Source organism: Myxocyprinus asiaticus, chromosome 26 (assembly GCF_019703515.2).
Source record: "Myxocyprinus asiaticus isolate MX2 ecotype Aquarium Trade chromosome 26, UBuf_Myxa_2, whole genome shotgun sequence".
Taxonomy (NCBI): domain Eukaryota; kingdom Metazoa; phylum Chordata; class Actinopteri; order Cypriniformes; family Catostomidae; genus Myxocyprinus; species Myxocyprinus asiaticus.
Genome location: NC_059369.1, coordinates 28,834,215 through 28,895,162, shown reverse-complemented (window position 1 = coordinate 28,895,162; position 60,948 = coordinate 28,834,215). Strand labels below are relative to the sequence as shown.

At 38.4% G+C, this 60,948-nt stretch overlaps 1 protein-coding gene across 3 annotated transcripts; it reads right to left on the bottom strand.

Moving 5' to 3' along the window:
* Positions 1 to 997: 997 nt before the first annotated feature.
* On the bottom strand, positions 998 to 54,679 carry LOC127416831 (tetraspanin-18-like). 3 transcript variants are annotated; one of them, XM_051656394.1, is made up of 10 exons: positions 54,263 to 54,679; positions 29,512 to 29,591; positions 28,166 to 28,242; positions 10,683 to 10,778; positions 7,051 to 7,245; positions 6,867 to 6,941; positions 6,190 to 6,288; positions 3,688 to 3,864; positions 2,269 to 2,352; positions 998 to 1,716 (listed from the first exon to the last, which is right to left on the bottom strand). In XM_051656394.1, the coding sequence occupies exons 3-10, from the start codon at positions 28,166 to 28,168 to the stop codon at positions 1,669 to 1,671; spliced, it is 777 nt and encodes a 258-aa protein (XP_051512354.1). In that variant the 5' UTR covers positions 28,169 to 28,242; positions 29,512 to 29,591; positions 54,263 to 54,679; the 3' UTR covers positions 998 to 1,668. The 3 variants fall into 3 exon arrangements, with proteins under 3 accessions (XP_051512354.1, XP_051512355.1, XP_051512353.1); XM_051656395.1 differs by having other exon boundaries at positions 29,516 to 29,591; XM_051656393.1 differs by lacking the exon at positions 29,512 to 29,591.
* Positions 54,680 to 60,948: the final 6,269 nt, after the last annotated feature.

Below are 60,948 nucleotides of genomic sequence, written 5' to 3'. Positions count from 1 at the left end.
ATGGCTAAAAGTACATTTCCAAGGCACTTCAATGTGCCTGACACCATGGATTCTTTCAGGTATCAGGCCATTTTGGCATGAAAAATGTGATGCCTTCAGTGTGTAAATTGAAGCTCGGTGATCACTGGACTTTCCAGCAAGACAATAACACCAAGGATACATCCAAGTTGTCCAAAATCTGGTTCAGGGATAGGTCGTGGAATGTCCTTAAATGGCCCTTTCAGTCCATCATTATAATCCCATTGCAAACCTTTGTTGGGATTTCAAGGAAGCAGTGGCAGCACAGAATCCAAAGAATGTCAATGAGCTGGAAGCTTTTGCTCATGAGAAATGTGTAAAAATTCTAAATGAGGGGTGTCCGAAGCCTGAGAACACTTACCTGAAACATTTATTTGCTGTTATTAAGGATAAAGGATGCTCCACAAATGACTGACTTTGGGGGTTGAATATTTTTGACATGACATTCGTGGAGAGAATTAGTTATTTTTTATTTTAAAATTTGGGTTAACTGAACTCTTTGTTCACAAAATCACTCAAATGTGTATTAAAAACTTACTTTGACTGAGGTTTTAGTTGATGTGTTTTAATTCACATCACCAGAATGTATTGCTGGTCAAGGGGGTTGAATAATTTCAATTGCAACTGTATATACTAATATGTTAATACTGTTAAATAATTTCAGCAGCAGGCGCAAACATTCTGGCAGTCTGCTCTGCAAAATCATAAAAACATTTTCTTAAAGGTTCTAAAGGTACATGGGTCACACCACCCAACACTCCTTTGTGTAACTAGTGCAATATTGTCATCAAGTGGTAATACTATACATTCAATGTGGATAAGACTTCAGTCGTCAACGTTTATATTTTTTTTCTATATATATTTTAATTAAAACTAAATAAAAAAAAAAATCTTCTTTGCTGTCCAGCTTATGATGTGTTTTGTGTAATTTATGTTTTGGTTAATAGAGACACTGAAAGAATCTGAGCAAAAGGTTCACCAGAGATTTATTTAATGTTAGTCTTCAATACAAATGCATACACATCAATTTCAGCTAAAATCACATATAATTACTATTGCAATAAACATCACACACACACAAAAAAAAAAAAAAAAAGAAAGATGCTGGTCTTCAAGCAGGGAAGAGGGACACCCATCGTCTAGCACACATACACTCACACATAGACACACAAATCCCACCACACCCACACAGGATTAGATAAAAATGGAAATTCACATGACTATACAACACTAATATAATGTGCTTGTGAAGGCTTGCATTCAATGAGTTTGTTGTGAGAGGAAAGTGGTTTGGTCTATTTATTTACTAAAAGCACAAATGCATATACAAACAAGCCAGCATACTCAGTATAAATATTCTTCATCCAAAATCAGTGCAGCACCATCTTCTTCATCCTTTATTCAGGCTTTATCTGGTTTTTAATACCTGGTCAAAATTACATAAGGACTTTCTGGCAAAAAGCCCGTATTTGCAGTATTCAAAGAACGTTCTTTTTTTTTTTGTTACCTAGTACCTCAAAGGTCCAGCTGTGAAGTACAGATAATTTTTTTTCTTAATAATTTTAGAGATATAAAACTGAGTAAAACATTCTTTGAAAAGTGGTTCAGTTTTCTTATTTTGTGGCGTTTTTGAAAAAGTCTTTCGATGTACTATTGGATTCCCCTGAAGAGACACATGGCGAATACCATTGCAAAGAGCTGTTGAGGAAAGCAACACAAACAAATTTCATTCATGTGAATGAAATAAACAGTGATGAACCATTCAAACCGTTTTGGCTGTTTGACTTACAGAACAATAGTAGAGAGACATTAATTCTTAGTCACGCTAGATTTTAAGCTTGCAAAATTACTTTGGACACAGCAACATTGCCAGCCATAAAGTCAATCACTGATGCTTCCATCCTCTATTGGTCAAATAACTTTATTAATTAAATCCATTTAAGCTCTCACAGCTTGAGATTTAATTCTATTTCTAAGCTGACTTTGGAGCACTTGAGAAAAATTGCTCCAAACTCTTTTAACCATCTTGTCTTCTAGCTGTGGTCACACAAATAAGCTGTCTACTTTCAGTGCATTACCACACGAGGGCAGCATCTATTCAATTAAAGGCCATGGGTAAGTCTGTCTCCCTTAGGTGCTCTGACGTGACATCCTAAAACTTTCTTTTACGTTCTCTAAACATATGTCCCATTTTGAGTAAACGGGTAACAGAGATTATCTAATCAGCTATTCAGATATATCATACTGTACCTCAATTGTGAGTACAACAATAGCCAGGGCACCAGCCACATAAATGTACATCTCAAAGTAGTCCACAACTGCTGAATAGCAGCCCTGCCAATACAAACATAAGCATAAGAAAATTCTTAGTTTGTACCAAGCATAAAGAGAACACAAGGTATTAAGAGATATACCAATAATCAGTTTGATATCGGTTTTATTATTTAATATAATTACGGGTCTACCAATAAATAAATACCATGGCAGGTGAGGTCTCGAAAGAATAGCACACAACAATGGCATTACATCACTGTACCCTCGACAGGAAACGATAAGAACATTTACATGCACTTACACTATGCTTAAGCCGTCAACGTATGTGGTCATGTAAATAGCTTAAACAGCATTCCTTTGTCAGGTAAGGGAATAAATAATTAAGCACAAACCAAGCAACAGATTTTTGCCCATTACCCTGATTTTGCGTTGCATGTAAGCACCTTTACAGCTTATCCAAAGTGTGCCAGTGCAGTGTACATGCCCGTTTACATTTTGACGTCAACAGTAGAGAATAATCCAATGATTTGTCTCAATAAACTCGGTTTTGTTACATTGTCAAATGTTTTAATACACTGATTTTAGCGTATTGGTTTAGGGTGCATGGAAACACACTCACTGGTGTTCACAGGTAAATTATCCTTATATTTTAATGTCATTGCATTTTAACTAAATTATTATAATAATATTGTCATTATTATTATTTTTATAATAAATAATGAAATATTCACAATTCATATTATGGATTTATTGTTATAGTCTGATCATTATTTAGCAGTAATAAAACAATTAAAATTCAATTCAGTGACTCAGTTATCGGACATTTAAATATAGTCTGTTATTAATCTACGTTGATCTTTAATAAGAATATGAAAATATCCACAGCCTTGCAACTTTTTAGAAAAGGTCCTAGACACTGAGAACATGGAAAAGCACTAATCAGCATTAGGAGAGCTGAAGCTGAAAAGTGGTAACACTACAGACCTTATTCACAGCAGCACCATCTTTGATTTTTGATGGGAATGACAACAAGGATGTGAGGGACATACTTACATTCTCTTCAAAGGGTTGTACAGTTGTTCAAAATGTTTTGGGGTCGTTCCACTGAAGAAACATTGAAAAAATATATTTTCAAGAAATTTCAGTAGACAAATCTCTAGACAACGTGAACTGTGGAAAATTAGATGTAATCTAGGAGCTTTTTGACAGCTTTATTTGTGCATCTCATTGAAGAGACAGTTAGCTTCTCCCTCACAGCCTCGTTTTCATTCCCATCAAAAATCAAGATGCTAATGTGAATAAGGTCTCACCTCTTCCTGTTTTTCTGCTCTAGTTGAATCTGAGCTGAGCTTCTGACTAGGCAGAGGGGATCTGATGTTCAGTATGAGAGCCCACCTTGTTGTTCCGGTACAGCATGCTGCCCAACAGGCATTCGTCCTTGTTACTGAAGCCTACTTCACCAAGGTGACTGTCCCTACGGCAGCAGGACTCGGGCACCACTTCTCTGGGGTTTATGAGCCTGAAGAGGCTTTCCTCAAAGTCTTCTGGACTGTTCACTCCACAGCAGTCAAACTGAACCAGGAGAAAAATCAAAGAGAAGGAAGGTGAGCTCATAGAAGCAATGGAACCTTCACTGATATTAGAATGTGGACACTTCTGACAATGCAACATAATCAGTGTGATTTCTTGGTCATGAAATGTAGCAATTGAAGACTTTTCATAAACCCACTGCCCTCTGACCAAACCAAGTATTACTTTATCATTAACTTCATCAGCTTTGAAGTCTAGATCTGTGGTTCTCAACTAGTTTTGCTTCAGGACCCAGATTTTACATTCGACAGAATCTTAAAAGGATAGTTCTCCCAAAAATGAAAATTCTCATGATTTACTCACCCTCATGCCATCCCAGATGCTGTATGACTTTCTTTTTTCTGCAGAACACAAATTAAGATATTTAGAAGAATATTTCAGCTCTGTAGGCCCTCACAATGCAAGTGAATGGGTGCCAAAAAGTTTAAACTCCAAATCCACATAAAGGGAGCATAAAAGTAATCCATATGACTCCAGTGGTTAAATAATTTTTTGTAATAAATTCTCCTCCCTGCCTATTAGGGGGTGATATGCAAGAAAGATGTGAATCACCACCAAAAACAGATGAAGGAGAAAGTGAAAGTAAAGTGGAGATTGACTGAGCAGGGAAGAGAATTTATAGTAAAAAAAGGACTTAAATATTGAACTGTTTCTCACCTACACCTATCAAATCACTTCAGAATATATGGGTTTAACCACCAGAGTCGTCTGAAGTACTTTTATGTTGCCCTTATGAGGATTTTGGAGCTTCAAAATTTTGGCACCCATTCACTTGCATTGTGAGGACCTACAGAGCTGAGAAATTCTTCTAAAGATATTTGTTTGTGTTAAGCGGAAGAAAGAAAGTCATAAACATCTGGGATGGCATGAGAGTGAGTAAATGATGAGAGAATTGTAATTTTTGGGTGAACTAACCCTTTGTGACTCATCACAGTACCAACATTTTTTATTGTAGAAAAGACTACAAAAACTTTTCTTAAAATCAAACATTGAAGTCTATTAATTTTACCATGAACTGCATGGGTCCAGCAATATGCAAAATTATTAACATAAAATAAGCTGAATAAGAAAACTGACAATTTTGTAAGTGCATTCATAGCAGAAGTGTTATTTACAGTCATGGTTTCTAAGATGGTTTTCAAACTGGGCATGTTTGCTGTGGTCCGAATCTGTGTGTGATTGTTCCCAGCACCCCTTGGAGCGTTGGTCTGGTTTCAGACACTTTCAGATTCTGTCGAACCCTGGTGCTTTTCCGTCATCAACTTGCATCATCACAAACATGCACATGATGGAGAACACAACGCGAGTCGTTGTATTTGTGTGTTTTTTTACTAATTTGATGACATCATTATGCACACCAGAGTGAAAGATATGCATGTCCAGGAGAAGGTGACTATATCTTATTCTCACAAACAGTGTTTTTTGAGACATCTGGTTGCAAGCAATGTATTTGCAGTGCTGCTTATGTTCCCCTGCCACTCATGGTGCACGTGTGTGTGTTTTTGTGCAACTGATGTTGTTGTCATGCTTACATCGGCAAAAATACATGCACAAGTTATATTACTTCCTGAGCAAGTGCGGACCCAAGTACAGGTTGCTTTCTCACTTATGCAAACTGTGCCACAGTTCCATTGCAAACGAGCTCAGACCACCTCTTACAGGTAGACTCAGGTTTGGTACCATGGTCAGTTCCCCATTCCGCAAAACAGCTTTCATATTACCAATTTTTCTTGCGAACTGTGCTCCTTTTCAGACTAAACAGCCATTGTGTAAGCCCCCTAAATGTCAAGTAAATTTTGATGGTTTTATGCTCTCGGCAGCCTATAATTCATCACACGTTGATGCATTGTACCTTGCACAGACCATGTTTATTCTCATTAAAAGTGAATCTGCATTTAATGTAGTCTGGATTGTATTTTCTTTGACCTTGCATAGTTTTGTTGATGGTTTTTGAAGATGAGGGCATGCCACACAACATGTCCATGTTAGTATCTGCCTAATTTGGCTCACTTGAATTTCCACTTACATATTGTATAGTTCGACTGGACATACAGCCTTTGATGACAACAACAAAAGATTATGGGAATAGTTTTTTCCTCCCCAACAAAAGTTGATATGCCTATTTATTTTGTCCTCCTAACTATGCGTGATTATATGGTTTGTTGCATTTTATTTATTGCATTTAACATTTTATCCCGGCTGTCAATGACTCTATCAGAACAGATCTGCGACACATTTCTGAGTCACCACCCACCAGTTAAGAACCATTGGTCTAGTTAATGTCTGACGGAGATGCTCATTACGTACTGTGTTCATAATGGCATTCCATGTTGATGTGAAAACATCAGTGTTGTTGTAACCTTGGTAGTGACTCTTCAGTTCCTTAGTAAAATATTCTCTGGTCAGCTGTACACACACAAAGAAACACATTAGAGATTCAGCACACAACACCAGAAGCATACACATCATAAACACCTGTTTAAAAGGAATGTTCTAGGTACAATACAAGTTCAGCTAAATCAACAGCATTTCAGGCATAATGTTGATTACCACAAAAATAATTTTCACTCAACCCTCGTTTATTTTTAAAATAGGAAAATTTGTCGTTACAGTAAGGTACTTACAATGGAAGTGAATGGGGCCAGTCCATAAATTTTAAAATACACAGTGTTTCAAAAGTCAAAAACATGATTTGACTGTGATAAAATTGCTTACTAACTTTATCTGTGTAAAGTTATATCCAAAATCACATCTTTGTAGTCATGGTGACACAACGCTGGTAAACCCTGTAACTGTAAATGCCGTAACACTAGCAAATCCCTGAATTATTCAATTAAAATCATATTAGCATGTTTAATGTTTACATTTAGTAGCTATATACTTTTGAAACAGTGTGTATTTTAACGTTTATGGATTGGCCCCATTCACTTCCACTTGTATTGAATCTGGAACACTCCTTTAACATTTTAGAGATGTCCACTCACATGTTCCCGGAAGATGAATGCAAGAATGGCTGCTGCTAGTTCTGCCAAGAATATTATGAGGATCAGCATGAAGAACTGCACAGAGGGAGATTGAGAAGGCAAGATTTTCAAAATTGTAATAAATTCTAAATGACACCAACTTTTAGTGTAATAGAAACATAAGGACCTCTACAGTGTAACTCACAAAGAGCAGCAGACACTTGTTTTCTCGTATGGCTCCGCAGCAGCCCAGGAACCCCAGCAGGAACAGCATGCTCCCCATTGCCAGGATGATATAAACTCCTGTGAAAAGAAGGGGGCTGGCTGCCACTATCTCCCTAAAACCAGTAGGGTCCACCACCACCCACACCCCAACACCAAGCAGGAAGGAGCCACCCAACTGAGGAGCAGGTGAGAGATGGAGAGAGAAAGAAAACAAAGCTATTAAAAATTATAAACTCAAACATAGTCTTTGCAATGCAAATTTTCTTTCTTTTAGTTCCACACTGCAAAACAATCATATTCTTAATCATCTTTATTCTTTTGTCAAGTAAAACATATTCACCTGAGAAGCAAATTGCATATGATATTAAGACTTGTTTTCAAAGAATGTATTCTGAGTATAATATTGAATTTATCTTCAATAAAACTAACCAGGTTTACCCTTTACAAAAAGTACAGTGGCGCCATGGTAATGGTATCAGATAGTAATGACATGCTGCTGAATGATTATCATATTCATGTACCATGGCATATAGTACATGGTACCCCAATGTATTTCAAAAGAATACCATAGTATTTCCATGGTACATGTCCAAACAACATGGCCTTACAATGGTTTGTTTTTAAAAAGGAACATGGTATTTGTGTTTTAAAAGGCTTTTTTGATGCATGAAACAAGTGAAGAATTCTTCCAATGGACAAAATACACCTTTATATTTAAGATACATTCTCTAACACCAAGTCCTACTGTCTTATGCAAATTGTTTTCTTCTTGGGTAAATTTATCTTGTTTTGAGGATATTTCTATTAATTAATATTAATGTTGTTCATTGTTTGTTTGTGTTAACTAATAAAGTTAACTAAACATGGCCTTATTATAAAGTGATATCAGTTATTTTGAACTGTGACACCGAGTTCACACATCCTCCGTGAGTGGGGCGTGAGCAGAGCGTTTTCGTTTCAGCGCCCATATTAACAAATTACACCGTTCCCACAATGCAAGTGTGAGTCGCGAGGTGATGCGTCCCAGACGCAGCAGTGAGCGGATAGTTTCGTGTTGAGCCTATTTTTGCCGCGCGGCTCACGCTGAACTCAGCGGCTCTGGGTGCAGTACAACACTAAAATAATCAGGAGATTATAGAAAAGACACAAAAGCTAATCAAAATGATTCAAACCGAACCTATAGTACACTTCAGTTTATATGTCTGCATGCAAGTGAACTCAATAAAATAAATTATTAAAGGAAATTATTAATAAACTGCCGGACCTTTTGCCATTCTGTGTATATAGGTGTACAGTATAGACACAACATTAACCAATCAATGATAAAGATGAAGTGTACGTGAAGCAGCAATAACCTCAGCTTATTATGACCTTATTAAAGAAAAAATCTGGCATAGGACCCCATAGATAACTTTATTTTCTGAGCAGAGGCGCTGCTGTTTCTCACGAAAGAGACGCGGCCAATGTGAACGTCCAACGCCACCGCCCTGCTCACGCGCCACTCACGGAGGATGTGTGAACCCGGCATAACAGTCGGCAAAGATACTGATTAAGAATAGGATTTTTGCAGTGCTGGATTAATAGTTGTAATAAATATGATCCACAAAATGCTGAGTTGCTCACATTTTACTTGGTAAAGTGAACGCAAAGGTCACCAAGCAGGGACTATACTAATGGGCTCTTCTCTGGAAATAAATCACTTCTGATTTACCGGCTATGGAAAGTAAAAGCACAAGCTTTAAGAGCGGAGAGAGAGGAGGGGGAAGGTAAATGGAACAAGGCAGCAAAAGGAGTTTTAGCAGCCGAGTCTTCAGACAACAGAGTGGGGGCTTTTGCAGCTTCCCACAATCCTCTACCTGTCAAAGTGATACCCTCCACCACTGCTCCCCCAAAACCTCACAGATACACACAGATGAAGGCTCGAGCAGACACCATGCATGTGATTAAGCAGCTCAAGAAGTGTGTATGTGTATATGGTGGGTTTTGAGATAAGAGCCTCACACAAAAACATGTTCTTCAGTCCTGTGAGCCAAACCTGGAATTCTTTTCATGGATGGCATTAGGAATGAGTCCTCTGTCACACAGCTAATTGTGGCATAAACAGATTTGATAAACAGCCTGACTGTATCGCCAAATTGCTGCTTTATACGCGTTAGTGTTGAATAAATATGAGCAGCTGTTTCAGTTTGTGAAATGATTTTGAGAGAATTGCATTAGCATTTTTAAACAAAAACAAAAGTTATTTTATTGATAGCGTTGCACTTGCGCATGTACATCCCATTATTCTTGTAATTAATTCAGTCAAGCAAGATGAGTCTTTAGTCCAAATATTACTGTCTGCGCCAATCCCACACCGACATTATGTTGTCAACCTAGATAAATGATCAAACAAGCATTTTCTGTCTCTTCCCTTTTCTCTCTCTGTTTCTTCTCTTCATCTGCTTTCAAATGATTAAACTGCCAAGTAGTTAAATTTGTGCTATAAATTTGTGAATCGGTCTACATGCTGCATTTCAGGGGATGTATTAATGAAGTCCAGCTGCACCCCTCATAAAATAAAGTCATGTATCTGTAGTACTGAAGTTTCTTGCAAGTCAGTCCACTCTGTGGTCACTATGGAAACATTTTCACGCAGCTATGATTTTCTGCAATGTAGGCAGATTTCAATATGTCAAATCAACTGTCTAATCGTATACATTTTGCTTCTTTAGTTCAAATCACAGAATTTCTGAGGCTTTGCCAACTGATGTTAAAAAATAAAACTCTTTCAAAAAGGTGATTGGTTGTTTTAAAAGAAAGGTGGGACATCCATTCCTGTATTGTGCTTGTGGTTTCTCTGACTAATTTTCCTACAAGTGCTCTGTCTCCTCCTTATAAGCCTTATTCAGTGTAGACGCCATATTGAATTTTTCACAATGTAAATCAATGTTGTGAGAGATACAGTAAAGGTATAGTCTATTTAATAGGTTGCACTACCTAAATGTTCTAGATCTTGTCTAATAATCACAACTGGTGTTTTCTGGAGGGTTATGTTAAACGTATTTAATTTTTGGCATGACATATTTCATCAGCTGAACCACTGACAAAAAGATATTGAACAACCTGTATAGTATGACTCCTTGAACAGACTGTACCTCTATCCCTCATAAGCCCGAAACATACTCTACACAAGTACATACAGTTAGCGCAGACGATTCTAGCTCTGCAAGCTCGGTTTTTCTACAGTGAGTTTCCTTTTCAAGTCAACTACTGTAATGGCGGCGCAACAGCTTGAAGAGAATGTTGCCGAGCAAGTAAGTTAAAGTCAATATATTTATTGCAACATCCCTGAATAATAACACATATGGATTTAGACTTTGGAAGGTAACTTTAATGCCCTCTTGAGGTGTATTACCACTACTGTAACTTAAAAAACACGTTAATATATTCAATCAGACCCACATTGGCAAAGCACTGGCCAAGCATTCATGTTTGGGTTCACATACTTGGTGTAGTATATTTCTGGCCATGTTCTCGTTTTCAGTTGCGAAAAAGTAAATATGGCATGTACCCTGAACAAGGTACTGTAGGTGAAATGTACAGTATGTAGAGGGCAGATGGATAAATACTTACAAAGATTAGGAAGTTGAAGACAAACATGAGGTACTTGATGCAGGAGAGGCAGTCTCCTTCCAAGCTCGTCCCCCTCGCTGAAGCCTCCCCGATCCCCTTGGAAGGAAAACAAACATAATATCATACCTCTGAACTTAAACAGAAACACACACAAGAACTTTCATCTTGCCTTTCATCTACACATTGACAATCAGCGTAAAAACATCCTTAATAAAGTAAAGATAATTGTCATACGTTTATTTTCTTGAGCGCTCTCACTGAAAACTTAAAAGGTTCACAGAGCTTGTATGACACTGCACAAAGAATTAGCTGAGAGTGGGGGCAACTGTAATGCAAAAACAAGCTAGTGTGATACTTTCTCGACACATGCTCAAATTCTCTCTCCGCCTAAAAAAAACACAAAGTGTGTTCATATCACTGTCATAAATGTAATACAAATTTTATATTTAAAATGTTATAAAAAATTGCATAATTGAATTGAAAGATTAAATCTTTAAAATATGTAATCTAGTCAAAGTTCTTGACTTATCAGCTGGTCAGTATATTTTTAGTAAAATGGATTTAACCCATTTCAATTAATTACAAAAGAGGTACCATTTTTAAATTAGCTTTAAACCTATCATTATTCCATTATTCCAACAATAAGAAATGGAAGACTTTTCACTAGTGGTCTCGAAGATTTGAACCCTGCTCTATACCAAAAATGCTAGATTTGTTGGGCCCTATTTTAAGAGCGCTAGTGCTAAGCTGCAGCGCTATGCCCTACAAGTCATAAACGCAAAGTCAATGGGCATGGCCATGAAGTTTTGGTATTTTAAGTCTAGGCGCAAGTGGATTTGGTGAAATTGGCCACAATGCGCTGATGGGCTTGGTCAAGTGCAATATAATTCAGAGGTTATTACACCATCTGAATCCTACTATATAGTCTATTCCCTCAAGCACCAGCGATATAAACAAAAACAGCACATTAATAAGAAGTTGGTAGTGTAAATGGACTGTATACAATGAATTACAATAATAGAAGTATGGACAAGATCCTTTTATATGCTTAGAAAATGTTATTCTCGTCAGGATTTGGATGCAGGCTCTGTTAAAATATAGGGAATGTAAGTATTATTAATAATTTTCATCTACTGACACACAAATCATGGCTAGTATTAATAGTGATTGTATTGGCACTTAATTGCAAACTAAAATATAATTAAAATAATGAAATGGTCAAAAAAATCATTTAACAAATCTATACATTTTATCCTCTCCAACTTCTTACCTTTTGCTTAAAAATCCCTCTATGACAATATGGAAAAATACCAATAGAAATTAGATCATAAATACAATTGTAAATATAAACATAGTAATAATCATTTAAAAATAAACCATGACCTCCGTTACAAAGTTAAACAGAAATCGCATACATTTTTGTTTCACAAGACGTCTACAACTCTGATCGTCAGGGACATAATTTGATGTTCCACTATATTTTCAGAGTTTGGACATAAACTTTATTACCACCTGCTGGTGGAATCTCTAAACTGCAAATGCAGAAGCTGAGTTTGGACAGACCTGGTTTTGAAACGTCTTAGCGCAATGACCTATTTCTCAGGAAAATAAAATTGCGCTTTGCGCCAATCCATTTACATACAATACACCCACAGATAACGCAAACACTCCCACACACACCTGCTTGTGCTGGCACATAAATTGCACTAATAATTAGCGCTCTCACGAAAATTGGATAAGACATAGTGCACGGCCACTGTGAGTACCGCTGCGCTTTGCGCAAAGAGAAAATAGAGCCCGTAGTCTTTTCATTATCTTATAGCGTCTCCAACACTATCAGAAAGAATTTTTCAGCAAAAGCCAGTATTCTTAGTAGATTAAAACAATGTAAATTCAGGGTTCCCATGTGCATGCTAACATAGCTATACTTTTTTAAAAGGTACAGCCTCCCTTTTAGTGTAATTAATGATGAGAGGCTTGTGTTTCAGCAGACCATCCCTCTACCTGAAAAAACACTCTGCTGGATGAATGTCTATTACCGTGCCACTTTCCTTAAATGAAATGGGGCCTTTTCATTAGTACTAGGAGAGTGCTAACATCCAGCCCAAGCAAACCCTGCCATTACTCAGACAGCATAAAGGGGACATTACATGTGGGTGTCATCCTTAAATACATATCTGGGTGCAACCTTATCTGTCTCTGTGCAGTGCTAATTCCACAAGTCTGGTTGTACAGAGGTAAACGGCAACTAATAATACAAGATGGATTGCAAGTTTTATTAACAGATCTAGCAGTGAGAACTCTGTGGAAGAAAGAGGCAGGGGAATCACTTTAGTGTTGACTTGGAGCCAGAAATAGAACTTGGCTTGACCACAAGCACTCCAACCATGACCTTTCTTTTTTCTTCTTTTTTTTCCTTTCTTTATTTTCATGTCTTGTCCAATGCAATCCCATTATTCTCTGGCAGAGCTTTCTCAAAACACTTTTTGGCTCACCCAGTGTAATGAGTGGTTTCAGGTCTATAGATCTTCATTGAGGAGATGGCTCTATGTCTGCCAAAAGAGATGGTATAAACTTGTCACACTTAAATGCAATTATTTTTTTAATTTATTTATTTTTTGTCTTAAAGTCCTCCAATACCCCAAAGGAATAGGTTAAGATCCAGTCTGTGTTTAATAGACCCTTTCAATCAACCTTAGGGGCCTAGTATCAAAAGTGTCGGCAAAGTGCTTATAGCACCCTGAGGGCATTTATTGTTTTAATTACCCTCATTCCTAATAAAGGCCAAACCAGGAGGTTTTAATTTGGGTTTGCATAGATTACAGCTTTCATTACCAGTATGTGATGGACCCTATCATAATTTGACGTATTCAGCAAAAAAAAGTTAATCAAAGCCATTGGCAGCTGGATGTGGGAACTAGAGACATGATGTGGCTGAGAACGGTGTGAAAGCTTTGAAGGAATAGTTCTCCTAAAAATTTGAAATTATGTAATTATATACTCACCCCCATGTTGTTTCAAACCAGTATGCTGTTATTTTTTAAGTGAAACACAAAAGGAGACATTTTTAAAGACTCTTTACACAGCTCTTGCCATACAACATCAGTTTATAGCGACTATGACTGTCAAGCTCCAAAAAGGACCAAAAACACCACAAAAGTCATCAATATGACTCATGCATCCATATTTAAAAAATGCAGCTTCACGTTTAGTTACTACATATGCAAGAAATAGTGCTATAATGAAAATGATGTTGACACTGCATTTTTTTATCTGGATGTGGGCTAAACACGAGCTTGGGTGGAGGTGAAGATTATCAGTGAATAATTACTTACATTTCAGTCTGTTCACCACACAAGCTTTTGTACAGCTTCAGAAGACTTGGAATATAGTGCAAAAGGTCAATGGACAACTTTTATGATGTTACTTGAGTTGTTTTAAGCTTGACAGCCCCCGGTCATTATGAACTGTAGTTAAATGGCTAGAGCTGCATAACGATTCTTCATAAAATTATACTTTTGAATTCCACTAAAAAAATAACAGCTTACAGGTTTAGAACGACATTAGAGCAAGTAAATTATGGCAGAATTGTTGCTTTTGAGTGAATTATTACTTAAAGTAGGTAGAAATTTGGATCCACATCTGAGAAGGTGGTTCGTTAAAACTTGAGCAAGATACTTGGCTTGCTAAGAGCAAGAGACCAATACAAGCTCCCAGTTGGAGCGCACTGGTGTAAAGCATCTTGGGTCCCAGTATAAATCAAACTGCTGGCGGATCAGGGCTGGCTCTGGAGAAAGTGCAGAATAAACAGGGTATTTCTCCCATGACTCCCACAGCACTGCAGCTCTCATCAATCAAACACACATAGCTACATATAACAGAAAGATCTGCAGTAAAACTACAGGCTCACTGAAGCACATTCATGCGACAAAGTAAAATCAAAAGAGCTTTGATAGTGATACACTGCACTTTCCACGAATACAGTACACTTTGTTTTTAAGCATTAGAGGCACAATCCTGTTTTTTTTTTTTAGTGGGACATTACAAAGACAAATACATCATACATTTTGGGTTTTAAACTTAGACATATCCTACATTTTGATAACAGGGTTGCAGAAATGGCAAGCCTCACAAAAAATCAAACAGCTTACAGAATATTTAGTTTGACCTCCTGAGGTTTCCAAGGACCATTTGCTGAAAAAGAAAGAAATGTACGAGTTTCAGACTGTGTTCTGTATTTTCCACTCCCTCTATTCATAGAAAGTGCTATGAGCAAAACCAACGTAACATTATCAAGACTGTTCAGCTCATTATTCCAAGTTCTGATCATGAAAGCAAAAGCACAGTGTGGTTGTTTATGAGAGAGTAGATAGTTCCAAGAGTCTTCTTTGTAGTCTGTAATGCTTACGCACAACACAAACAGAATCACATTCATCAGATGTGCAGAAATATAAAGCAAAAGTGAGGCCACAGAGAGATCAGCTCTTTAAAAAAAAGAGATGTTCTTTTCCCTGTCTTTGTTCAGTCAGCCCCTACTGAAAACATAAAGCTAACACCCCTGCCCCCATTTTAGTATTAAGTAAATCACAATAAACCCATAAAACACTCTTCATTTGATACACTCCAATAGCAAACGTCCCACAATCCTCTATTTTTGTTTGACTGACTGGCAATCTACAGTATGGCATTATGATACAGAAATATTTTATCATGCAAAAAAAATTCCCCTTTACATAATGACTTTTTTCAGACTGAGAAATAAAGAAAACATAACAGTAAAACTGAATAAGAAACGTGCATTCATATAGGAATTGTTTGCATAGATGTCTTTCAGATTCACAACCTGAATAATGATCCCCTCACTGCAGGGATGTCAAATGTGAAAGGTACTTTAATGATTCACAATTAGAGGCCCATTGTAAGGCAACTGTGTGCTCATTTGTGTAATTGTTTTTCCATGTAAACATAGAACTTCAGCAGTACAGAGATTGAATATTTATGCAAATCAGTTTTTTTTTTTTTTTTTTTTTTTTTAACTGTGCTAAGAATATTTTCTAATAAATGTTATAATTTGAGTTTCAGAATTTAAAAATACATTCAATATACGATTTATTTATTTTTTATCCTGAAGAAAGAGAAAACAGATTGTCACGTTCCTCTCATTAAAAGCTTTGATTTCAAAACTGAATTTTTTTCTGCCTTTGAAATTACACCTACTGTCATACACTTTAATAGAGGTGTTTGCTAATAAGTAGAGGTAGACCGATGGTAGCCTTTTGGAACATTTGTGCCGATAGTTTTTTATAATTTCATTATTTTAAAATAAGAGTCCCCGGTTTGTTTCGGGCTTGTTTATACTTAAAAGTCAGGCATCATGCACATTTTGGTTGCACAATACTACATAACTACATCTGGGATTTTATTCATTTTGAACTCTTTGTCTGTGCCCGTCGTAATAAAGAAAGAATAGGAATTTTTTTTTTTTTTTTTTTTTTTATATAAATTGATTTTTAAAAACTATAGGCTGAATAATTGGTTATCAGCCTTTGCCACCACTTTAGTTATCATATTGGCAAAATCCACTATCAGTCGACCTCTACTAACAAGTATCACTATACTATATACTCAACCCTAGGGTTTTGTTAAACCCCATTACCCTAGCAACCTCCTAGCAATGCTCTAGCAACCACCCAGATCATTGTGGTGGCAGGTAAAGTGATTCTCACAAAGCCTTTCAAGAAAATGTCCTGTTCCTATTTTACTCCAAAAAACAGAAGAATTAAATAGGAAATTATATTTTGCGTAAATAAAATTAAGCCTAATTTAGGGCGATTATTATTTTAATGAAAGTTATGCACATTTTACCCCCAATTCTCAATGCCGCTATTTAAAAAAATGTTCATTAAGATGTTCTCATTACCGCAACATAAAACGAAAAATCTATTTTTAAGTATTTATACATCGTAGTAATTCTCCCATGATACTGTCTTTTATTTTTGCTGATTTTAATTTGGAAAAATCATTGTACAACTGCATCTTTTTTACTGTAATACTGTGTGTGTTACGGTAATGAGAATCATCATTGAAAACAATAGGAACAGTACAAGTAAAATTTCTGGATGCTTTACAGTAATGAGAATTGAGGGCTAAAATATGTGCAGGTGTCCTAAAATAAATGTCACACTGCAAAAAATCTTAATGGTTCTAAATGTAGGATTAATTTTCTTCTTGCAAAATACAACTTTTACATTTTTTTTTTTTTTTTTTTAATGATGTGGGGTTAAATCTGACCAGGACATTTCCGTGACTGAGAATTACACTTTAATACACAGGAAAACACCAAATATTCATCAACATTTTTTAACTTGAAGCTTACTTTTCCACCACTACGACTCTCAACCTCTCATTATACGTTTCCTTTTGAAAACATCTCTTCATTCAGCACATAGGTTGAAGAGACTCTCCTTGAGGTTGACACTTTTAACATGATTAATCCACTGTCTGCTATAGTTGTTCTTATCCTGCTAACTGGGACAAGATCATTTGCTCAAGGACACTGGGTGTGCTGGTCAGTCATGAGCTTGCATACATAAAGAGCAATATAGCATAGAACACAGGATTCATAAGAACCTCTGCACGCTCACTGACTAAGTGATGAGGACCTGAATTTGGCCATTGCAGAGCGCACTTAATTGTTCTCTTCAATGCACAGCTTGGATAGCTAGTCACAAATATGTCTATGCGTGTGTGTAATTCCAGAAACTGTTTAGCCCAAGATGGACCACTTAAGCGGAAAAATTGGAACACCCAAGATGGCAGGTGTAGAAAGGCAAGTCCCACCTTACAGGTAAAAGACACAAGCATTACTGAGGTCAGGCACTGATTATGGGCAATGGGAAAATGGGGTCTGGCTATTGATTGGCATTTCCTCAAACTGTTGCCACAAAGCTGAAATCACGCAATTCTCAAGAATGTCATTTTATGCTATATGTAGCATTAAAATTTGTCTTGGAATTAAGAGCCTAGCCAAATGGAATACTTAAAAGGGAATGTCCACATGGTTTTAACCATGCAGTGTATATGTGAAATTAATTCACAAAACAGCGCAAGGGAAGACAAGGTATGACAGCATGGTCTACCCAGCAGGCCTGGGTACTGTCCCTTAATGAACCTCCAATTAGGGCAGAATAAGTCACATGCTGCTCTGCTTTGCAATCTAATGGGGCTTTTCCACTGCACGGTACAGCTCGACTCGACTCTGCTCGCTTTTTGGGGGTTTTCCACTGTGGATAATACCTGGTACCTGGTACTTTTTTTTAGTACCACCTCGGTCGAGGTTCCAAGCGAGCCGAGCCGATACTAAATGTGACATCAAAACCCTGCAGATCACTGATTGGTCAGAGAGAATCGTCACTACCAGCGTCACTGGATTTGCGACACGGGACATCAACCCGCTAGTCTTAAAGTTAGCAACAGCGATAGCAATATCATTTGTTCACGTGACTTTCGAATTGTAAAAAGAAATGGTTGTGCGCAAAACCATGCAGTGGTCAATAAATGAGGTGCAGACGTTCCTCTCATTAGCGACGAGCGAAACGACGCAAAACTAAAAAGTCTTTCAGGAAGTGTCTCAGCTGTTGGCCTCACACGGCTACCAACAGTGTAGGGAAAAGTTAAAAAAACGTAAAAGTGACTACAGAACCATCAAGGACCACAACAGCCAAACGGACAGAAGAAAGTGGAAGTGGTTCGACCAAATGGACGCTATCTATGCCAATAGACCGGCGAACAATGGGAGGGAGAGTGCCCTGGACTCCACAATGGAGGATGGTACATTTTGTTATGTTAACTCTATATTCTGCTTGAAAGCTTCACTTTAGTTAGTTGACCAGCTACTGGAAAGCTTGCTTCTAAAACAACCAGGCCAATTTAACTGTTACATTTGTGTAAAATCACCATGCAACAACTGTTTTATGCAGCACAATGAGCTAGTAGCTAACAGCTAGCGGTCGTGTTATTGTTTATGGTCAGTAATGTTTGTGTCGCATTTAAGATGATGTCACGGCAGTAGAGGTGGCGCAACTATGACGATCAGCCTATAATCCCACCCACGTTGAGGCGGCACTAAACAGCAGTGGAAAAGCAAGCTCAGAAAAGTAAAGCGAGCAGAGTTGAGTCGAGTCGAAGAGTAACGTGCAGTGGAAAGTAAGTAGCTACAGCATGTTCATGGAGAGGGCACATGCATCAAGGACCTTTGTAATGACTGTCATATTCGCTACATAATTCAAGAAAACTGTAGCTTATTAATGAGTCTTAAGCTTTTAGTGGTTCATCAATGATCATTTGGTTAAGATAGACTGATGAAAGTGATAAGAACCAATGGATTTCTTCTCCTTTGAAGGAGAATTTAAATGTTGGATGGGACACAAAAGGCCTGCAGTGCCAGAGCTCATTCAAAAGGCCAGCTGATACACACAACAATGATCAGATTTAGAGAGAGCCTCCAGTGTATCCAGAAATATGACTTGCTGTTTAGTCGCTGCATGTTTAGACTGTCCAGTTGGAAATTTGAATAATTAGTATTCAAGTGAATTACAGTTTTCAAAGATTGTGAGTAATAAACTTTCTGAAATGTTCTGTAGTGAGAGATGCAGCGATGCAGGTGCTGGTTTCAAATAAATGAAGGCACTTCATCTTTGTCAGTGGGTCAATGAATGAACCGCATTCACTGATGAGAGCGAACCAATGGACTTGGATGTGTGAAATGGTCAGAGATGGTGAATTAAATTGCCAACCTTTTATAAGTCATAACTAGCAGGCTACTCAATTGAATGAATGTACTCAAAGTCTCAATGACTATGTTTACATGGACACCAGAAAGCGGTGTTCCTGTTAACATTTACCGAATAAGCAGCATACTCTTTATTCTGGTATACATGAGCCTGGTCAGTAAGCAGCTTTCTCCACAGCAACATAATTTCCCTGTGACGCTTGTGTAAATAACAAACATGGCATCCAAGGAAGACTTCGCTATTTGATTCTCCATTGCTTTGCTTTATTTACAGATAATCAAGAGTTGTTGCTGTGTTTGTTTTCTTCACTTTCCATCATGACCTGCAGTGGAATTGCGCTGCAATAGTGGGGTTTCCTTCTTACGTAAAACTCTGTGTTTCCGCCAACGTGAACATGCGAGACAGTCGATATTTTACATTGGTGTGTATAAATGGGTGTTTAATTATTTGTATGTAAACATGGTCAATGAGGTTCACAGGCATACTGAAGGTATAACGGTATTAAGGAATTTTTCCCTCTGTGCAGCATTAAACAGACTGTATTGCACCTTTTCATGGTATACTGTAAAAGCCGCTACAGATGAAGCTTCTATGCGTCCTTTGCAGTGTAAAGATGTCATAAGTGGGAAGAATTCTTTGTTAGACAAAAACATTTAGATTTAGATACTTCTGCAAGCTCATTAGCTTTCCAAAATCGATAAGACATTGATCGGTTGAAGCCCCTCTACTTTGTCTTCAGAGTGTCTTTCTGCCTCTCAACACAATGTGACAATTTATCCCACAGTGGGTGTGATCAAAACAACAACACTAGTTCATTAGTACTATAGGGATTTCCCTTGGCACCGGACTTTTCCTTTTTATTGAATTGAACCTAACTAAATCCACTTGTACCATGTAATTATTAGTTATTTAACACTTAATGAAGTGATGGTCAAATTTATAGAATCTGGCAAGTGACGTTAAAATTATTTCTTCTCTATTCACTGATATTGTTCCTCTTTAAGAATAATGCCATTTATTTTTGGTCTTGAAAGAGACGTTGCACAATCATTTGCTTGATAAATCAAAAACATCTCACACTGCATAAGAATCTGATATTTTATGGGCAATAATTGTCCAACAATAGATGCATTCTAATTCAGGGAATGTTCCCAGGAACTTTGAACCTCAAAACCCCAGATGAATTGTAACACAATGTTCCACAGCCTATCAATGAAATAACAATGGATCTCTGTCCTCGTCTGTAGACAGCATGTTTACCAGCACAAGAAAAAAAGAAAAAAAATCTTCTGGGGGAATTCACTAAAAATAAACTATACCCGCTGGTAGCGTTGTTTATTCGCATGTGTATGTTGTTTTAACAATTTACATGCCTCAATTCCCCATCATGCAGGCTGATTCTAATTGCTAAGTTGTGGAGGATGCAGCAGAGTAGCCTACCCCACTTTAGGGACTATTTGCAGTCTAAGAACCTGAAGTGGCTATTGAAAATGCAGAAAGTGTACTCAACTACAATGAGCTTCTGAATATACTGTCTGCCCTGTTATAACTCTTCTCCATCATTTGATGATTAACTGCTGCCATAGTTACCAGAAAAATGTAGATAAACATTTCTTTTAAATATCCGCTGGCAGTAATAGCGAATGTAAATTGCAACAGGCAAATAGTGCTGACTTTTTCAAAAAAGCGCAATCTATAATAAGCCTAATTTACATAGAAAGGTGGGTCATTTGCGCTGAAAACACTGACAACTAATTACGTGCATCATTTATTTGTTTTTTGTTTTTAAATAGCCTTTAAAAAAATAAATAAATAATGAATTTGAGCTACAGATCAGTACAGGCCAACTTTCCTACAAACACTGATGGTCAAGATGACATGACCCACAGAGTGAGGTTTAGCGCTGAACTGTCAAGGGAAAGAGAGTGTCCACATGTATGTGTTCCGAATATCAACAACAAGAGTCCACAAGTTACACTTGTTTTCCTACAGGGCCCATATCTTCTCCCCTCCCTTCTTACCTCATGTCAAACGTCACACAAACTCAAGAACCTCAAACTCAAACAGTCCACTCCCCACACTTAAACTTCTTACATCTTGGACTCAGATGATCTTGGAAAGCAGAGGGTAAAAGAGAGGGTAATACATCTAAGGAACTCAAAAATATGGGACCAAAAAGCAAGTTTTTGAATTTGTGGCAATTTTGGGCAGTACAAAGTAGCCCGTTAGGGATTTCAGGATACATGGTGAGACGATTTCCAGTGCTGAGAACAAGCATATTTCTATACTGGCTTCTATAATCCTAGAATGGTGGAGGCCGAGTCCAAAAAAAACAAAACAGTTTAGACACACCTGCCAATGACAAGGAAATTGTGAACATTTACTTCTCACCAAATGTATTTCTAATTAGCCATGAAACTGTATGAAACTGAAATATGTGGGTGTTTCTTCATCTTGTGGACTTCTAGCAATACAGTCTAGTTAAAAAAAAAAAAAAAAAATTCACTCACTTTTTAAAAATTTGTCAAACAGTGCATGAAGCACACATGCATCACAGGAGATTTCTCTTTTTTTTTTCTTTTCTGAAAAACATGGAAATTCCCACCACAGTGTAATTTCCATCACATTTCAAAATTTTTATTGTGTAGATAGATGCATTCTACAGCCTTTAGTGAAAGTATGGGTCCAAGTCAAGGCAAAAACAGTCAGATCTGTACATAAAAGGCATTTGAAAAGTACAACAAATAAATTATCTAGGCCTGGTAAAAAGTGCCCAAGTCAGTTTTAATGTGACCTTTATACAACAAAATGAAGAAAGATTGTTAATTTTATTAAAAATCAACCCCTGGAACATGAAATTGCCCAAAGTTGAAGAAACACACATGCCCATATATTGTAATAATGTTTTTTTCCACATTTTTTAACACATTTTATGCATCCTTGATAAACTGATGCGCAAGTCACAACAGATTTTTCTTGTGGACAGTTTGCACGTTTTTTATTTAAATCACTCACATCACATACATCATCAAGTGTCAGATATTTGTACAGTTCGACTTTAATATTCAATTCCTAATAAAGTAACTGGCCAACTGGCAAGCAACTTTTTTTTTTATTAACTTGCCAAAGCTAGTTTTTACTTAGATTTGGAGCTAGGCAAGTGTTAATTTTGTAGGTTAGGGTCAGGAGAGGGGGACCCATAGGTGGACAGCCATTTGTTTCTAGACAAGTGTCTGGCATACCCACTTAACACCAGTTCCTGTCAGAGCAAACAATGGCTATGTTTACATGCACTCATTTTCATCAATCCAAATAAATAAATTCGATTGCAGTTTCCGAATGAACTGTTTATATGTCCCCTAAACTTTGCAGTCCGATACAAATATTCGTTTACATGTGCATTACATGAATTCCGAACAAAACTTCTGCACATGCGAAGAGCGTCAGTCGTAGTGATATGAAGCGGAGAAAGGCTTTGTTTAGATATCTAAAAAAGAAAAGCTTTCTTCTGATGTTACTCACTCTACTTGGCATACAAAGTATTAGAAGTAGCATCTAATACCCTGTCTGACTTTCCCATTCCTCCTCCAATCTAACCGAAAGCATCTCTGGATGCGAGTACGAAGTAAAGATAGTGGGTGAGAGTTGTACTTAAAGGAGTTTACAGATGTGGAATGGAAACAAAATATTAGGGACTTTAAGCAAGATCTGCGGACGGGACACTATGCAAAAATCACTAAGCAATAATGATGGCAGAATGGAGGATTTAATCATTCAAGAAAAAAAGGTAGGCTGTTTAAAACAGCGAGAGAAGGAATGCTTGCAGTGTTAAATAACTGTCAGAAGAAGAGTTTTACTCTTGTAAGATATAAATAGCCTACATCTTAAACATAGATATTATTATTAATAGTCTACCGATATTTTTTAGGTTTTTTTATTCAAAGCCTATAACAGTGTGTAATTTAACATACATTCTGAGAAGGATGTTCAGACTATTTACTGTTCACTTTGCATCATATCTTGAAAAACATATTCTAACATTTACTTTCCTAATCTGTCACGTACAATCGACTATCACTATGGCAAAGTAGTAATGCTTTAGAAATTATAGTTTCGACGTCAGGAAGTGAGTGATGTCGCGTACATGCAATGGAACACAGAACGCCGTAACCGCACCTGCTGCTTAAAGTGACAGTCCCTATTAAGAATGACTTCTTTTTGCTTCATGTGATGTCATGAAAGAACATATGTGCCCTGCAGAATATTCAGTGCGAGCCCGCATACCCTTAATAATGCTTTTTGTCATTGCTTTGTAAGTTCACGCGAAGAGTATCATGTATAAACATACATACGCACCACATCTCTGCATATGAGCAGAAGGTATTTTGAATACGATTGAGAAAGTAGTCGGATTCAAACGTCGGATTTATTATTTTATATTATTTTTAATTATTATTTCAGGTCTACACCACCCCCTTCAATCAACAGAAATTTAATTCGGATCTAGAAAATGATTTACATGTAAAAAATAAATAAATAAAATAAACAGTAGAACAAGGGGTATACATTCTGTTTTTGAGGTATGTATGGGTTAAGATTCAGACATTAATTATTGTTTACATTACATTACTCAATCCATTTCTCCCAACACTTTAGAAATAGATCCTTTTTGTCTCAAAACAAAAGCCAATTCTTCCATATCATAAATTTCCTTAACCAATCGGATCATTTTTGTGTTTACATGAAGGCTTTTCAATCCAATTGAGCTATCAGTCAGATTCTAAACTGATTATCTGGTTGCATGTAAACGTGGCCACTTAGAGCAGAAGTCTTCTACAGATGGAGCACAGCTTGGACTACCATTTGTCTAATAAGTGATCACTCACAGGCCTGTCAACATGCCATCTGGAGGAAGACCTCCGGTCTTCAGTGTAGTATGGAGTTTGTTGATGCTCCCTTAGTGCATATGTTCAGTGATGACAATCGTAAGCATAAATACAGACTGTATATGATAGTGATATAATTGTATTAAAACGCAGAGGGAATTTAGTCTTGGTACGCATTATGGTTTGGAGTATTGTGATGTACTCAATTGCTCAATTGAGAGAATATGTACTCCTTCAAGCAAAATTACATTTCTGCAGCAGTTGTGCCATTATAAGCATATTAACTCAAATCATGTGCTCCTCCAGTGACACAGAGCTCACAGAATAGACTCTGATAAATGGAGTTAATTTGTCTAACAGGCCAGTTTTGTCAGTGAAAGATGTCCTAAATCGGAAAAAGCATACAGAATCAACATATATAAAACAAATATAAATAAAACCTGGTGATCTATAGAAAGCAAATCCTTGCTTTTCACTTGACATAGCTGTCAGAATCAAACTAAATTTGATGTTTGCAATTGTTTGTTAAAATATGTTCTCTAACATCTTTTGTTCCGAACAATAAAAGTGAAGTCATTCTGTCAAACATTTCCTTATGTGTTTCGGAAGAAAGAAAGTAAGAACAATACGTGGGTGAGTAAATGATTACTATCCCTTTAGGAAACTGTGTCTGTGAGAAATATAAAAGACAGTTTCCACATTAAGATATTTGATTTCCATTTCAATGCATTATCTTTGCAGACACTTTCTTACCAAAGCAACTTAAAAGGCATAGAGGGCAAAAATAAGTCAAACCACAAATCTTCATCAACATAGCATTTTGCTTATTTGGCATTTGAGGGTCGGATTTCGGGGTGAACTGAGGGGTGATGCATCTCTGTCAGCGGGACCTTTAACTTTGAGCACCACGTTTGTGTATTGCTGGAGTGTGCATGGAATTTTAATGCATTGAGTTTCAATGCAAATCAGTCCCCCACAAAGAGCAGCAGCTCAGCCATGACAGACAGAAATAATAGATGCTGCTTCTGTAGAAGACAAACACCTCCCTGCTGTTGACAGTGTCACAATGGCTTTGAGTACGCACCAACAGCCCTAAGCCAGCCAAACAAGGCTGTCAACAACATGATTTCGCTGTATTTCCATTCAGCTCATTTTTGTGCATTGCTTTTGTAATGAAACAATCTGCTGGATATGGTGCAAGTGAAAGTGTGCTGTAAGCAAAAATAACTTAGGGACTGAATTAACGTTGCACTGATTCATGAATCCACAAAGCAATTAATATGTATAGCATAATTTCTGCCCTGACCAGACCAAATCCCATTTATACTGGTAAAATGCAAGAGGTATTGATTGTAAAAATAGCTGTAAGGTGTTTTAAGCACACAGAGAGAATGTAATGCAGGACAACACACACATCAACCTCTAATGCTGGAAAGGTAAAAGACTAAATTAACAGTTCATTCAAAATTTTAAATACTGTTTTTATTTTAAAGGTGCAGTATGTAACAATTTTCATGTAATATTCACCTTTTTTTGCCAATGTGTGAACAGCTTGTAACGCAACTTAAATGAGCCCTTCCTGGACTTCCTAGGTTGCCTATTAAAGCCTGTAGACTGATTTTCATGCGAAGGGAGCGGGTCGGTTTTGCCGGGAAAATCCAAAGGATGTGACGTTTATGTGAGCTCCCGAGAGCCTTGCCTCAGTGCTTCTCTTCTGCTATTCAACAGCGACAACAAACTGCAACACTAGGTAACGTTATCTTGGAGATGGAATCCAGCAAACGTCCGGCTCCCAGAACAACACCGACTCCTACACAAGCACAGAGTAAGCCAAAAATAAAGCATTTATCTACTGAATCCCATCTGGCTAAGCGGGAACGTGATCGTGGTCGAGCGAAAACTAGAGTGAACATCAGCAGGGCATTTGATTCCTGGAGGGACCTTCGTTCGGTTTTGGGGATCAAAACCGACCCTGAATTGGTGTTCTTCTTGGACAGGTAAGCTTACATAACTGCAAAGCATGTGAAATATAGTGCCATAAGGATTTATCTGTTTAATTTTAGCTAACTTGATCTTGTCTGCCAACGCTGACGATTGCAAACTACCTTGCTTCGTAACTTTCAAATAATTTCAACGATCTTCTCTTTATACTAAAAGTATATAGGATAAATTTAAGTAAATACGCTGATTTCTTGATCGTAGTACAACATATGACCTACAAAACATACAATAGTGCAACATAACAGTGCAACAGTAAACTGTCTGGTATAGTTCGGTAGTATGCAGCTGTATGTGTGTATCAGTATGCTATGTTAGCTGATAAGTAGTTTTAGTTTAGTCTCAAAGTCTGTAGTAAAACAATCATAACTGTGTAATTTTAATTATGCTACCTCATCTGTCAGCATGATGCCGGTGAATCACGTTCAGACTCTGTTACGTCATTGTTTTGGCCGATGCTCGTTCACTCACGTCCCTATGGAGTGTGTGCACAAGCACGAGCAACACGTAGCTGGCTGCAGTTCACTTAATGGCCACAGGTGTCATTAATAACAAGGGTTTCTGAATCTTACACACTGCACCTTTAAAATACAGATTTATTTCATCTCTAGAACACAAAAGGAGAAATTTAAAATCTTTATGCAACTCTTTGCCATACATTAACAGTTATCATATCTGTCAAATTTAAAAAAGGACAAATATATATAAATATATACAGACAGTATATTCCATTATTCCTATATTCCAAGTTTTCTAAAGCCACACGATAGCTTTGTGGGAGGAACAGACAAATATTTAAGTTGTTATTCACTGATAATTGCCTCTGCCTAAGTTCTAAAATCTCATCTGTGTTCGTATTCAGATACAAAAATGGTGTGTGAAAGTACCATGGCAGCTTTGATATCACTGAGTGCGTTTACATGCATGACACTTTAAAAATAAATAACATGCGTTCGCATGCAAACGCCTTAAACTCTGTTCCTCTATCATGTAAGGTCAATGGTTTAAGCATAAACTGATCAGCACACAGATTTTCACCCATTTCCCCAATTTCACATCTTGATCACTTGAAAATAATGTGACTGTGGCAACATTTTTGCAAAATTTTATAACGTGGTTTATTACACGTATCGTTTAAGTGAAATGTCTACTGTTTGCAAAAAAAAAAAAAAAAAAAAAAAAAAAAGTTTTAAATGCAAATATGTAGAAATAATAATGTGATTCTACTAGACCAGTTTGCAATTATGCATTGCATGTAAACACCTGGTGTTCTTACTAGCTTCTTCCAGTGTGTGCAAGCGAGATTTGAAATCTCATGTAAACATGGGTTTCTTGCATTTTTGGATATTTAGATTTTTTATGGTTTTCAATGTACTGCTGTGCATGTAAACATGCTCACTGACACGTGTTCCATAGCCGTATGCAATCCACAAATTGGAATATGGGGAATGGAGAATGAGATCTGAGAGGAGAGGAATATTTTCAGAGACTAGCACCCTAAATTTCAGTCTGTTCCTCACATAAACCTATCGCATGGTTTCAGAATACTTGGAATATAGAGCATAAATTGTACTGAGACCTTTTAAGGTGGATAACATGGTAACTGTCAGCTGTCTTTGCATGGAAAACACCAGCAAAGAGATTGCTTGAAATTTCTAAATTTTATGTTCCATGGAAAAATATAACAGCATGAAGGTGTCGACAACATGAGGGTGAGTGAAAAATTACAGAATTATTGTTTGTGGGTGAATTATTCCTTTAAGACTACACATGTGCTCTGTTTATGTAAATAAGTCAAAACACCTACCATGAGTTCTTGGATGTTGTTCAGGATTCAGGTCAAAGGATGGTATCTCAACTCTCACCCCCTCCTTTTCCTATTAGCTGTGAAAAGAAACACAACCAGAGGTCATGGCACATATTTAAATACACCAAACCAACACCTAGGCACATTCATATCCACATAAGCAAGATGAAACATTCAATACAGAAATAAACACCACACTCCTCCACACAGAAGACTCAGAGGAGAGCTTGGCACAGGGCATGTAGTAAATATGACTCTTGGAGCGCTATGAGATTAAAGATTCATTATTAATGATGCTCCCTGTGGTGCACTACTTTGAAACAGCATGCACGTGAATTTTTCACTTCGCTGTTCGAGTAAAAAATTAACTGTGACAGAGCGAGCATCACACTAGCTTAAATCAAACCAAACCTGAGACTAAAGCAGGTGAAATATTAATGACTTCCATTACTATCAGCATCGTTTTATCTCTTCGCTTGGTTAATTGCTCTTTATTGCTAGATGCCAAACTGATTGCATTTTGCCTGTTTGCTCGGTGCTACTAATCTTGATTAGTGTCTGAGGTCATGAATAATTTATCACCTACAGCATTCCTGCCTAATTACCTGTAGCCGATTCTCCCTGTCGGAGTGGATCACCAACTGTGTGCAGCTAACAAGCCTAAATGCTTTGAACTTTCTGCTACTCATATTGTTTTGCCACAAGTATCCCAGTTGTAAGAAGCTACAAGCCAATTAAAATTGTGATGTTCATGGTGGCCACAAAAGCAGTCTTTGCAGCATTGTTTAAATGACAACACAATGAAGCTTTGTCAAAGTAAAGTGGGGTTTTCTTTAAATAAGGAGAGATGAATGTATGGGAAAGGATAACTCCACATAATTAAAAGCATAATAAAACCCAGGCGGTTTATGTAAATACAATGGGTACAATTATTCTGAGAAGACAATGTTTTGTAGACAAACTCTGTGTGGTATAAAATCACTTTCAGAGGAGCTGTTTAACTATGACATGGCAGACCAGAATTCCCCTATTCTCCAAAGGATCACCAACAGCCTCTCTAAAGAAAAATGTGTTGTTGTAGTGGTAAGGATTGTTGTTACTGTTTGGTTTCCATAGCAATACAGTGGAAGAGAAGGTGAAGTAGCATCAGAATGCAACAGACAGACAATAGTTTCTAGTGATAACATAATAGTTTCATGACAGACCTACCATAAGCTCTGAAAGTGTTGAATGATATCATATGCTAAGGCACAAACCAGTGCGAATTCAACTTTATATAAAAAAATAAAAAAAAAAAAATAAAAAAAAGGTTTATTTGAAGAATTCTCTGGTAAATACTACATTACCCACAATCCTGAAGCGAGATCCACCAATCAGAGAAGGCGCTGTTATACTGGAAGCAGGAATAGAGCGCAACAGTCAGGTTCTGTAAGTAAAAATCCCATTCATTTTTTCCACAGACAAATTGATTTTTATAGATAACTTAAAAACCCTTAAAGGTAGACCTACTCTGAGCTAAAAGGCAGAGGCTGTTCATCGATGGTTTAAGCTTCTTTTGAAGCCATCAGCCTGCATTATTTTAACTTAATTTTCTAAAACCGCACTGAATAGCAGAAGAAAGAAAGCCTGCCAAACAAGCCTGGAAGAGACCGCCCACCTCTATGACATACTGTGAATGACGCAAACAATTGGTCTCCCTTCATTCTCAAATACTTATACTGTATGTTTGTATTTATCGGAATATTTTGCAATAAACGTAAACTATGTTGTCTCTATACTTACTGTATAATCAACAAACTTAAATCAACAGTTTTATTTATTTCTATCGTTTTATATACGATTACATCATTTTCAATATACCTTATTCACGCAAGCGCCATCTTTGATTTTTAATGGGAATGACAACGAGGCTGTGAGGGAAAGACTTACAGTCTCTTCAACGAGCTGTACTGCAGTTTAAAGTATTTTTGGATCGTTCCGCTGACAAAACATTGATAAAATATCTGTCCAAGAACATTCAGTAGACAAAGAACACCAGACAATATGAGTTGTGGAAAATCAGATGTGATCTAGGAACTTTATACAACTTTATCTGTTAACTTAATCTGTTAACTTAACTTTGTCTTTTTGTCCGATTTTTAAATACTCTTTTGCTTCTAAAACAGACTTATAATGTGATTCACCTTGAAGCTGGTTGGCTTGGTTTATGAAAAGTCTATGGAAGAAATGAATTGGTAAAAATACTTCCGGAAACCAGACGGCTGAAAAAGTGGGTGGGCACTGTTGCGCTCTATTGTGGCTGTCTGATTCAACAGTGACTGCCCTCTCCCATAAAGGATTGTGAATGATGTAATTGAATCCCTCTTTTAGACTCTCAAACAACTTACATATCTGTATATAATTAAAAATGTTGTAACATACTGTACTTCTCATACATAATATGTTAAGCTCATATACGATGAATTACAGTCAATAGTTTTATATTAAGGCCTAATCGTTGATACTCATTCAATTTCGTCATTCGCAATAGTTTGAGTAGTTCATTTCCTCATAAAAGACGTTAAATAAGTTTTTTTTTTTTTTTTCAACATTTACTTTACCCAAATTAAAAACTTTGGTCACCCTCATGTCATTCCAAATCCATTTTTGTCTTTTTTGATGTAAGATGTGAGGCAGAGTGTTTACTATAATTGTATGAAAAATTGATGCAATGAAAGTGAATGGTGAGTGAGGCTCTCAGTCCCTAACATTCTGCTTAAGATCTCCTTTTGTGTTCCACAGAAAAAAAAAGTTGTATGAATTTTGAACAACATAAGGGTGAGTAGAAGATAAAAAAAATTTCATTTTTTGTTAAACTATCCCTTTAAAATCAAAGGTTGAAGTGTTAATCTCAATGCTGATTTGTTTGGTTCAAAGCTTAAATCTCTTTATTGATGTTTTTTTAATGAATGGGTAAAATACTTATTTTAAAATTTGTGTACTATCAGAGGGGGTGGTCACGGTTGCTCTCTAATGGACAGCTGTCAAATATCTTTCCTTATCTCACTGTAGATAGAATTGAGGGTGAATGAAGAGGTAATTGAATTCCAGCTACATGAGCATATAAATGAGGCAGGATCACACAATGAAGAGCAGAGAGAAGCTGGGTTTATGTGGGTCAACCAGAGTGAAGGAGAATCCTCCAAAACTCAAATCCCTCATTTGCATACACTCTTAAGGCTTCCTTTAAACAAACCTCTTTCAATACCAAATCAATGGCATTTAAGATTGACCTCGGTGTTCACAGATTGGTCATTGCCTGGTAAATTGATTTTTTTTCTGACCTTACAGTCTGAGGGTACTGTGTGCTCTCTAATTGTGTTCTCAACACTTGCAAACATTGTTTCCACCTTCTAGAATCACAAGGGGTTTGAACAAAATCTTCCAAAGGGCATCTACATTATGCTTATCTGCCACCGAGCTAAAGGTCTTCTTTCAATCTAGCATACATTTGAACAATGCAGCATGACTTAAAGTTCACTGCTAATAGACTGTGTTGGTCATTGAGGAGTGGACAATAACTGATGCGCTTGTTATTTGTCATTATACGTTTTCAGTCCACTGTCACTACCCTACCTCTTTCTCTCTGTGTTAATGATCATTCTACACTATTCACAGACATGATGAGTGATACATCCTACAGGACGTTAGTTCTCTGGAAGGATGTGATGGCCAAGACTGCCAACTGTCTGGTCACTGAAGGGTTATGACCCTTTTTCTCTTGCGTTTCCTTTTGTTTTAACTATAACAACAATTATTAAAAGTGGAACATAATGTCTATTGCATGTTTTATGCCATGTGGATTTTGAAGTTGTATCTTTGATAATTAAGTTACATAATTATTGTTCGTAAAGAAATGTGTTTGTCTTAAATTCTTTGGCATAAATCATGCATTCTCATGTCTATTATGTTTAGGTCCGGGCTTGAACCCAGGTCACTTTGCACACACAAAAAAAAAACTAAACTGCTAAACAACATGTCTGAAGGGGTTCACACAATTTAAAATCATTGTTTTCTAAGAATGTATGGGTATTATGAATTTCCTTCGACGGCATGATGAAATACTGAATTATTATTATTTTGTGGATTAGATTTGTTTTATATAAAGTCATATATTTCTGTCCTATTGACTTCACCTTCACCTGGAGCTTTTATTTTGACACTGAAAGTGCAGTTTGTAGTTTACAATCTTCCGCATCTGGCGAAACACTCATCTCCTCATTTTCTGTTAAATTGTGAAAACTTTGTAGATTTGTATAATAACTTGTGCCATTACTATGTTTGGAATTGCACAAATGCTTGAACATGCAGTACTTTTCTTTCACAATGCAAGTGAACTGTTCAAGAATCGCTAAAAACACTAGCCCGTGAGCCCTGCGCGTGCACAGAACTGCGACTGCTCAACCTCAGACACTTGATCAATAGGTTTGATTGAAATGTAGCCCTGTCTCTCGCAGTTTTTGCTTGAAAAGTCTTGGCACAACCTGGGGTTCCTCTGACCTTGCAGCAGGTGTCTTAAACATGATCCCTTGAGCAAAGGAGGCTGTCGAAGTGTTGAGAGATTCCTATGGTACAGCTCCTGGCAAAACACTTAGTGCTGTGATAATGACCGGCCCTGTAGACACTTTACTTAATGTTTTCTTTAAGCATTCTGTTCTTGTCTTTCACTAAAACCCCTCCTCTCTCTCCCTCTCCCTTTCCAGGCCCCAAGGCCAAGCAGACTTTGCTCTCTGGGGAGAGAAGAGGTTCAGGGCATCAAACAAGCCTTTGAAGCCATGTGATTAAAAAGGGGGAGACCTGTTGGAATAGGCCAAATGGGCTTAAAGGTGTGAGGGAATCTGGTTCTCCAATTAGGGACAAGAAATGTTATTAACATTCAAGGCAGGACCAAGCTTTCCCTAAGAAAGGGTTATGCAAACATTATGCAGACAGAGTGAATGTTCTGATCGGCTCAATTAAGAGTTCCTTGTCGACTAGATGGAATCATTATGATGGATGATGGCAGAGGAATATGGATGCACTTTCCCTATCAATAGAATGAAGGATATATTTCAATGGTAAAATATAAGCCAAAACTAAACACCTAATTTATACTATTCACTATTTGCACTATTTACATATTTTCTGAATCACATTTCAGTTCATTATTTTATGTGTGTCTGGTTTCAATAAAAGTCTTTATTGAATAAAAATGTCTGAACTAGATAAATAGATTTGACATTTAAATTAGGTGTAAAAGTGATCTTGAAGAAATCAGGTGAACATCTGTTGGAGAATACTGTGGCAAGATTTACACAAAGAACAGAAAGAAAAGCAGCCTAAACCCACAGAAGACAATAGAAAATGAGTCCTTCAAGAGATGAAATATTGATTATATTTCTTAATAGATCAAGCAAGAAACAATCAAATTTATCAATTACTTGTTAATTACCTTTACCTGACTTATTTATTATCAAGTAAGCTACACGATACAGAAAAGGGGATCTTTATGGCGAGTAAGAGCGATGATTCCACCACTTGATGTTAATGGACTACTGCTTGTTTTGAAGCAACCAAAAATGTAATCACTGTCCTCTACATTTTTTTTGCTGTGCATCAGACAAGTTTTTTTAAGCATGTGTAAAGCTCACATCTGTTAACAATTTCATGCCCTTGTTAAAGACATGGCAAACACCATATACTGTAGCTGTCATGGATGTTGTGTCTTACAGTGACAACTATACTTTTTTTAACTATAGGATAACATGTTAGGGGCCTGGGTAGCTCAGCAAGTAAAGACACTGACTACCACACCTGGAGTTGCAAGTTCAAATCTAGGGTGTGCTGAGTGACTCCAGTCAGGCTTCCTAAGCAACCAATTGGCCCAGTTGCTAGGGTGGGTAGAGTCACGTTGGGTTAACCTCTTCGTGGTCGCTATAATGTGGTTCTCGCTCTTGGTGGGGCGCGTAGTGAGTTGTGCGTGGATGCCGTGGAGAATAGCGTGAAGCCTCCACACACGCTAGGTCTCCGCGGTAACGCGCTCAACAAGTCACGTGATAAGATGCGTGGATTGACTGTCTCAGACGCGGAGGCAACTGAGATTTGTCCACCAACACCCGGATTGAGGCGAGTCACTACGCCACCACAAGGACTTAGAGCGCATTGGGAATTGGGCATGCCAAATTGGGGAGATAAAAGGAACCCCCCCCCCCAAAAAAAAACAACTATAGGATAACATGTTAATAGTCAAAAGAACCAGTTTGTGTTCACCCAAAAATGACAATTCTGTCACGCATCCTCATGTTATTCCAAACCTCTAAGTTGTCAGGGGTTTTTTTTTTCATTGAACACAAAAGGAGAAGTTTTGAAGAATCTTTACAAAACAGTCGGAACGAGGTGAGGGTGAGTAAATAATGACAGAACTTTTATTTTAGGGCAAATTATTCCTTTAACACTTCCGGTTTTTCTTTTAGGGCATTGTTTATATCGTTGTCCTTACAAAGCCTGTCATAAAAATTCAAAGTGCAATCTGTCGGAAAGGAAGCACACTCCTGGCTCACCGGGTTTTACCTAATTAAAACCAGAGGAAGAACTTTGCATTTAGTCACTTCTATAAACACAGTTCTTTCCTCTATCCAGTTCATATTCCCAAAGCTGCTGGGCTGAAAAATGAGCAGATTTGTCTGTTTGGTCTCAGGAACAGCAGGGGATTTAAAGGACTAACCAAGCTGCATGCTGTGTCAACACCAAACATTCTCTGCTGTCAATGTAATACCCTTCACCATAAAAAAAACAGCAAGGCAGTTCATGAGAACAGACTGAGAGTGGGAAATAATCGAAAATGGGGCAACATACATCTAAGATCTACAATTAAGGTCTTATTTACATTAAACCCCTTCATGCATGTTGATCGATAGGATTACTATCCAATTGGATATGCACATTCCATTTACATTTGGCCACATACCGTAAATGTGTCTCTGCAAAAAGGATATAAATCTGATCTTCTGTTCTTGCACTATATGCAAATATATTTGCATTCACTTCCGTGATGACACTAATGCCTGACAACAAAATTTGCTGCACTTGATGTGCATCATTAAAAAACTAAAAACAGAGCATGGCTAAAATTGCTTTGACGACTGTGATACAAAAGGCACCAGTTGTCATGTGCCATATTTGTTTTTTTGGTCATCTTTGGGCTGTCGAACTTCCATATACTTACACAGTTCTGTTTGGAAGGAGTATCAATGTGACCAAGTGTTAATATCTCCTAAGTAACAACAGACTTATAGCAGGAAATATGAAGCCCAGATCTCAGATTAAGTCATAGGTTTAAGGTTCTCTTTGTTAACATGTTCACCCCAACATACCCTGAAAATTACATGGAACAAAATACCAGATTCACATCCCCTCTCCATGCACCCACATCCCACACTCAAGATGCCTAATCAGTGATTTTCACATGTGTGAATATGAGATTTTGATACACGCATATATAATCGCAGCATCTGTTAGACAGAGATTCGGATGAGAAGCTGGAGGTTATAATTGATCTAGGCTGAGATTTGACATAGCTGCAGGCTTGAATGGTAATGCTGCACTGTGCCATTTTTATGGACGCGACTGGAGGAATACAGAGAGTAGAAATTGTGCTGGGTTATTAGCACATCAAGCCTTAGAACTGGATCATTTCCTCACCGGGGAGAAGCTCAACAGTGGGACCATCTCATAAATGAGCACATTTTCTTCAACCTCTACACCTATGTTTTGTGTTTTGAGGATCTTGCTGTGTACGAAACCTGAAAAATGCTGCATTTGCAGACAGTATATGGAGGTAGGAAGACATCAAGGCATGTCTCAGTCAAATGTTGGCTCAGCTTACTATCTAATAAGACTTCTTCGTATGGTCAGTCTTTGAAGGCAGCATAGATGTATCCTTTGCAGTCTACGATATCCCACATAAATGTCCTTTTTTGACTTATGATTCCTTTTCTACCAGGAAATAAGCATTACGTCATTAAATATCTCTTTAGTTATGTCTAAAGCTCACTTGAATTTCTTCTAGATCATTATACATGATGTGATGCCTTGGAAGCCTGTCTGAAACTAGTTTCTTGGAGAAACCTTTGTACAACAAAAGTGTGTCAAGTCACTGACTGATGGGGCAGCGAGGCAGCAAAGCATTTTTGCTGTAACTTAGCAGAAAAGGACATTCTTAGCTGTTTTGAGCAAAGCCTCTTATACTGAGATGATGAAAATGAGGGCTAAATTAGATTCTCTAGGGTCTTTTTTAATACAACAATACTATTTTGTCTTATAATGTGTTCATAAAATGTTTCTGTTTTGCAATTTGCCAAAAACTCGTTACCCCCAGGAAGAACAGAACAAGACATCCTAGGGTCGATATCCTGCTTTTTACAGGATTTCAGGAGGAGATCTGGGAGGGGTAGGTGGCAAAACAGCCAGACATTTTTCCACAGTAAGGTCTCGTAAAAATCTTTTAGAAACATTCCTCCCCCTGGCCATGGGAGCAGAGAGCAGCGATTTCATGCGGGATCACACTCAACACAAATACTCTCATAACATCAGATTTAATCTTCAGGGATAAATGAAAGTATCATACATAAACACTCTGAATATCAGAAAATCTTATAAAACCTCTCATTCGCTTTTCCAAAAAAGGTCCTCAACTTTGCATATAAAGGGAAAGGCCCTAGTCAAAAATAATTGGGATGTGGAAGACAGGTTTGTATGCATCAGAGGAATATGACCGGTCATCACGGTCAAGTCTGCTCTGGGATTTGAAACCGAGGTTAACTGACCACTATGCAATACTCTCTTAGAGAACAAGCACTTAAGCTCACCAGCTCTAGGAACGGCAGGGCGAAAGATTACATCACGATGATTTATGGCATATGAGGAGGAGTCAGAGAATCTATGGAACATGAGATCATTTGGAGGGCATCCAAGAAGAGGTCTCATGAGGAGCACAAGTCAATTGGTTTCCACCACAAAAGATGATGGATCAGCAGTAGGACAACAAATGAATGTGCTAAGAAAGTTAAGAGAACAGATCCCAGGCTCACACATATCACAACACAAGAAAATAGAAAAGTATCAGCATTTGCTGAAAAAGCTCAGGGCTGCGTTTCCCAAAAGCATCGCAAGCTTAAGTTGATCGTAGAGACCACTGGCGCCAGTGGTTTCTATGATATACTTACACTTACAATGCTTTTGGGAAATTCAGCCCAGGTCTCTGCTAGGTTCTTAGGGTGTGTTCACACTTGGCAGGTTTGGTTAGATTAAAACAAACTCTGGTGCGATTGCTCTGTTAGTGCGGTTCATTTGAACAAGTGTGAACGCTGCCACCCAAACCTTGGTGCGCACAGCTTGAATAGTGAGTCTCGGTCCGTTTCCAAACGAACTCTGGTGCGGTTCGATTGATATATGAACGCAACATGGACCAAAGATGTCTAAACGGACCAATAACAGGAAGTAATTTGTCTAATACTGACCTCAAGCATACCTGGTTCTTCTCATCATAGGAGCTATGTTGCCCATTACAGTTCAGTACAGGCGACAGAAACGCCGTCAGCCGTCCTTGCAGCATATCTTCATTTGTGTGTGCAACGGAGGAATTCCTGGTGCTGTTTTGACTTCTTTACACATTTGATTTGCTCTTCCTTTGTTCTCAGCTGGTAAATATACCACCATATATACATACATAAATCCAACAAGCGCATTTAGCCCAGCAGCCAGCATTGTTTTGGATGTTCGGCAAGTTCCGTCACAAAATATACGTCATAAATGCTGTCCAATCAGGTTGTGACTTTTTTCTGATGCCTTTTGTTTTGTATCTTTAGGTTCAGTGTTAAAAATGCCAGTGTGAACGCTAAGCGAACCAGGACTAAATGTTTCATTTTCTTTTTTGGTCCGGACCAAGAGGACCAAGATAACCGAACTACAAGTGTGAACACACTCTTAGAGCAATGTCAAATTAATGGATCAAACCATCTGAGGATGAAACAGGTAAAAAAAGGCAGAAACAGGATTGTAGCAGCCCCTTTCAGCTAACTTTTATTAGAGTTAATTTAGTTAAAAAGGACAGTCAATTAATTCATAATCCTAATTTTTTTTTCTTTCTGTATTTAATATGTAAAGGATTTCTTTTGAAGCTGGTTATCTACTGTAGAGTAACTCTGGATGGTATGGTGCTGCAGTAGTTCATAAGATTAAAATGAAAGGGAGGTTAACACAAATGCAGTTTAAAACTAAACTCGTATGCTAATGCTTGAACCATATGTCTTCAATTGACTCTGAAACCCTCTAGCCAGTTCTCAAAATTCAGTGTCTGTCCTCCAAAACAAGTGTAAACAAGGCCACACAGATTATCTGACTCACTTTGACTAAGTCCAGAATCTAAACTAAATTCTGCTGACTGACACTTCTCATTGATCTCATGGATCTGTTTGGTGGGGAGAAAGTCAAGAACTTTTAAATGAAAACTCTTTTTGTACCCTGTTTTCCAAATTCCACCAGTTCTATAAGTTTTCTGACCATTTATTAATATGTAACTATGAAATTGTGAAATTTAATGAAATTGAGAAGCTGATCACATCTGCAATATGGTCCCAGATCTGCATCAATCTAAGGAAAATTATTCTTAAAGGAATTGTTTAGGGTTCAGATGACATAAGAGTGAGTAAATGATGATGGAGTTTTACATTTTAGGTGAGCTATTCCTTTAAATGTTGCAAATCACTTCTCATCAGGTATTATAAAAGACAAATAATCTGCTCAAAAACCAAGTAAATTATTCAAACAATCTTTAAGGGATTAGGGGACAGAACTGAAAAGGGCCTTTATCATTCCATCGAGCTATACAACTGAGCTTTGATCGAACATGTGGTGTGACAAAGATTTGCATGAGTAACGAGATGTGAAAGATCTCGTTTTTGCATGTGCTCAGTAGATGAGACAAAAGAGGGACAAAGACCCCATTTACACCTGGTATTAAGATGTGTCTCGGGCAGTGCTGGGTAGTAATGGATTACATGTAATATGGATTACATAATCAGATTACAAAAATCAAGTAGTTGTAATTGGATTAAATTACATTTTAAAATACTCATAATCAGATTAGTTATTTGTTTATAGATTACATGATTACATATTAACAAGGCAACAGCATTAAATTGTTAATAATTTATTGATCATCCTAATCATTCTCTTTTTTCAATCGATTACATTTTTCATTCTAAATCAGCACACCACTGATATACGTTTGGTAAGTCTTGAGTGTTTCCGGAAGAGAGGGGGAGGGTTGTGTGTATTTTACTCAGAAGTGATACTTGCTATTAGCCAGCAAGGTGAAGATGGAGCGGTCTACCTCAGCATTTAACCACTGGATCTATACAGATCATTTAATTTTTAAGAATGAAATTAAACCAGTGGTGTGCAGCTCACACATTGAACTTAATTGCTTTAAAGGATCTAGCAGATGCCATCATTAAGGGTCCTGCCCACATACACAATAGTTCAACTGCAAAATGTGCAGCAATATGAAACAAAGCCCATTGCTCTACTGTTGCTGCTGATGCAGTGGAGTTCACTGCATGAAACTTGACATAAAACTTGACACAATTGTTCCTTGTGTGACTTGGTGGAACTCTGCTGTTTTAAAATATTCTGTTCTTTTAGAATATTCTTGCTGTTCCAAAGATAATATCTTGCACCTCAGCTTTGGAACAGGTGATGGACTATCAGTAAGCAGTAAGTGTTAAAAGTGTTTCAGTGTTTTTAGGTGAAAGTTTTGACCTAGCAACTTCATTGCTGTTGATTTTATGGTCATGATTGTTCATAATGTTGCTATTGTTTTATGCACTTAAAATGAACTTGATGTCTCAGTGTTTTGAATTGTAAACTTTGAACATGCACTGTCATTGCTGTTAGATTTAATGTTTATTTCATTCATGCAATGTTTAATGCACTTTTTAAAAATGTCATAAAGAGCTCTTTTTGTGAGGCTTTTTGTTAGTAAATAAATAATTGAATACATTTTCTTCCTCTTTGTACTTTTTATGTTAAAATGGTTATCCTACTCAAATGCATGTGATATAAAATAAAATAGAATCAGGTTGAAAGTAATCCAAAGGTAATCATATTAGATTACCCCAAAATGTAATCTACAAGATTACATTACTGATTGCATTTTTTGTCATGTAATTTGTAATCAGTACCAAATTACAATTCACAAGCAATCAGCCCAGCATTGGTCTCGGGTAATCCGATTTCATGTGGTCAGGTGAGACACATTACTGTTTAAACCTGGCCGCTTAAATGCATCTTCTGTGACCACTTGTTTAATGTCTCTGTTTAATGACGACATATATCAATCACTATGTTACTGTGTTACTGCATGGACATTAAGGTGCAACAAAGTCAGAAAAGTCGAAGAAAGCATTAAAAAAGGTGTGCTGTTTCTCCCAGATGCATCTGAAATTTAATCTATGCACAAACGCAAACATTATGAGCAGAATTATTTGTAATTTTTGTGGAGTACCTGCCCTAAAGGAATTTCAGATGTTTGTGCTTCTCATCTGTGTTGATATCAGAAACACTGAAGAAGATCCGTGAAGTTCTCATGCTTGTGCATGTATCTGTTTTTTTTTTTTTTTTAAACTGGCAAAGCTTACACTGTTTTAGCACAGCTGTTGATTGACATGTGAGGGGTTGAGCTTCACTGCTGTCTGGGACGCATACCGGATGGATTAACGTTTACACCTCAAATGCGATGTGGTCACATGCATTTTTGACCACATTCATATGTGGTTTTTGTGATCTGATCATAAAATGTTTGAGACCCCGTTTAGTCCTGTATTTAGCGCTGAACACATGTGATCGGATTACCAAAACCGCATCTTAATACCAGGTGGAAATGGGGTAAAAATGTTTATCACCTAATAACTTTAAAAAACAACAACAACAACAGGTTTATGCTGGATGTCTTTGATCATATAAGAGATGTGAAGGTTAACCGAAAGGTACCAATCTGGGCTTGTTCAGAAAAAAACTACTGATGAAGCAGAAATGAAAGTATGCGAACAAAGATGTTGTGGGGGTTTGGCTAGGTGGGCCTGAACCATCTGCTCTGAGTTTAATAAAAAAAAAATGTGCTGACAATCTCTGATAAAGAAAGGACAACATTTCAGTGAAAAAAATAAATATATGCATTTTTACATCAATCCATTCATTTTCTATAGCCACTTATCCTTTGTAGGGTTGTGGGGTTGCTGGAGCCTATATATACGCATTTTTGTTTAATAAAAAAAAAAAAGAAAAAGCTAACAGTCCTTAAAGATTAAGATGGGCAAGGCTCATTTTTCCAGTACCGTGAAATTAACAATTTAGCATGCAGAAAACAGAAATTGTTTACTTGTATTATCAATTATAACTGTTAATTTCCTGTTGATTATTTCAGATGTTAGACAAACAACTGAGCTATTGAATTCCATTTCTATTTTTATGTTTATGGTCTGGAGTTTAACTTGACTCCACACTTGAGGCTGGAATATTGCTGATGGCACATCTTCTCTTCTTTTATAAGAGGTGCTGGCAGAGAAAGTCTATAGAAGCCTGAACAGCCCGGCACTGAAATATCCTTTTTCGGTTGATTTACACTATCTCAGATGCCATAGTCTCCCAGGACCCAAGAAAAGCATTACAACTTGCCAATCATAAGATTATCCTGAAAGAGCAAACAGCTGGAGGCTTGCCTCAACTGCTGGGTCTAATGTTTTCAGTCTTACCATCGCAAGCAGGTGGTTGTAATTAAGTCAGCGTAATGCAGCCACTAGCTGGCAGAAGGACATGTGACTAATTATTGGGCCATAAGTCAAGTTTTATCATTTCCTGATGCTCTTTGTCTTTGACCTGCCAGAGGATTTAAGTTGCCAATCATTGTCTGAAAAAGCTGCACTAAATGCATCAAGTCCTTCCAAATCCATATGACTTTCTTTCTTCCTTGGAACACAAAAGGTGAATTTTTGTAGACTATTCTGGCCACTCTTTTCCTTATGAAATTATATTAAATGAGGACTGGGGTTGTCAAGCTTAAAAAAAGTGTGCTATATTCCAAGTATATACCAAGGAATTTAAAGATTCCAGCTCTGATATCTCTTAATGATTCAGATTCCTTAATGGATCCTGTAGAGCCGAGTAGGGCGGGGCCGGGCTGGAATGAGACACACCCGGTCCCCAATCAGCCTGATGGGGCACGCGAGGGATAAAGGCGGCCGGGGACAACAGTTCGAGAGAGAGAGAATTGCAGGCAGCTGTACTGTGTGGTTTTTGGTTGTGTGTTTGTTTAAGTTGTTTATTAAATTATTATTTAAGTTGTCAAGCCGGTTCTCGCCTCCTCCTTTCCACTGAACCCCCTTACACTGGTGCCGAAACCCGGGAAGGAGGAGGGATTCCCGTCGCAGAGTCCTCGACACTGCCGTCCACCCAGGGGAGCGCCGCTGCCGTCCGACGGGGGATGGAGTAGCCCGACCACCCGGACGCGGGGAACGGCCGCCGTCCGCGAGGCGAGTGGGGACGGGACTCCCCAACCACCTGGAGCGAGGGAGCCGCTGCCGGGGGCGGAGGAGTGCCCTGCCGTCCCCCGGGAACACGGAGGGGACTCCCCGACCGCCTGGAGTGGTAGGGCCGCTGCCAGGGGGCGGAGGAGTGTCCCCACGGGACACCGGGAACGCGGAGGGGCGTTCTGTCCGCTGGGGGTCGGAGGTCTGACTCCGGTCCGCCCGGGGAGGAGCGGCTGCAGTCTGCCTGAGAGGGTGGAGTAGTGATCGAGGACCACGCGACGGCGCATCAGAGAACCGGTGAGTTTCTTTTTCTCTCTCTCCTCTCTCTCTCTCTGTCGCTCCGTGTTGGCCTTTCCCTCGCCATTTTGTTTTGTTGTTTTTTTCCCCTCCTGTTTCCTCCCAGGTCGAGGAAGGCGGGGATGACCCGCCGGCAGTCGGGGCGTAAGGCACGCCCCTCCCCCCCGGAGAGGAAGGGTGGGGGATGTACATCATGCCGGGGGCTCCCCGGCCTGAGGCAACGCCGGGAGGAGTGTAGAGCGGAGGAGGGCGGGGCCAGGCTGGAATGAGACACACCCGGTCCCCAATCAGCCTGATGGGGCGCGCGAGGGATAAAGGCGGCCGGGGATGACAGTTCGAGAGAGAGAGAATTGCAGGCAGCTGTACTGTGTGGTTTTTGGTTGTGTGTTTAAGTTGTTTATTAAATTATTATTTAAGTTGTCAAGCCGGTTCTCGCCTCCTCCTTTCCACTGAACCCCCTTACAGATCCATTAACAATTCTTTTACTTAGCGCTGTCAATTGATAAAATTTTTTAATCAAATTAATTATATGACCTGCTGATTAATTAATCACATATATCAATATTTGCTGACAGGCCCCCACATAAGGATAATTCAATATAAATAATAAAATGTAATACAGATAATTATAAATCTTTTGTCTAGTGTACAATCAAAAGAATCAACTCATAAGAGCCATTTGTTTGGGAATCAGACAACAGTTATTGTGCTGTATGTTTTGCTGCGTAGATTCAAAAGAACCGATTAATTCGAATCATTTGTTCAGGAATCGGATTACACCGGTCATGCTGTATGTTCCATGCCTATGGTTTAATTGCAGTGTTGCAGTGCCGCTCAATACTAGCCTACAGCTGTAAACACTGTTAGGGTATTTTAGTAAAGTGCTCCATCCGCTTCGGCAGAATAATGCATGTTTGAGAACCTTAAACGTAATCAAAAGTCATGAAAATTATTTGGTTCCGGTATTTAAAAAAAAAAAAAGGATAAACGGAACACAATTTAACTTATTTACTGAAAATCTTTACATTTGCCACATCTCTCCTTTGCTCGTGATGAAATATTTAACAAATTGTTCTTTTGAGTTGAAATTTTGCAATGAACCTTTGATCCAGTTCAAAGAACCAGTCTGAATGATTTGTTCATGAATCAAACGGATCCAGTTCTCGAGTTCAATTTACCTACTCAACGATCCGGTCACAGCAGTTAATCGTTCTCTGGAAGGGATGATTATCATTGAATAACAATTTAAACCTCTGTTTATTCCTCACATAAAGCTATTGTTTAACTTCAGAAGACTTGGAATATAGCACACAAGTCTTATGTACCACTTTATGATACATACACCCCTCATACACTTTCATTATATGAAAAAGAGTGGTTAGGATATCCTTCAAATATTCACCTTCACTGTTCCATGGAAAAAAGAAAGTCATAGCTGGTTTGGAATGACTTGAGGATGAGTAAATAAAGACAAAACTTTCTTCTTTATTATTATTATTATTATTATTATTATTATTATTATTATTATTATTATTATTTTGGTGAACTATTCCTTTAACCCTCAGTCACAAACAATCCTATTCAATTTCTCATTAAAAAAGCAAGTTGGCACATCAGTTTTCATTAAAATAATCAGTACCATGCAAATGATGCTCATACAAAGCATTTACTACTACCCTTGAAGACTGCTCAGTTTTTTCCTAAGGTGGTTTCCAAATATAAACAGAGATTAAGAAAGGAAGAGATTAGACTTCATGGTCTATTTCATCCATTCTCCAACCTAATCAGTGGGGAATGATATCACTGCCCTAAATATTTCCTTAGCAGCTTGAATGAAGAAACATGTAGTTTTCTCATTAATGACCAAACAAAGTGACAAAGCAAACTCTGATCACATTATCTCATGATTAAAGAGGACCGTTTTCTTCAGGGCAGAGCTGATTGTCAATCTCTGTCTTGACAGAATGATGACTGGGATTCCCTATCCGGCCCTAAAAGCCACAAGATTACCTGAAATTTAGTGACCCACCAAATCTGCTGAAAGCCACATGTGGTTAAAGAGGTCTGGTTGAAATATTTATAGCAGCACATAAAAAAAAAAAAATAATAGAAGTAAAAATAAAAGTACAGAACATGCCAACTTAATCTGCTGTTAAATGCAGGGCCTGTAGTGACATCTGATGTGGCAGACATGTAGGAGGATGTTGTCAAATACATTATGAGGAGACTTGGTAAACGTTCTGTAGGACTGGTCATCTACTGCACCTCCACACAGAAACAATTCCGTGACTTGACAAACAAATGTTTTTGTCAGTTCAATTGTGGTTCTGTCAGTTTAATTGTAAGTAGGTTTTTGTAACAGTATTGTGGTTTTTAGTCTAGCTTCTAAGTCTTTACACAATTGCACTAAAAACACTGCTTCCTGACAGCTATTGCATTGTACTAATTTGCCAACAGTCCTACGTAGTGTTTTAGACCTTAAATGGTCAGCTTACCCCAAAATTTATTAATTTTCATATGCTCATGTCGTTCCAAAACCGAATGACTTTCTTTGTGGAATACAAGAGCATACATTTTGAAGAATGTTGATACTACTCTTTTTTCCATACACTGAAAGTGAATGGTGACAGAGGATGTCAGTTTCTAACATTCTGCCAAGCATCTACTTTTTATGTTCCATGAAAGCAAGAAAGTCATACGGATGTGGAACAACATCAATGTGAGTAAATGATGACAGAATTTACATTCTGGGGTATCTATTTCTTTAAATGCTTTTCTACCAAACTTGTATTGTAATGTTAGTTATTTTAGATCCGCCAATTAAATGTATCATGCATGGAATTACAGAAACATAAGCACAGAAATGAATTGATCCTGATGAGAATATGTTTTGGTTATGCAGATGCATATTAATGTTGCTAATACATAATGCATATCATAATACATAATGGTGATAAAATCTGGGAAAAACAACATATAACCTATTTATGTCTAAGTAGTTCTGTTGCGATTTGAGGTCTTGCACAAAAATTCAAAAACTCAGTTGAATAAAATGGCTTGATTTTAGTGCTTGGAACATGTGCTTGTATGTATGCATGTATAAACTACAGTACATATATGACGTGAAATGTATACTGTATGTGTAGAGGCATTCATAAGCTTTGGGTTAAGCAGACAGCAAATAAAATGCAAACTGTGCTCATTTTGACTGAAAGTTTCAAACAACTTTCTGCTAATCCACCATCTCCAAATACAGAAGCATCTCTCAGGGATATGTTGTTCGTGCAAGCTTTATTCGGCTTCAGGTCTATAAACTGTATGTCATCAGGACAATACTCCTAAACAGAGCAGTCCTTAAATTACTATTGTATCAGAGAGTAGAGACTTTAAACACACGATCCATTTATCTTAATGAATAATGAGCTAATCGACTTGGCTTACCAACATGAGCCAGCTGTGTTCATTCTTCTCTGGTGTGAATGCATGCTAATGTCCTTGTATGTGTGGGTGGTATACAAAGACCACACAACATTTTTCTTGATCATTTCAAAACAAGCATCAAGAGAACAAACCAACAGTGAGCATCTAACTCCATTGGGCACAGAAAGAGACAAATCTAACAAATGTTTTCCATAAAGCAATGTCTCTCTGTAATGACTTCTGAGTTTGAATACACAGGAGCATACCGCAAATCTGTTACCAAAACCAAAGAGCAAGAGAAGGAGGAAAGAATCTGGGGAATAAACTTCTACTGGAATGAGAGAGAAAAAAAGAGAAAGACTAAGCAAACCAAATATGCCTGACTCAGGACTCAGGAGTAGTGAAGCAGAGTAAAAGTGTGTCAAAAGCTGAAACAGAAAACAGGCATTTGCTTTAGAAATGACTGTCTGTGTTTAGGGCAACACAAATGTTTCACACACTAAAGAGAGCAACTCGGTGGAGTATTCAAATCAATAGAGTCCCTTTACATGACAATTCAGGTCCCACAATACTAAAGTGTGTCTGGTCTGTATCATAGAATTGCCATGGATTTTAACTTGTTTAAGTATTTTTGTTATACCAAGGTCTTAATGCTGAAGTATATATATATATATATATATATATATATATATATATATATATATATATATATTTTTTTTTTTTTATTTTTTTTTACAGTCTGCAGTGACTATAATTTAAACATTTGTAGGTACATTTTCCTGAAAAGTGTAAAATTTAAAAGTGTTATTTTTACGATTTCATTTGGTGACCCTAGTAGCACAGAAAGTTTGGCTGAGTTTACTGAACAACATGCATTAACAGTGACCTCCTCATGCATGTTGTTTGCGAGTTCAAAGAAAAGGATAATCTGAATAACAGTACATTTTGTTCTTGGATACTGATGTGGACAAATCATAGATCCTCAAACCCAAAATCAAACCCATCACCAACTTTCAGTCATTGTAGAGACAAATGAAAGTAAGCCACTTTAATCACTAAATTTAACAACTCCAATGTTCCCTATTCCTATAATTACACTATATTCTTGCTATCAGTTACTGAAATACACTGAATTGGTATTTAGTGACAGCCCATAAAGCTAACTGCTGTCTGACCAGTGCAATTTCTCAGACTTGCAATAAAAATGGACACACCAGCAACATAGGCTCTTTCCATTTCAATCCTACACTTCCAAATAGTGCAGTGTGGACAAATCAAGAGGGAAGTAATTTTAACATCTAAACCAGTATTTCTCAATGTGGTTATTTCAGATAAGTAGCATGTCAAATGACTAAGACTCTTGGCTATCTGAAGGACCCAGATTGTTATATGCATACTTTCACCTCATTATATCCATGGCACACTAATATCGAAGGAAATTGCCTGAATAATAGATAAGCATGAGGAGATCTTAGGCCTAACACAAACAAGAAGTCTGTTTCCTCTTGATAAAGAGCTCTTGTTATTTACCAGGGTACAGTTGCACCAGCTATGCATAAGGTCTCACTTGAATTGAGACGTAAAGTACACACTAAGGGCTAAGTAACTACTTGTTAGTTTGAAAGTAACTGCTTAATTTGGCTGCACCACCTGTTCTTGAGAACAGACTTAACTAGTAGGTAGTAAGCGCTCCGTAAAGTAATGCATAGTCGCATAATATGACGTTTACCTGTATTGATCCAATAAGCTGCTTTTGAATTTGTACACTGAAGTGATAAAAAGCTATGAATTTCAGTTTGATCTTGTTACCGCTGATGTTCAAACCTTGCTTGCTCACGTAACTGTCAGCTGTAATTAATTATATCCCCATTGAATTACGATACATAAAAGTCGATTTAATTAATAGTGTTTATGAAAATGCGCCACTGAGAAGTATGTTTTTTTACATAAAGTTTTCTCTCGTAAATGTAAACTAGTGTGAATGTCAACATCTTCATACACCGATCAGCCACAACATTAAAACCACCTGCCTAATATTGTGTAAGTCCCCCTCGTGCTGCCAAAACAGCGCCAACCCGGATACCAGAATAGCTTTCTGAGATGCTATTCTTCTCAACACAATTGTACTGAGTGGTTATCTGAGTTACCCTAGACTTTGTCAGTTTGAACCAGTCTGGTCATTCTCTGTTGTCCTCTCTCATCAACAAGGCATTTCCGTCAACAGAACTGCCGCTCACTGGATGTTTTTTGTTTTTGGCACCATTCTGAGTAAATTCTAGAGACTGTTGTGTGTGGAAATCCCAGGAGATCAGCAGTTACAGAAATACTCAAACCAGCCCGTCTGGCACCAACAATCATGCCACGGTCCAAATCACTTAGATCACATTTTTTCCCCTTTCTGATGGTTGATGTGAACATTAACCTCACCCATATCTGCCTGATTTTATGCACTGCACTGCACTGCTGCCACACGATTGGCTGATTAGATAATCGCATGGATGATTGTTGGTGCCAAATGGGCTGGTTTGAGTATTTCTGTAACTGCTGATCTCCTGGGATTTTCACACACAACAGTCTTTAGAATTTACTCAGAATGGTGCCAAAAACAAAAAACATCAAGTGAACGGCAGTTCTGTGGATGGAAACACCATGTTGATGAGAGAGGTCAACAGAGAATGGCCATGTGGTTCAAACTGACAAAGTCTACAGTAACTCAGATAACCACTTTGTACAATTGTGGTGAGAAGAATAGCAACTCAGAATGCCATTCTGAGATGCGGGTTGGCGCTGTTTTGGTAGCATGAGGGGGACCTACACAATATTAGGCAGGTGATTTTAATGTTGTGGCTGATCGGTGTATATGTCTAAAGGATTGAAGTCTGTCACGGAAAACATCAGCTCATTGATGTCATTAAATGAGTCTGCTTTATTCCATCCGTTACTCCTGGTCAGAGGCTTTCATAAATATTCAGTTTATACATAGGTTTACGGTCTACTTACGTTTAATGATGCAACGCTCACATATTTAGTAGTGCGTAAATTGTGACTTAGTGCCCATTTACGCCACAACTAGGCTATGTTGTAACTTATGTATAGCTGGTGCAACCGGCCCCAGGGCCACTGGACATCCTTTTCTTGACTGAACTTTGGAGCCCTAAACAGCATCCTCTAAAATTTCTCAAAATTATCTGAGACAAAAGCATGTGCATTCTTGCTTTTGTCTTGCTTCTACAAGCGCAAGGTAAAGATCTATGCAATCACGATTACATTTCTACAGTTACAAGTCTTTTTACAAGAATATCTCAGCTCTGTAGGTCCATACAATGTAAGTGAATGAAAAGCAAATCTTTGAAGGTCCAGAAAGCACATAAAGGCACAAAAAGTAATTCATACATCTCCAGCGGTTTAATTAATGTCTTCTGAAGTGATCCAATCGGTTTTGGGTGAGAATAGACCAAAATGTAACTCCTTTTTCACTGAACAAAAAGCCACCCGAGCCATGGGCTGTTCTCACTGCTACCATCAGGTAGGCGGTATCGCAGCATCAGGACCCGCACCAGCCGACTCCATGATAGCTTCTTTCCCCAAGCAATCAGACTTCTGAACTCTTGATCTCCCACGATCAAATACATCAGCAATACACTTTATTACCCTTAATCTTATATCTCACACCGGACTGTCATAAATTATATTATTATTATATTATATTCTCTCTTAACAACTGACTATCAACCGACAGCCTGAATGTCAATACAGTACAATACAACCTACTGTACATTCTATATATACTATATATACTTTTTTATATATTTTTATTTTTATTGAATGTGTATCTATATAGTGCGTATTGTATACTGTACAGTGTATGTTATTATTTGTATATTGTTGAGTGTAATTATGTGTATATCAGATGTTTAAATTGTGCTGTGTTAATTTGATGTTATTGTAAATTGGTACTGTCTCATCACTGTCACGACTGCTATGTTGATCGGAACTGCACCCAAGAATTTCACACACCATTGCACTTGTGTATATGGCTGTGTGACAATAAAGTGATTTTAGGCATTTCAAGATCAGTTATACTTCCTAGCACTTGATGCATGCGCAGAGAGCTGGACTGTGCTAGGAAGTGTAATCAAGCTAGAAATCATGATTGTGCCTAGAGTCTGCAGATGTCAAGATTAATTGTGGAAAAAGGAGCTACATTTTGGTCTATTCTCTCCCAAAACCAATTGGCTCACTTCAGAAGACGTGGATTAAACCACTGGAGTCTTATGGATTTCTTCTAGGATTCTTTTTATGTACTTTTTGGAGATTTGATCACCATTCACTTGCATTGTTTGGACCTACAGAGCTGAAATATTCTTCTAAAAATCTTCGTGTTCTGAAGAAGAAAAAAGTAATACACAAGTAAATGATGAGAAAATTTTCATTTTTGGGTGAACTATTTCTTTACATTTAATCTACCATATGACTTCAGTAAAACAATATTTTTATGGTGCTTGAAGCTTCAAAGATTCAGTCCCCATTTACTGTATTGTAATGAAAAAAGCAGCCAGTAAATTTTTCAAAATGTCTCCTTTTACATTTCAAAGAAGATGGTTTGGTACGATATAAAGGTAAATGATGACACAATTTATTTTTAGTATGAATGGTTCTTTTAACAAATCTCTCAATTTTTGGAAGAATCTATGACCAAAAAACATGTATTCTTCATGGTAATTAATCTAGGCAACTCTTTACCAAATTTCATAAGTCTCAAAGGCAACGAGGCCCCAAACCCATTACTGAGTGAAGCGCCCCATGTGACACACATTAGATGAGAGTCCTCCAGCAAATGTGGGGAAAGCTATTTTCTTTTCAAGGCAATAGATACTTTATCTCATTACAGATTCTAGGCAGACTACAAACTGCCAGTTCGTGTAGCTCTGATGCCTGAAACTTGGAAGAAAGTGATGACTTGACCTCTTTTTCTCCCAGGGCCTTTGCACTGCTGTCAATAAGGGCATTTCACTGGAGGCTTGATAAAAGCGCAAGGTGGAATGAATCACCTGCTCCGATTAGGGATGTGGAAACTGCGGTGAAGATCAAACCAGCCCTGACGACTAGCTCATTTGCCAGCATGTCAACTGATATTAATATTACACCCTGGAGACAGGCCTCTTGCTTTCAACAGGGACTTCCCACCACGAAGATCCATAGATTAATTTCCAGTAGCTCAATACTTTAGTGACTGAATGATTCTGTGTGTGCTCGAGCAGGATAATACACATGCCCTTGTCCAACTCTGCATCAGTTTGAGAAATTAGTGCAAATGTCAACCACTTCAGTTCTAATAAGGTCAGTTTGGTACACTTCATTTTCAAGTCTGTATAATGAATTTTGTAGACTGTTGCAATGGAAAACTGGCAAAATCTACAATAGTGACCATGTAGGCCAATCCAACAATAAATTATGGCTTCAGAAAAAAGCGACAACAGTCATAATAGATTTCATTACCAATAGAAGGTATGTACATGACAATTTAACAGAGAGCTTGATTATGGCAGACTATCACTTTGATAAATAAAGTATTTTTATTTGAGGAAAGTGTGGAGAGTGTGTAAATTAGGTGTCAAAATCATGTTTTTATTATCATTTCCTCTCCTGCATCGGTAATATTGGCTGGATAACTCAAAATAAGTCATATCAAATTTTCCATAGGATAAAGCTTGTAGCAGAGAGCAAATCCTGTTGTTTCTAAACCTCTGATGCCCGCATATTCACAGTTAAAGGTTCTTTCTCTAATACCTTACAATAGCTTTGAGGAATATAAAGGTTAAAGCTCCAGCCTCACCTTTGAGTGTTGAGTTGTGTAAGTGAAGTCTTTGAGAGGTTCTGACATCAGCATTTAGCTAAACTACACAGTCACCAGAGGCCGACATTAATGGATCCCTCAGAGCCAATATCTTCACGCACAAGTGCCTGACTAATTGAAAACCAGTCTGAGTCTGCTTTGTGGACAATTTCAGCAAAACCCTAATGGATATACAGTTACAGTTACAATGAAGTTAGAAAGCTGGTATTTAAGCTAGCCATAAACACTTGTGCATTTATACCAGGGCTTTGTTTAAAACAATATTCTGCATTTTAATGTTTTTATATGACACCTGATTAGATAACATTCCACAATACTGCATAGGCTGTCTGTTACAGTAGATTTGACAGGCTGTGCAGTCCTACCTAAAAACTATTTGATTATGTAGCCTGGAAAATAATATTCTGAAGGCATGGTAACAATTCATACCACTGGCTAAGTGCATTTAAAGGTTATAAGCGTTCAGTTGTGCCACATTGTACAGGATACATTAGCTTACTCTAACCCAGCACTGTTTCTGTTGCTTCTGGAGTATGGCCAAAGATAATATTCATACATGGTCTGAGTTTTCAGGAAAATCCCTATAATTCATGTCAAAAGGTGCAACATTGTTTCAGAGCCTGCAGAATTTCACTCTTTGAAAACAGGAATGTAAATGGTCAAACAATCACCAAAATATGTGACTTGCCATGGTAGATAGATAGACAGACACACAGACAGACAGACAGACAGATACACAGATAGATAGACAGACAGACAGACAGATAGATGAAAAGAAAAAGTGCTAGACAGACAGACAGACAGACAGACAGACAGATAGATAGATAGATAGATAGATAGATAGATAGATAGAAATGAAAAAGTGATGGATGGATGGATGGATGGATGGAAAGAAAAAGTGCTACACAGACAGATAGATAGATAGATAGATAGATAGATAGATAGATAGATAGATAGATAGATAGATAGAAAATAAAAAGTGATGGATGGATGAAAAGAAAAAGTGACAGACAGAGAGACAGACAGACAGACAGACAGACAGATATATATATAGCTCTACTGTGATACAATGCATCTCTGAAAAAGTGATGGATGATGGATGGATGAATGAATGAATGGATGTAAAGAAAAAGTGTCATCCAGCCAGACAGACAGACAGACAGACAGACAGACAGATAGATAGCTCTACTCTGATACAATGCGTCTCTGATTGATTTAAACTGGTACTGAACTCATGCATCACTGCAGGGCGGGTGCCCCCATCGGACACCTCCATCTGCGTGTCTGGAGAGATACTATAACTACAGTTATGACGGGATCAGCTGGACAACACTCGCTGCCTGCTGTCACACCCCATGGGAAAACCGCCAGCTTGATGCACCCTCATCCCTCCCAGACTTTCCCCGAGCGTTACTTAATTAGATTTAAAAGAAACCGCCTCGCCGTGACAGCCGTCGCCATCATTTATACACAAACTCTGTAATAGTAGCGCGAGCGAGTAGCGTGAGGACAATATTTGGAAAACCTTTGTTTGAGGCTGTGAGAAGCACAGGGCGATAACTTAAGAAAACCTTTTAGTGGAATGTCTTTTAGTTTTCTAACAACAAGTCTCTCAAAACAGTTACACTAAAATAAAATGCACACAGCGATTAAATGATAAAACGTGTGAACCGTCATTTCACCCTTTCAATTTGAACATCGTCAATCATTACTGTCAAAATAATAAACACATATGATACTGAGTGTTGGCCTGTTTTGTTCTTCTCAGCTACAGTATAACCACACAAGGGACCATTTCAGAATAAAACACCACATTTAATTCAAATAAAGGAAATGATGAAGTCGTCGGTGTGTCCTACTGACTGATCATCCGTCATAACTTTGCGTTTATGTAAACAGTAACGGGAGTTTAAAGCTTACCAAATACTCTCTCCTCGAAACCCCACAAAACACGCGTCCTCCTCCGCTGTCCTGTGCTCCTCAAAGATGCAACTAGGTACAATATTATGGTTGTAAGACTGGCGTGAATGAATGCGGACTGAAAAACAGGCGGACTTGTAGATCTGCTCCGAATCCAGAAAAACAACCAGGTTCGAGCGTCAGCTAATACATTCCGGAGACCCCCAAACTACTGCCCTAATCTCGCCGTCCCTCTCGCTCCGAACTCGCCTCTTCAATGTGGAGGGAGAGTCACTTTTCTACCACAACTTCAACAACGCGTGGTTTACTTATTTATTTACTATTCTCGCGCTCCACATCTGCTAATCAATTGATATGGTATTAGAAATGATATGTTAGTGCTGTCGGTGCATTCTGAAATTCCTCTCTGACTCCTCCTAAAACACGAATTTAGCGCTGTGCTTTCAACTCGTGGGCGGAGATTTAATGGTCAAATTGTTTTCACTTCCCTGGCCCCCCTCGACACCACCACAGATGGTGAGTCAGATAAGAAAAGTATCACTATGCATTCAACTACATCTCCCCAGAGGTCGTGACACAGACATTCCCTGTGGCATACATGATATCCCACCGCAATTTACATCCAGACCACAACCTTTGTCAAACTCATCCCTCTACAGCACATATGCATTGCTGAGGTAATGCTTCTTGTTTTGTTAGAACTCAGAGGGAAACCTCTATGGAATAGACATATGAGTACGCTGTCAATCACTGCAACACTGACTTGGTGCACATTGCTTCACAATGTAGTGCCTTTAAAAGTCAGTGTTGTTTATCTATATTGGTCCTATGGCATGTGACAGAACTCTGAGATGTCTCTGCGAGTGTGAGGAGATGCCTGTTTGTGTGTGTGCATGTGTTGTCTGTCTGCATGTTATTGGAATGGCAGCTCTTTGGTCTGGGTGTCCTGATTTGATCAGGAGGGGGTCTAGAATGGCTGTTGGGGGTTTGTGGTTAGGGTACTTCAGGGACGTTTGTGCTTTCTTAAGACTTGACACACTCCACCACACAGCAATCCTTCACTGTAAACCCTAACGTTGTCATTAAAGTTAGTTAAAAGTTGTCTTAATTACACATTACTTGAAATGTTGAGTTTTGGGCTCATAACAAGTTCATTGAACTAATTTTTCTTAGAAATCTGTAGACTTAAGATTTTAAGTGTTAATAACTCGAACGATTGAGTACAAAATTGAGGCTATGCTTTTTAATTATTTAATTATGTTTCTTTGGTCAAAGGGAATTTATGGGGGCATTTATATGGTTGTTATTATGAATTTCTAGTTTTTGTAGTATTATTTATACTGTTTTGTTGCAAATAGTTGTTTCATGTGTGATGACACTATTAGGGTGATCCGTGTCCCCTTTGGTCAAGTTGGACCCTGTTAACTCTATTGCAGTTCACCTTGTGTCATATATGCATTTCAGTGGAGAATTAAGTGTATTTAATGATTGACCTTAAATTGGTTATAATATTCTGAATAATTTAAGATGTATTATTATATTATCTTATTTTGAGTCATTTCAACTAAAATTGTTAAGTAGAAACAATATTTACAGTAAATAGCAAATCTGAGTTAAGTCTTGCATCTAGTTACATTAACTAATTAGTTAATTTCATTCTATATGAACAGCAAGTTAAGTGAACTTAATTACACACGTTTTGGAGACACCATTACTCAATTTAACTGAGGGAACGATTTTACTCAATTAACTGAGTAAAGTCAACTTATTAGGGTTTTCAGTGGTTTAAAGGAATTTTGCACCCATAAACTGAAAATTCTCTCATTATTTACCCACACTTGTGTCATTTAAAAGCCATGTGCTTTTGTATTTCAGAGAGTGTAACACAAATAGAGAAGGACAGAGACTGTTCAAAGAGACTAGGGGTTGTCAAGTTCCGAAAAAAAAAAAAAAAAAAATTTTTTTATCTCTTTTACAGGAGTGTCCTGGCCAAGATAGGCAGCCAAGTAAAGGAAATCAACAGTTACAAATAACATAATTTTTTGTAAAACAAAAAAATAAATGAATAAATTAAATGTAAGAACATTTATAATTTAATAATACGGGTTTGGAATTTACATTGTTGGGTGAACTATTCCTTTAACAGTTTAGGGCAGAGGTGTACAGTACATTGTCTTTAAACTTAGTAAAAAAATTGTGACTCCATTCATGTAGGACTTTATTACCTAACCAAAATAAAAGCTTATCAGAGAACCTTGTTTATTAAAATTTGCAGAAAGAACAAATTGAACTATGAGCAGAAGCCTTTTGCATCATGGTCTTTTTAATCCCCTTTACATTGCACACTAGCACAAAACAATGTCTAACATAGTCATGACATGCACACACGTACACACAGACAGACGGGAAGCCAGACCCCTTCCCTAGCCCACCTCCAAACTCCCTACTCACTCCAGGTAGCCTCATTCTCTCAGGGGCCATCAGAGAGAGCACAAGGACAAGCACCATGAGCCATACTTTGTTGTCCAAAACTGCCTAGCAACTGATGTTCAAAATTATGTTTTGGAGTCTGGTTATGTGACAACAAAATATTTATAAAGCATTTATGTACTGTATGTTTGTCTTAAGGTGTCTTTTCAAGTCAGCACCCATTGATAAGATTAATGACGGTTTCATTAAAAAACACAGAGTTGTTCACTGGGTTGTTGTATCTGGGTTTGCCGTGAGTCCCGCCCATCTCAACGACCTCAGGACAGCCCTCAGATGCTGCAGGTGCTGCTGCCAATCATTACTGTAAATAATGATGTCGTCCAGATAGGCAGCGACGTAAGCAGCGTGCGGTTTGAGGATTCGGTCCATGAGCCGCTGATACATAGCCAGCATAGCCGGGCCCCGAACAAACCAAACGGAAGCATCACGAATTGGTGTAATCCAAACGGTGTGGAAAATGCCATCTTTTCACGGGACTTGGGAGTTAAGGGGATATGCCAATATCTCATCGTTAAATCCAGTGTCGAATAAAAGTGAGCCGCGCCTAACCGATCGAGCAGCTCATCAATCTGAGGCATCGGGTACGCATCAAACTTAGACACCGCATTTACTTAACTATAATCCACACAGAACCGGACCGTGCCATCACTCTTAGGAACCAAAACCACCGGGCTGGCCCAATCACTGTGGGATTCTTCTATTACCCCCATATACAGCATGGCCTTTAATTCTTCCTGAACCACTTTTTTTTTTTGTGCTCGGGTAATCGGTAGGGACGACTACGTACCACTACCCCTGGGGTCATTTCGATATGGTGCTCTATGAGATTCAGACGACCGGGAAGAGGCGAGAACACGTCGGAAAATTCTTCGTGCAACCTGGCAACCTCCGTGACTTGGGATGGTGAGAGGTGGTCGCCACAAGTGACCGGGGTGACTTGATCGGTGGCTTTTAAGTTCACCTCCAGTCCGACCTACTCCCTCTCCAGAGCCACAATCGCCAAAGTCACGGGGACCGCCTCTCTCCACAGTTTAAGGAGGTTGAGGTGGTAAATCCGACATGCTCCACCTCTATCCATTCGTTTCACCTCATAATTGATTTCCCCAACTCGCCGTGTGACCTCAAAGGGTCCTTGCCACTTGGCGATTAATTTAGAGCTCTATGTGGGGAGCAATACAAGGACTTTATCTCCCGGTGTAAATTCCCATAGTCGAGTACCCTTATTATACAGCCAGGTTTGATGTTCTTGAGCCTGGAGCAAATTCTCCTGTGTTAATTGCCCCTGTGTGTGGAGTTCTGCTCTCAGGTTAAGAACATATTGAATTTTGTTTTTACTGTTTGAAGGTCACTCCTCCCAATTTTCCCATAGGATGTTGAGCACGCCATGCCATGCCGGATCGACACCCATACAATAATTTGAACGGGGAGAACCCTGTGAAGGTTTGTGGGACCTCTCGTACTGCAAATATGGGCTCGAGCCACTTGTCCCAATTTCGAGCATCTTCATGCACAAACTTACGAATCATATTCTTTAGGGTCTGATTAAATCGTTCAACCAAGCCGTCTGTTTGGGGATGGTAAACACTAGTCCGAATAATTTAATCCCCAATAATTCATACAGTTCACGTAGTGTACGTGACATAAACGTAGATGATTCTGAAGAGTGCCTCCGCAACACTTTGCGCTGAAATGTTGCGCAGAGGCACTGCTTCTAGATATCATGTTACATAGTCCACCAGAACCAACACAAAGCGATGCCCATGTACCATCTGTTCTAATGGCCCGACGAGGTCCCTACCAATTTATTCGAAGGGGACCACAATCAATGGAAGGGGTGCAATGGTGCTCTTGGGGTGGCCAGTGGATTCACCCTGCAGGGAAGCTGAGACTTCCCCCTCCCTTACGTCCTCCTGACATGGAGCTGACGTAGATGGCCCTAGCACCGCCTCCCTAGCCAGCGAATCACACACCACACACCGATACACTATGTTGCAGAACCCATCCATACATATTCCCCTCAATAAAGTTGTAAATGCTGGCCAATTCGTACCCGAGATTAGTGGATGGGAGAGGCGGGGACTAACTGCAGCCTCGACACTATGCTTTTGTCCCCAAAATTGAATAATGATCGTCACTAAAGGGTAATTTTGTATATCCCCGTGCACACACCTTACCTTCACCTGCCGGCTTGTATCTAAAGCCTCGGACTGAACCAAGCTTTGGTGAATGGAGGTTTGATTACAACCTGAATCCACCAAGGCTTGGTATGTACCCTGCTTAATACTCACAGGTATCCGGTATGCTCCTGCTCTATCGGGGACCAATGTCTCCACCTCCACCGCAGGACATCGGTCCTGGATGTACCCAGGTTCCCTACAGCTCCAGCAGACCGGCCCAGACTTCATGCCCACACCTGCGGCAGCGGATGCACCAGCCTTTTGGGGAAGCGGAGAGGGTTAGGGCAAACCGGCGGGTTGAATGGTCCACGGGACCGTGGAACTGGTTTTGGGGACATGATTCCCCATTTCCAGGGCACCGGAACAGGACGGGGGTAAGGAGAGGGGGATGGAGGAGAGAGAGAGGGAGAAAGAGAGAAAGAAGAAGAGGTCTCACCAGCCCCCAGATATGCCGCCACATGGTCCTCAGCCAGCTGGAATGACTCATCCAGCGACACTGGGCGGTGGCTCTGGACCCACTCCGCTGTTCCTTTCGGTAGCCGGGCGATGAACTGCTCCAGTACCACCAGATAGAGCTTCCTTGGTGTCGCGTTCTTCAGGCAGCAGCCACCTTCGGCAGGTGTCACGGACCTGTTGGGCGAATGTGAACGTGTGGCCGTGCTCGCCAAGCGTCCACAAGCTGAAGTGTTGCCAAAGTTGTTCTGGGCTATGACCGACCTGTTACAGGATGGCCTTCTTGAAGTCCTCATACACCAGGAGGTTGACTGCAGGAAGTTGTTGGGCTGCGAGCTGGGCTTACCTGGACAACAGTGGCAGTAGGCGGACCACCCACTGGGTGTTCGCCCACTTTTACGCTTCAGCCGTTCGCTCAAAGAGCTCGATGAAAGCCTCCGGGTTGGCTAAAAAAATAAAGTTCTAACACATGGTTTTTATTGTATACATTGTTCTGTACTACACTGTAGTATGCTATACCATTTTTATTCTGTACTGTACTAGATTGTGTTTTTGACCTGTGATTCATAAACCTGTTAGCACTGATGGATAAGGCAGATTGATCTAATCATTTGAAGGCTGCTTACATTGCCTTATGCTACTAATTTTTTGTTGCTGTCACTGTCTACCAGCCCACTATTAGGGTGAGTAATGGCAGTTTCAGACAAACTGGGACTGAATGAGCCAGGCTGCATATCAGGTGTATGCAGACTGGAGCCTGCAGACACATCATAATTGACTTCACTGGGATCTGAGGGGCCCATGGGAATAGATAGCAAGATACCCACATGACAATAGACTTCAGCATACTGTACTTTATGACAACTACTGTCTACAGCTTGGTTACAGTCTCTGTACCATGATGAACCGATTTTCCACACAGCGATTATTGCATGCTCTAAGAATCAAGAAGAATAAAGAGAACAGTCTTTGACTGCATTTAATATGATCTTTTTTTGTAGTGGATGGGGGAGCAGAAATGTTTGAGACTGCAATATTTTTCGCGTTTGGTGTGAACGGGCCTTAAGAGTACTTACTGAATACTCACAAAGAGCAGGGATACCACACCTTTTTGACCAACCAAAAACCATGACTTTTTTTTTTTGGTCCCTTACAGTTGTTTGTGAATAGTGGATAAAGATTTTTTTTAAATCATTTTGATTCAGACTAATTTGTTAATGAATAATTTAGGCCAATTTTACAGTTTAATTTTAGTTTGACCAATTAATTGAAAAGAGCTCAGAGAATGATTCACTCACAAATCGGACATCACTATATCTTGCATGTACATTTTACTGTACACAAGCTCTACACAAGAACAATATCTGGAGCTGAAATGATTTAGAGGGGAGCATAACCCCAAAATTAAAATTCTATCATAATTTACTAACTCTCATGTTGTTCCAAACCCGAATGACTTTCATTCTTGTGCGGAATGCAAAAGGAGAACATGTAATCCCTGTCTGTTTGCCTTTTCAATATTTTAGTTCATAGTGACTCACTTTATAATACAGTAGGAATGTCTAC

Coding starts and splice junctions, on each gene's coding strand:
- LOC127416831 (XM_051656394.1), bottom strand. Junction 7,246..10,682: donor TCTTCAACTTCCTAATCTTT/GTAAGTATTTAT, acceptor CCTGCTCCTCAG/TTGGGTGGCTCCTTCCTGCT. Junction 6,289..6,866: donor CATTCATCTTCCGGGAACAT/GTGAGTGGACAT, acceptor GTGTGTGTACAG/CTGACCAGAGAATATTTTAC.